This window comes from Hydra vulgaris, chromosome 10, assembly GCF_038396675.1.
Source record: "Hydra vulgaris chromosome 10, alternate assembly HydraT2T_AEP".
Lineage (NCBI taxonomy): Eukaryota > Metazoa > Cnidaria > Hydrozoa > Anthoathecata > Hydridae > Hydra > Hydra vulgaris.
The window spans coordinates 36,553,671-36,625,759 of record NC_088929.1 but is presented as its reverse complement, the minus strand read 5'-3'; the positions used below and the strand labels follow the sequence as shown (position 1 = coordinate 36,625,759).

The 72,089-nt window shown below is 28.7% G+C and overlaps 3 protein-coding genes and 1 long non-coding RNA gene across 4 annotated transcripts; all 4 read right to left on the bottom strand.

The window, feature by feature from the left end:
• Positions 1–6,205: 6,205 nt before the first annotated feature.
• LOC136086318 (uncharacterized) lies at positions 6,206–6,871 on the bottom strand. Its single transcript, XM_065808612.1, has one exon. The coding sequence runs from the start codon at positions 6,869–6,871 to the stop codon at positions 6,206–6,208; it is 666 nt and encodes a 221-aa protein (XP_065664684.1).
• Positions 6,872–10,471: 3,600 nt separating this feature from the next.
• LOC124816921 (uncharacterized) lies at positions 10,472–25,437 on the bottom strand. The gene is made up of 2 exons (XR_010641444.1): positions 25,328–25,437; positions 10,472–10,878 (listed from the first exon to the last, which is right to left on the bottom strand). It is a non-coding gene; the product is annotated as an uncharacterized LOC124816921 (long non-coding RNA).
• Positions 25,438–51,016: 25,579 nt separating this feature from the next.
• On the bottom strand, positions 51,017–51,717 carry LOC100208678 (coiled-coil domain-containing protein 25). Its single transcript, XM_065807914.1, has one exon. The coding sequence runs from the start codon at positions 51,679–51,681 to the stop codon at positions 51,055–51,057; it is 627 nt and encodes a 208-aa protein (XP_065663986.1). The 5' UTR covers positions 51,682–51,717; the 3' UTR covers positions 51,017–51,054.
• A 1,422-nt stretch (positions 51,718–53,139) lies between these two features.
• LOC105846685 (COP9 signalosome complex subunit 8) lies at positions 53,140–57,941 on the bottom strand. Its single transcript, XM_065807913.1, has 2 exons — positions 57,807–57,941; positions 53,140–53,772 (listed from the first exon to the last, which is right to left on the bottom strand). Exon 2 carries the CDS (start codon positions 53,758–53,760, stop codon positions 53,191–53,193), a length of 570 nt encoding a protein of 189 aa, XP_065663985.1. The 5' UTR covers positions 53,761–53,772; positions 57,807–57,941; the 3' UTR covers positions 53,140–53,190.
• Positions 57,942–72,089: the final 14,148 nt, after the last annotated feature.

Below are 72,089 nucleotides of genomic sequence, written 5' to 3'. Positions count from 1 at the left end.
TTGGTGGGCGATAACAACAACTTAAAATTATATTTTTGGCATTTAGTCCGGTAGAATTTAGTCTTAACGTAGAAAAAATTAGTATAAAGACATGTTATATATCGTTGGAAAGCTTATTTTTTCCTCTTTTAAATGAGTAATTGGTAATTTTTTTTATTTTAGGGGAAAAAAGTTGTGACGTCATAAAGATTAGCAGAAAAGCACCAAAATTGACGTTTTTTTACTAAAAGAATTTATAATTTAAGCAAGTAAATGTAATATATTTTTATATTTATTACTCCTAAGTATTAGTAGTTGGTTTAATGAACTGAAAGCGAAATAATAATAACTAAAAGTACGGTATAAAGGCAGAGGGGGACGCTACTTTAGCCAGTTTTTTGAAAATTTGACTTAAAGATGTGTTTACAAAACAAATATATTCAAAATATATAAAATACTGTTAAACATAATTATTCTGTAATGTTACCAAGAGCATGTTAAAAAATATTTACAAAGAAGTTTATCTTTATGCATTAAGTTTATCTTACTTATTCTGATTAAATTAAAATTTATGTAAAAACATCTGAGAAGTGACGGTCATGGGCTGGTTCATTTTCTTCGTCAACTTTTTCAATATTTGTACAGTTAATCCCGTGACAGATAGCACACGATGAAGTGCAGTGAATTCCCATCTTTCTGCAGGAACATCGACTCGAACAGGAGATTTTACACCCACATCGAACAACCTTTAGGATATCCTCTGGACCTGCGTTTTCATCTGTCGCTATTGGTGAGTACATAAAGCCATTTAATTTCCATCCCCAATTAAGTGGGTCAAGATCAATTTCACTTAGACATCTCCAAATACGCACTTGATGATATACTCTCAATCCATGGTAGTAAGCAGCTCTAGGAGATGGTGGAAAAACAGAAGGGTCTATGTGAGCTCGATCTGAGTTTATCATTTCCTTGTACTTTTGCTTTCGTATTTGTTGTAGATTTGATGTTGAGTAATGTAGCAGCTGAAAGAAACGAATTGATGCATTTCCAATCTCATCAGGCGATTTATCATCATGGTAAAAAATATTTGCTGCATTGCACAAGTCTTTGGCTTCAAGCTTTCTAAAAATTGAAGTCTTTCCAAAATTGTGAATTGCTGATGTTGTATCATAAATGCGTAAGCAAAAAGAATATTGTTAATGACATGTTCTGCTGTACTGCCAATAATCTGATCAATGTCATAACATTCACGCTGGCAATCAACTCTTTTTGTCATATTTGTTAAATATATTTTGTGTAAAGATTCAACTGATTTACAGTGGTGTAATAAGAGGCAAAGAATATCGCTGTCATCAGCAAATATTGTGACGGGCTCTGTTTTGGAAAAGTTAAGTGCAATTTTAACGATTGTAGTATCTGCGTCAGAATGACACACATACACAGTAAAACCTCTTTCTCTTAATCTAACTTCTAGAATTCGGATAAATGATTTTTTGTTGGCGTAGTTAGAGAAAAATTTATTTCTATCAGACGGACAAGGATTGCTTTTACGTATTTCAACTGCAAATTGTGATAAAGATCCACGCTTTATACGCGTAGCGTCTTTTGTAGAATTTTCATATCCATCAAATACTACTACACTAACTTTAAGGTAATTAAGAAATTGGATGTACTTTTCAAAAATATTGTCAAATATTTCACCTTTGTTCCAATCGCAGCAGTATAAAAGAGCGCCACCATCGGCAACTTTTAAAGAATAAGGAGCAAATGGCATAGATATAACTGGCTTTGTTAGGTAATTTTTCAGCTTGTGTTTTTGAGCACTGCGCATAAGACCATCTTTAAAAAGTGATTTAGGGAACGAAGTTAGTTCATAGTAAAAGTAGTCTTCAATTTCTTTTTCTGGTTTTTTCTCAACGATAACTGATAAACGCAAAAACAATGTCAAGGGATCAACTGATATATTTTCATTGTTGACTTTAATATTTGAGTACAGTCCTTGAAGATTTTTGAGTTGATTACTCCTTTTGAAGGATACTTCTGTGTATGTCATATCATTCATTTGTGCCAGTATTGACGCACCAATGCTTTCCGAACAATCACAAGTCACCTGATTAAACTCATCTACAAGCCCTGAGTCCAGAGCCTCAAGTTGTTCTCTTACATCAAATGGGCTATGAGAATCAAACCATGATTTAATTTTTTGAAAATCTTCAGAGTCACGTCTAATCCTTCCCGCACAAAGTTCTTTGTGTTCTTTACTTGAGTTTCTTGGCGAGGTTAATGAATTTATTGCTTCTGTCATTTCAGCGCACCTTGATAAAAAATATTATTTCTATATTTGTAAATATTTGCCCCATTTAGTTTTTGCTGGAAATATCTATTTTATTAGCAAATTCCAAGTAAACGAAACAATAAATATTTAATTTTATTTTTACCTATGCATTGTACTTGTCCAAACATGTAAAACATTTTCAGTAATTCCTCTGCCAACAACTCCTCCTTTGCCCTTTAACGATTTCATTAATATCTGTTCTATTGATAAATCAGTCCATATTCCTGACCAACTCTTTGAAGTGCGCCTTACTGTATGTTCTCCATTGAGGAACTGTTTATATACTTCTGGGTGAGTGCATGCTAATTCATCCACTGATTGTAAATATAAACGTAATGATTTTGTATAATTATTGTGCCCTGTTGAGGCAAGTAGTTTTAGCATACATTTTGTTGTAGCAATATGTAGGTTCCAGTTACTAGTTCTTTCCGCTCGAATAAACTCTTGTACAATAAATATATAGTGAACATAGTTTAGCCATAATTTTGCAGTTCGTGATTTTGCCATGTATTCTTCTTGCTTTTTTTCAAATAATAGAATTAACTTCTTTTCAAGGTCAGTGTCGCCATTTTTGTTATGCATATTTGAGCTGTACATTAATTTAATTTCAGTTTTTTCTTCATCGCTTAGTTCAACCCAAACTTCCTCCAGCAATATAGATAAGATAGAAGATGCAGCAAACATATGGCCTCGAAGACTTCGAGAAATTGCTTTTCCAGAAAACTTGTGGTTAACTGAAGCGGAAGCGTAAACAGTTTCAAGAGCAGTTTTTAATCCACTTCCTTCCATCAATGTTCCAATAGCTCCAAGAAAACTCATTAGCTGATGAAATCCACCAATTCTAATAAAAACTTTCATTTTCTTTGAAGCCGCAATTTCATAGGCTTTCACATAAAGCTGTTGATCAAATGTGACACATGGCATTCCAAGTTTTAGCTTTTCTGATTGTATTACAACGAAACTTAACAAAGAATATAAAGCATTAAAATCAGTTGCCGGTAAGTTGATTACTGGAAGCATGGATACTTTAGAAATAGGAAGAACATTATTAACTTGACGACTCATGTAGGCAGCCCAACTTGGGCATTGTAATTCAAAGATATGCGACATGTTCCAAAGTATATCGACAAGGTTTGGCTTTAAAGTAACCTCAAATAAAAGAAAGTTAAAAGTTAATGATTGTCTCATATCATCAAAAATCTCAAAATAAATTGTATCTATAAAAGTTTTTATTATATTTTAAAGCTGTACATGAAATTTAAACACTAATTTTTTGAAACGCTATCCCTCTTAACCCCAGTCAAGTAAATACCTTTGTAAATTCTTGAAATTTTATTTGAGATAAAACCGGAACGTCAGAGCTGTAAAACTGAGAAATTGTAATCTGGTTGTCAAAGTTTATGTTGGACCAATAATCTTTTTTATCCCTAGGCAATCTTTTCTTATTTGAGTTCTCAATAAAATTTCCATTTGCAATTGATATGGAACCTAATCCGTGATGTATATTTTTACCATCAATTGTTGCTAAATCATGATCTGTGTTATCCCCAACAAACTGAATAGATGTTGTACCTTTAGGGCAAAGTATATCGTTAATTTTATCGTGTTTCACTATGTTCTGCTTGTAACGAATGACCTGTTAAATAAATTTAGTTTTTCTTGTATTCTATATTGTTATGTGTAAAAATTTTTTTTAAAAACAAATACAAATAAAATTATCACTTAATAAACAAACCTCGTCGTAACTTGATGCAAAACCCAGTTTAGCAAGTAGAACATTTAGCCACTTGGAAGAAAGTACATTATCAACGGTAACGGCTACTCCTAACTGCATTGGCATTATTGATTGTGGCCTCACTGCAGAAAACAATGCTTGTGAAATTGACGTTTGTTTTAATGGCACAGGAATTAGTTCTCTGATAAACACCTTCAGCAATAAGGGTATGCAGGTGTTTTCATTGTTAGTTACATCTTCTATTAAAGGATACGTTTATACATCATGGTCAAAATTCTTTATACAATCACTCAATAATTTTGCTGCTGCAGTTATAACTCTGATTTTTTCGTCCTCGTAGCTTGATGTAGTAATAGGTTTTTCAAATTTTGCACGACAATAGATGTGATATCGTGCTTCAACAGCTACAAGATCATTTATATTCAAAAGTCTAGCTTCAACTGTTTTAGATAAAAAATCGTTACGTTCGTTGCATAATTCTAGAGTTGTATGATAAATTTTTGATGATTTTGTTCTTACTTCTATGAAATTATTTCTCTCAGGATGGCGACTGTCAAGTGTGCACATATTTCCACAATAAAAACATTGCTCTTTAAAATTAAAAAAAATCCGTTCTGATCGAGTTGAACGTTTTCTTTCAATAGGAGTTTCCATCGATGCTTGTGATCGTTTAATTGATTTTGATTGGTTTCTTAATTTAGTTCGACACGATGAGTGAATAAAAACCTTTTTTCCTGTCTCTTGTTTTTTATTCAGTTTATTTACCAATACATTTAAATCCAATTTTAAAGCACATTCAATTAATTTTCCAAGAGCTCCTTGGTTATCAACATTCCTTCCGAATCTTGCCCCCACTTGGCTCAACGAATCTCCTTCTAATTTCATTTTACCACACAATGCACATACAGAGGATTCATTTTTTAAGTCCATAATTTTTCAGTTTCAGAACTAGTTTTATTATCACTTACAAGATCAGATAATTTATATTAAAATCTGAAAATAGCAAATCATTACATAATTATAAACACTAAGATAAATAATTTATTAAAAAGTTTTTGATAAATATTGCCAAAAAAATTCGATTACATTTCGAATACAAAAAGATTATTACATTCTAATAACTTTAAAATTCGAAATGTAGAACAAGGAATTTTTATTCCCTCTACCCATTTTTACTTACAGAAACAAAGTTTAACAAAAATATTTGACAAAAACAAACAAAAAATCAAAAAAATTCCTCTTGCAAAATTCAAAAAAGGTCCTTTGGGGGGCTGTGGCCCCCGCGGCTCCGAAAGCCATGTTTCTAGTAACAAAAAATATATATATATACTCAACACTTTTATATTATTTAAATATAAGTGTTATTATAGTTACAACGCAACTTATTGTACAGCATACTTAAAATTTATCAGCAACGTTTAAAATTTCGTATTTTACTCCTAATCTTTGTGACGTCATAACTTTTTTTCCCCAAAATAAAAAAAAATACCAATTACCCATTTTAAAGAGGAAATAATAAGCTTTCCAACGATATATAACATGTCTTTATAATAATTTTTTCTAGGTTGACCCCTTTTTTGGTGAAATTCTACCGGACTAATTTTTAGTTAAAATTTCAATACTTAAAACCTCTTTATCGCCATCAGAAATGCTTAAGTCTGGCCTGTTAATAAACCGCAAGTATTCATTCACGTAAAAAGAATACCACCACCTTGCTTTTTATTCTTACGCGCTAAAGAAATTAAATTAAAACCTGGAAGGTGGAGATTTGAGTTTTTAACATCATCAGAACTGCACCATGTCTCTGTAATGCATATTATGTTAAAAATATTAGAAGTTTCTTCTATATTACTATGAAAAGTATCAAAGTTTTTTTTTAAACTTCTTTTATTAAAATGAATAACATTAAGAAAATCCCTATTAAGATAATCTTTCAATTCATTGTTATAAAAATAAGAGCAGGTTTGCAGAGCACTTGCTTCACTAAAATAATTTATGTCAGGATCGGATTCATTATCAAGTAAAAAATCATTAATTTGAAAAAAGTTAAATGAAGTTGACTCAAAATTTAGTTGGTTTGAATCCATTTCAGAATTTAAATAATTTTATAACTATGAATTGAAAAAAAAAAAAAATTACTTAAAATCGCGTGTGAATTATTTGTTATAAGTAACCTTAGCATACTTTCCTTTACTTCGTAGCTCCTTTGCTTCCGCGAATAACTTTCTTCTTATTTCCATAGTACGTTTGCTAAAATCTTCATTTATAAACAAATTTTCATTCCAGAGTATTGCCTTTACGAACTTATCCAAAATCGCGTTCTTGTCTTTATAGTTTAAAAATTTTACAACAATAGTTCTATTTATTCTTTTAACACCCATCACCTTTTTTCCAACTCTATGGGCTCTCTCATTTTCGATATTACCATTTAAACCCAATTTAGTTTTTAAAATTTCTCTTATTTTACTTTCAGTTTCTTGCCAGGTTTCAATTTCTTTTTCTTCTATACCATTAAATCTCAAATTATTTCTGCGACTCCTATCTTCAAGTTCAGCCAACTTATCTTTAATAACGTTATCATTTTCTATATTTATTTTTGTGTCGTTCAGTTGATATACTGATGACATTGCTGTTTTTTTAGAAACATATATTTCCAATAGTAAATTTTCATATTTGTCACTGAAAAATTCAACACTTTTATTCAGGTCACTTACTTTATTTTTTAAATTTTTATTTTCTTCTTGCATAACTGATATTTTACTCTCTAGTTTATCAATCCTGTCGCTAAATAGCTTCATTATTGTGTTTTCATGAATATCCATAATTTCTTTTAAATGAGTAATTAAAATACTTTTATTAGCTATTTTTAAGTTTAATAATAAACACGTCCGTTCACTAAAATGTTCACGGCCGTATCAATCCGTATTCTTGAATTTCACTTAAGAAAGTTTTGTACGTGAGAACGCACGCACTTTGCGTTTTACACTCGACATCAGCTTTTGCACAGTCTTCGGCTGGACTTTCTTGATAGCTCTAATCCATTTATTTTTGAAGTATTTTATTTTTCTAGCTTTTTTTACATTGAGCCTTAATTTTCTTTTGACAAGAGCCCAGTATCTTTCAATAGGACGTCGTTCGGGACAATTTGGTGGATTGCAGTAATTTTCAACGAAATCTACTTAATGTTCTCTAACCCAGTTTAAACTTGTCCCAGAGTAGTGACATGAAGCTAAATTGGATCAAAATAACGCGTTACCCGTGTGTGTTCCTAAATAGGGCAAAAGTTTGCATTCTTTTATGTATATTTTGGTGTTAATTGTTCCCGTAGTCACAAAACAAGAACTTCTTTCCCCACATTTACAAGTTGCTTGTCAAACTAAGAATTTTTTTAGCGAATTTTTGCAGTTTAATGCATTTATAATTGAAATTCAGTTTACGCAGCACAATAAGTTTCATCGTCAATAATCAAACAAGATTTTTTTGGCATATAATTTTTTAAAGAGCAGCTTATAACATTGCGACATTTTCTTGCTTTTCTTCACGACGAGTAACTTTTTTCTTTTTAATAGATTTATAGGCACAATTTCTCTTTACTCTTTGTAAGTGGGAGCATTTGTCTTAAATTTATTCGCTAAAGTTCGAACAGAAATCTCCGGTTTTCTGTCAAAGGCATCTTTTACTTTTTTACCAAGATCTCGTCTAACAAAACATTTTTCCCTCCCACTTCCTGATTTCTTTTTGATTGTACCTGTATCCTTAAATAGTTTCACAATGCTGTGCACTGTTCTCAAAACAATCTGCAACTCTTTAAAAATTATTTTGCTTGATACACCAGAATTTTCAACTAGAAAATGCAAAATTTTTTCTCGCTTCTTATCTTGATTTGATGACATTTCAATTAAAACTAATTGTTTTGATAACAGAGTTGTTTAAATTTTTGAAAAAGATTAATACAATGGCATTTTAAATCAATTAACTATTTACAATCAGAACACGCGCAGATTTTTAATGGTACATGTCTTAATAGTTTCTTTTTTTTTAAGCCATCGCAAAATCTGACTTTATGTTACACTAAACGACTCTGCTATAGTTTCTTGATTTGCCTCATAACCATAGGTGTTAATTACTTCTGCTTTAAAGGCAGCAGTATATTGGTGGCGTTTGTTACCAGCTAATTTGCTAGACTCATTACTTTTTTTATTGCACTAACAACTTTGTTGACTATGTTATTAAGAACATCTTTCACTGCTAGAATGATAAGTTTTTTGTTACTTTAAAGAACTTGTGATTGTGAATGTTTACAATCTTGTTTGCTAATTCTGTGAATACTTTAATATGAAAAGCTTGTCCTTGTTGGCTTTTAAATAATTTTTTGCAATGTTCGCATTCAACACTAGTTTTAACAGTTTCTAATGGCAATCGGATTGCACTTATTTACATTTCATTTCATTCCTAACATTTTTGTGAAACCAAACGGTGCCAATGCAGGCTGCTTTCTTTTTATTCTCTTTGACATTATCATTACTATTTTTAACAGTATCTGAAAATAAGACTTAGAAATAAAATAAACATTTTGAATATGGTATTAAATAAACTTCACATTAAAAGCGAGAGAGAAAAAAAAAAAAGATGGAAATAAAACATTTTAGAGCGACTCTTAAACTTTATGTTTTTCTGTTCAAGTATTGAGGTTTAGGTTTTGCAACAAAATGACTTCATTACTTCATAAAGTATTGCATTGCAAAGTATAAACTTTGATTTTTGTTGTTTTTGTTAGTTTAAATTTAGAAATATATATATTTAAAATTTTTAATTAAATAAAATTTAAATCTTTTAAATGAATTATCGAGGCTCATAAATACGCCTACATAAGCTTTTTTTTTTCCAAATCTGAGCCTCCATATGCTTATAAGCGTCATGCTTATAAAAAAAACATGTAACTGGTTTAATATTGCTGTTGAATTAGCTATGGCTTTAAATCTAAAAGAACTAAGCCTAGAAAATGTGGAAAGCAAATCAATTACAATAATCACTTGTAATTTTTAATATCTGATTATTTAAAGCTTTCCATCACATTACCTCTACTGGACCATTTGATTAATGATTCTATTAACTATATAAGGTTTCAAACAGAATGCATCTTGGTTTATATGAGACGTTTGCAGATCCAAACGCCATGTTAAGTTGGCTGAAAGCTAACTAAGATTGCCAAGTCTACTTTCTAGTATTTCTGGATATCTACCATTCCTATCATTGCATCCAATCTCTATTCATGCAGAGTTGGATTATCTTTAAAAAAATCAATTAAAACCACCATTTAGTATTTCTTAAACAAAACTTATGTCTATGACTGGTTTCTCCAATATTCTTGAACTTTTTTAATGATTTAATTCTAGGTACAATACCTAGACATTAAAAACTTATTCAAGAAGTAGAGTGTTAAAAAAGTGATTAAATGGCCTTGCCTTAATGTCTATTTATACAAAAATTGTTTAAGATGTAGGCAGAATTATCAGAATATTCTCAGTTTTTAGAAAAAGACGTTTAGAGTTGCTATTTAAGCCTTAAATAATTGGTTTTAAATAATTGGTTTTAAATAATTGGCTTTAAATAATTGGCTTTAAATAATTGGAGGTGGTTGAATGATTGTAGTTATTAACTCTTATATTTATAATTATTTTTTTGTTAAAACATTTTTATATTTTTCTCTTAGAAAATCTAATTGTCTATTTGTTTTAAATCTTTCATTAATAAATTTTTATTATTTTGTGCACATTTTATCATCTTTGACTTAAAATATTAAATGTTATACAAAGTGTTCTAAACTAAATACAATGTAAACTACTCAATAAAAAATTTAAATATGCGTGCAAATTTTATCAGTGTATGCTACAAAAAGAGTGCTCGATATTCATAAAAAACAAAGATTTAATAATCTAGCTTTCTGAAGATCTATAGATGACGAGAATGTTCAAATCATTTTTTGCTTTTTTTTAATATATATTTTTATACAGTAGTTTAAAATAAGTCAATATTTTTAAAACTAACACAATATAGTAATATTATGATAATTTTGAATATATCACGATAATATTATATTGTTATTACAATAATAATTGCAGTTACGCAATTAGTAACAAAAATATAAAGGAAAGAATCAAGAAATAGAGGGCATTTTTTTCCAACATCAAAAATACTTTTACATAGCAAAATGGAATGGCAAAGAATTTTAGAAATAGAGAGCTAACCTTAGGCAGCATTACAACTTACATATGGGGTGCAAAGTCCTATGACTTACCTTCTAGTTGGTGATCTTTGTTAAGTAAGTTAAACATTGTATGTCTAACTTACGAATAGAATAGCGAAGACGAATTGCCAAGGCAAATTTTATATTTTAACATTAGTTATTTTACTAGAACCCATTAAAATAAATGAAAAATATATTTCTACAAAAATATATGTCTACAAAAACTGAAAACTAAACTAAGTAAATGCCGCTGAAGTCGTTCAACTCTTCAATTTTAGACGTTCAGATAAAAAAAACTGCCTGGCAGTGTCTAAATTACGTAATTATCGGACGTCTTTTTAACGTAGATTAACCAATTTATTAAATAGTTGAGATTATAACGTATTTATAAATTTTAGCTACACCTAGCATCTTCATTTCTGCGAACATAAAAGCAATATTTTACAACATCTCTTTTTGTAGGTATCATTGCTGTTCGAAAATTAGTACCTTGCCCAAATGTTAAGTTGTCAGTATTACTACGAGTGTGAAATGCTGCCATATTTAATTTGCTTTTTTTTAATAATATACTTCTTTTAATTACTAAGAAATAAAATATGAACATTTATTACTATAAAATATAATAAATAAAGAAGCTAAAAAGAATTTAATAAAATATTATTAAAACTTACTGCAAATTGTACTTATTGTTCAAAATTAACATAAATTTTATTATAGCAAAGAAATATTGTTCAAATTAATATAGGACGTAAAATCCTTTATTAAAATTATAAAAATAAAATAATATATAACTAAAAACTTAAAAATTAGAGTTACATGAATTAAATAAAATTGTTAAGAGATTTAAATAAAAAATTTTAATATATGTATATATATATATATATATATATATATATATATATATATATATATATATATATATATATATATATATATATATATATATATATATATATATATATATATATAGAGAGAGAGAGAGAGAGAGAGAGAGAGAGAGAGAGAGAGAGAGACGCCTCGTGGGCATTTCTAAGTGTGTGCAAAAAAAAACTGGCGCCATTAATAATGATCAAATTTTATCAGAACGATCTATTTTTTTGGCAATTTTTCATTTACTGTTGATCTTTACTTTTCACATGCCACCAGCCGCCACTGTATATATATATATATATATATATATATATATATATATATATATATATATATATATATATATATATATATATATATATATATATATATATATATATATATATATATATATACATATATATATATATATATATATATATATATATATATATATATATATATATATATATATATATATATATACATATATATATACAGTAGCGCCGGTGACATTACACTTTGGTGGAGCCAGGAAATATTAACCGAACAATATCGCAACGACTTGATGTCAGTGTAATTGATGCTTTGGTGTTTGTTAGGAAGCTAGCACTTTTTGATTAGTTGAGAGAGTTAAGCGCCAGCATACTTTCAAAATAAAGTATTTGATGGCATTGAATCTTTTAATCCTACGCAAAAACCAGCAAAAACTGACTGAAAACTGCCCTAATGGCTCAAAAGTGTCTTAACTCTTTTTAAAGTAATAAAACACCGTTCAGCATCAGCTATAGACACAGGCGTGACCAAAACAATCTCTATCAACTTTGATACTTCAGAAAATTTTTTAACTCGGTTATTTTCATGCATAATTTGGGATATGGCATTAATTGTGCAGATATCACTAAAAACAGCATTTTCATCAAAACGGGTAATTCCGACATCAACTTCACTTCACTTAGTATTGGTTAGTTGTTTTAATATTTTATATATGATTCCAAGGAGAATGTTGTCTATTAAAATTGAAATGTTTTGGATCCAAAATTGGTTTTCGGATCCCAATGATGAGAAACATTTAGCCAATAAACTGTCAATTTTGTTCATGTTTATTTATCTTATTAATGAACCTAAACTATTGCAATAAAATAACTTTAAACTATATTGTAGCTATGACTTAATAATGATTTGAAAGCAAACTTCATCAACAGTAGTCTAGTCAAGAAGGGCTCTTAGTCTTTATTACCAATCGATAAAATGATAAAGAATGTAACATTACATATACATTGAATTCTCTGATAGGTTCACATAAATCTGAGAATAGGGAAAGGGTCAACCAATCAAAAAAGATACTTTTACAACATTACCCCTCCACAAGTGGTACGGTTTTTGTGATTGAAAAAAACTTTTCTTTTATATTTTCTGTTGTTTTAGTTGTTTGTACCTTTGTTGTATCAAACTAATAATAATATTTTTTCCATTATTATTCCTGTTTTAATTATTTATTCCTGTTATAATTATTATTCCTGTTACAATTATAGAATAAAATGACTTGTCCATGAAAATCTAGTTTCTGAAAATTAATAAAAATTAATTTTTTTTTACCTAACTGTATCTCTTCAAATGTTTATGTCAAACGAACATTTATACCAGTAATTTCTGTTACATTATTTTAAATATCATGTTTTTGCCATGTTCCTATTCCTATTAATTTATACTTCTAATAACTACATGGTAAATTTTATATCTTCATATCCAGGTGAAGAAACCAGTAATAACACTGTTAATATTCACAGTAAAATTGCAAGATGTAAGATGTTTATAACATTATTTTTACAAATAAATGTTTACATTTAATGTTATAAAGTTTCCTATTATTACTAGACCTTATTGAGTCAAAAAACTTCTGACTTTTTGCAGCAGTAAATTCTTCACTCTTTAAATCGAGAATTAAAAATGGTGGATGAAATTTTACAACTTAGTGATGTTTTTAAACTTCTTTTCTTCTCGGGCCAGTTCAATGAGGCCCTGCGGTGCGCTTTTTTGTTCGACCTGAAAGAACAACAAATTCTGCGTACGCATTAAAAATGATATTACTACAAACAAATCAAATAGGGCCAGTAAAAATCGACCCAGCCATTATTAGCCATACACTAAAGCAACGCTACAATACTTTAAATAAATTGCAAACAAACATATTACTTAAAAAATAATTTAAAAATAGAAATAAAATAGAACTATTTATTTTTATAAAACCTGTCTGCAAATAGTTTAAGCTAGTAGTTGCATATTTACATTAACAAATACTTATTTACATTAACAAATACTTTATTTTATATAAATCTAGGTGGGGCCGGGATATTATATTATCTAATACCACACGATATTAGATAAAGGTGTAGCCTATATAATGTGGTTTTAGTGATGTATTCTGTAGCCTAAAACCTCCTGTCATATACATATATATATATATATATATATATATATATATATATATATATATATATATATATATATATATATATATATATATATATATATATATATATATATATATATATATTTAGAGTTTGGATGTAATTCCGAAAAAAAAAACTCAAACTTCATAAACAATTTAAATAATAAGGTTGGTTATGATCTCTAAATGATAAGGTTAGATTTTTTTAATTTTAAAAATCTGACTATAAAATTAATTGATTTGTTAGTTTTGCGGCTAAGATCAAATTATTATATATCGCATGATAATAAGTTGTCTTTTTTTGTTAAAATATATTTACTTATTACATTATAATAATAATAGTTTAGTTAGCTTTCACATTTGTATAAGCTAACTTGATTGAATCTTTATTCTATTTTTTATCTTATATTCTATAAATCTTATTTATAAACTTTTTTGTATTTTGCTGAGACCATGCCTAGGTATGCCGAGAAATAGAAAATTGCGTTTGAGTTATCCTGAAAAGAGCGCCGGATTGAAAAAGGCGTTGGTGACCGTGAAAAACTAAACTACGATAACAGTTTTTATAATATTTTTTACAACTGTAATTTGAAATATGTTTTAATCTTGTGTATACTTTTAGTTTTATGTTTTGTTTCTTCTAATAAATAAGGCACGCTGGTTGCCTCTTTTGTTATGTTTTCTGAATGTTAAATTTTGGTCCCAAAAACCCTTCAAGTTCTGTGATTGCTAAAATACGCTCATAGCATAACAAATGTTTTTTAAACGTTCAAAAGACGTTTAGAACGTCTTTTTAACGTTTAAAAGACGTCTTTTCTAGACCAATTTTGTATAACTGCTCTTGGACGGAAAGTCTTTTTACGACTTCTATAGAACGTCGTGAAAGGACGTCTTTGAGCGTCTAATCTAGGATCAGTTTAGAACGAGTTCGAGACGTTCCTTCTGAACGTTCATCGTACGTTTTTTGTACGTTCCCGTGTTTACTAGGCTCTAATCTCCTGACATAACCAGAAAACCAGAGGGAAAGCTGCATCGCCATGTTTGCTGCCCAAAAATAAATATTATGCACCAAATGTATAAAAAATGTTTTAACAATATCAATATTTATTTTATAATTTAAAATGAAAAAAATTAGTATAAAAACATATTTCAATATACACCAAGTGTTTCATCCATCGCCTTCATATATAATGAAAGAAGTCTGCCCCCTCTCCCGCCTCCTTCCTATCTTTAACCAAAAAATAAACTTATTCATTTATAAATCTGCCAATATGTTCCACTTCACTTAAAAAGTTTTGACTGTTAAGATATGAGACTAGATAGATTTAAAGAAGTATATTTTTGAAAAGTTTCTAATCTATTAAAAAAAGGAATAATTTGAAAGTTTTAAGCAAACTTTCTAAACAGAGTTTACTATAAACGTAAAATTCATATACTTGCTTCTAGGTCAAAGTAGTGCCCGGCCACCATTAAGCGTTCTAAAATTGACCTCTCTAGCCCTTTTAAATTTACAAAAAAATACGGGTCAAACAACGGATTAAAAAATCTTGTCAGAACTGTAAACATAACATCAAATAGCATAATAATAGAGCCAAATTTTCAGCGGGCGTTTACAGGAAATTTTTCGGGTAAGTCCATAAAAAAATAATAACCCCTCCCCCTCCCTATTTTTTGTTGGTTTTGACCGGATTGAGTGTATTTTATAAGAGTATTTTGATAATTCTTTAAATGACTAATAACATCGCTAAAATGGTCACTAAAGCTAAAAATATGATTTATGCAAATTAAACAAATCAATTTTTTGAAAATACTCAGTTAACGTTATGCAAAATATAAACAGGTTATAATTTTTTAAATGCAAGATTTTGTTGTGTAAATTTTTTAATATAGTTTTATAAACAACTTTTAATTATAAATAAACTTTATAAATACTTACCAAGAGTCAAAAAACGTATTGTAATGACTGTACAATGCTTAATAATGTTTTTACTAAGTTGTCTGGCTACGAAAATAATGTTTTTACTAAGTTGTCTGGCTACGAAAATAATGTTTTTACTAAGTTGTCTGGCTACGAAAATAGCTGTGTAACAAAAGGTAGCAAAACCATTTTTTGAAACACAATTCATAAATATTTATAACAAACTTGTTAAAAACTTGATTACTATCTATAGACAACTCTGCTCGAAAAGCTAAGCTAAACAACTTAGACTTTATCTACCCCATTTTGCTTTGCAACTTCTTCTTACCATTCTCTTATAACCATTTAGGCGCCTCAGTAAAGAAAAGGTTTATTGCTTGTAATGTTTTAGTAATAATAGAGTTCATTTTTGAAATTGTGGCAGTTAATTTTTGTTTTGTTTAACTTAGTTAAGTGAAATTCAACTAAATTTCCCACAGATCAAACTCACGTAATAAAGCCTTTGGTTAAATAAAAGGCACTCAAAGTTATGTCTTTCCTACTAGTATAACAAAACACTGACTTTCTGGAATTGTTTTTTGAAAAAACTATAGATTAGAACGAAGAAACTAAAAGACATATACTTTATAACACTTAAAAGTTGTATCATAAAACATTGTGTTAAACTCAGTACTCAGATTGTCTAGCAAAGAAGCAGTGATTACCAATTTAAAAAAATTTGAAATACAATGTTTAGGCTTGCTCAAAACATATTTGAAGGTTTTGATAAACGATATTTCTAAGTATGCTGGCAAAATCATTTAATGCTTGAATAAGATTCAAACTATGAAAAATATCATTATTACTTGGTTGCGCAATCGTGTAAATAAAAAGTTAAATTAAAAACATGTCTTGTTATACACAGTCCAACAATAAAATCAAAATTTGTTATTAACTCCAGTAGAAGAAGCAGTAGACGAGGTTGCACGATTAAGTATTCTATTGATATTTAAAGAAATTCTTTGAGACAGAAAACCACAGGAATAAAAAGCTTTTGTAAAGTATCCATGCCGTGATTTCACAATTCAAACATCCATATTAAAAATCAGTTCTGTCTTTTGATTTTTTTTAAACTAATAAAATAAAATATTTAAATAATAAAGTTTTATATGACGAAATAAAAGGTATCTCAATTCAAGTTTCTAATTAAGTTATACAACTCAAAAGTTAGTTTAGCCTCCATCAAAAAATTGAAACTATTTTTTTTAAATAATCGAAAAATTATGAAACCGAAATACTACCAGGTTTTCCGGTCTCTAATTTTTTTCCAGCCGTCTCAGACAATTAACCGTTCATAATTTGTTTAACTATTGCTGTAGCTTGGTTTTTATAGTTATATATAATAAGAAATTTTTTTTTTCAATAATATAATCAAGTTAAAAAACTTTTATTTAAGTTTTTGGGTACGTGCAACGACGTAGCAGACACGCCCCTGAATATTTACATGAATGTTCTAAAAGCAGGTCAACACTTGAGCAATTTCTTCACCTGTGATAAGCCATGAGTAATTCAAAGTTTTTTCAAGTTTTTTCTGGAAATTGTTAATACTGCGTTAAGAGATGAAACTAGCTACCCTACAAAAATAACCTCTCAGAATGATTTGCCTGAAACTCACTCCAATATTGAAAAAATCTGGTACCAAATAATGCAAACGGAGGTAAACTAATTTTGGCTTGTGATATAAAAGTTTCAAATATAATATATAGTCTTCAAATCCATTCAAGTATGCAGCCTTGCACATGGTGTGACGTCAAATCTAAGTGTCTTGCCAAATCTAGAAACTTGTGAACACTAGGCTCAATCAAATCAAGGCTTTAGTTGTCAGACTTAGTTGTCAATCATCTTTACAAGATACTTAAAAATGCTTAGCAAGAAACTGTTAAGTGACCAGCTGTCAGGTCAGGTTTGTGTCAGATCAGGTTATCCTACTACTGGTAACGTGTAACCCAGTACAACCTGTTTCATATCCTGCTGTCCTGTAGGATACGTCTTTTTAGGCAAAGGCTAGGAGATGCCAACTCCGACTTAAACACCCCCTGCCTTGGGGCCCTTGGTTGAGTAAAGGCTACAGATGGTACCTCTATAAAAATACTCTTGGGCAGATGTTAAATACATCCGGCTACTGTCTTGTAGAAGGCCTCCTAGGCAAAAACTTAAGGGTAAACAGAAACTATCTGTTGACCTGCCTCGCACCCCTTCTTCCTCTATTAGGCTGGCGCAGAAGTATTTTTAATAAATTGTTTCCAGTTTAGGATGTTGAATGCTGGATCTTCTTGACTCAATGCATGGGTTTTGCTTGTGTCTCTGTTTTTATGACTAGGCAACTCATTCTATTATCTCCTAATGAGGGTACAGCTCTATAACTCAGTTTTATGGTTCTTATGCTGGCTGATAGTCAGGTTTCCCGAACTCTGTGGTAGCTCTCAGAGAGGCTGATTCCATCAACAGCTGAAAAATATAAAAGTATTAACAGCGCTATGTTGCGCATGGATGGTGTCTCTGTTCATACTTTTGGTGTGCTTTGTCAAGGCCACATTTGGAGCTCTTTATTACGGCTTTGGTTTTATTAATAGTAATGAGGCAATCGCTTGGGCTATTAAATAGTGCACTGAGCACTGTCTATGCTTTAAGTTAAGTTTTTTAACAAATACAAAAATGAACAAAGTAACAAAAACTATAAAACACAAAAAACCATCATCATAACCAAGTTCTCTAAACCTATCATTCACTAATATTCGTGGTCTTCGAAGTAACTTTTCTTCTGTTGAGTCTTAACTCTTGCAAAGTTTACCAGACCTACTTGCTCTTTGTGAGACTAATTTGAGTTCAGCTGTCTCATCTTGTGATCTTAGCGTTAATGGTTATCTTCCTTTAATTCGTAAAGACTCAAACAGTCACATACTTGGCCTGGGCATTTACATTCGTAAGAATTCACCCATTTGTCGGGAAAGTAGGTTTGAATCCATAGACTATTCTTTATTGTTCTTTCGCTTAGCACCTCTTCACTCTATTGCCTTTCTCTTTGTTCTATATTGCTCTCCTTCATTTCAAGACTGCACTCTTTTTGATGTTATTTCTGATCATATTGACCAAGCCCTCTCTCTTTATCCATCAGCTAAAATAGTTGTTGTCGGTGACTTTAATACTCATCACACTGAATGGCTTGGCTCTAGTGTCAGTGACTCTGCAGGCATTAAAGCCCACAACTTTTGCCTTGTTCAATCCCTAATAGTCAACTTTTCAACTCGCTTTCCAGACAACCCGAATCATTTACCTTCTCTACTCGACTTATGTATTATTTTTTATCCTAGTCAGAGCTCAGCTTCTCCACATTCCCCCTAAGGTGCTTCTGATCACGGTTTGATCTCTCTAACACTATTATCTTATTCTTCTTCATCATCTTAATACCCCTATCATTGTACCTCTTACAACTATCTTAAAGCTGACTGGGACTCTTTTCGTGATTTTCTTCGTGATGGCTCTTGGGTAGAAATATTTCGTCTTCCTGTCGACAAATGTGCTTCATACATAACTTCGTGGTTGGTATGGAATCTTTTATTCCCTCTCAACGAGTCCAAATCAAGCCTCACTCTTCTCCATGGTTTTCCTTGCACTGTGAAAAAGCATTACTTTTATATCTATCAGCAAAACAATTCTCCAGAAAACAGGCGTCTGTTTATTACTGCTAGAAACCATTATAAAAAGTTTTTGTCTAACGCCAAAGCCCGCTATTTTCAGGTCATGAAATCTCGTATTTAATCACAAAAATTCAGCTCTCATGACTTCTTGAGATTCTTTAATAGTATCAATGATAAGGGTAAATCTGTGATTCCATTTCTCTTGTATAGTTCAGACTATATCACCTCTCTTAAAGACAAAGCTGAATTGTTTGCTAAGAACTTTTCATCAATATCATCTCTTGATTCCACTATTTGCGTTCTACTTGATATAGCCGTCAAACAGGTTGATCCATTGCTTGACATTCGTATTACTCCAGCTTCTGTATCGAAAATGATTTCATGCTTAGACTCTTCTGCAGCTTGTGGCCCAGACAACATACCTGCTATAGTCTTGCAGAAGTGTTCTCTGGAGCTGTCGTCTATACTTTCAAAACTATTCAAAAAGTGCTTATCAGAGTCTTGTTTTCCAGCCTGCTGAGAAGCGGCATCTATTATCCCCATTTTCAAAAATTATGGAGAGCGATATGATTCATCTAACTACTTGCCCCTATGCTCTTTTTAATTTACATTAACGATCTTCCAGGTATTCTTATATCTAAGGTGGCATTGTTTGCTGATGATACTACCATTTATTCTTGTCATGATAAGAAGCCCACTCTCTCTGATTGTTTGAAGGGGGCATTTGAGCTTTGAAAGGATCTCACTTCTGCTACAGCTTAGGCCTCACAGTGACCGGTGAAATTTAATTCAGATAATTTTTTTCAGCCAATCATTATTGCAATAATTTAGAACTTTCTACATTTATGAACGGTAACGTACTCGATAAGTCATCTATCCTTCATCTTCTAGGATTAACTCTTACTTCTGATCTTTCTTAGAAACCATATATCAAATCCGATGCAAAATTAGCATCAGCTAAAGTTGCATCTCTTTATCAAACTCGACACTTTCTTACTTCGGATTCTGTTCTCTATCTCTATAAATCTCAAATTCGGCCTTATATGGAATACTGTTTCCATATCTGGGGCGGATCTTCTAATGATGCTCTTTCTCTTTTAAAAAAGGTGCAAAAGTACATAGGAAACATAGTTGGACATGCTCTTGCAGCCAACCTCTAACCATTTTTACATCGTCGTAATGTTGCTTCTCTTTCTACTTTCTACAAATACTATAATGGGCACCACTCTTAAGAGCTAGTGCCTCTTGTGCCATCTACTAAAATTCATTCTTGTGTTACTCGTCATTCAATTAAGTCTCATCCTTTTTCTGTGACTATTCCTAAGTGCTCCAAAAACTCTTATTCCTCAAGTTTTTTTCTTCGAACATCAGTTCTTTGGAACTCACTTCCTTCATCTTGCTTTTATGATTCATATAACTTGCAATCCTTTAAGTCGTCTGTCAATCGTTTTCTTGCTCTTCAATCTCCATCTTTTCTCTTCCAGAAACTTCCAAATTTAATTTTAGTTAGTTGCTTTTAATCATAACATTCATAATTGCTTTTAATAAATAATTAGTTGCTTGCAGCCTTGTTGGAAGCAAAGATGTTAAAAAAAAAATGGTCCTCCATATTTAACTGGACCCGTATCATGGAAGCCGGTTCAAGCAAATGAAATTTGGATGTGCTCTAGCAATTTGCTGACACACATGATCGTTCGTATAATTGTAGTATTCAAAAGTATCAACTAAGTTAACAAGGTTTGCTTTGCATTTTTTGTGTAAAAAAATGGAACATTTCAGAAGAGTGTTACTTAATAACACCCTTTTGAAATTTTAATTTTTTTTATTAATTAATGATAACTGGTGCAAGCGTAACGCCCAAAATTCACACCATCTTCTTCCTTTTCAAAGATTTCACCAGTCACAAATGATCCCCGTGGGACCCCAAAATTAACAATCATTCAAAACTGCTTATCAAGGTTTTTATCAACATTTATCAAAGTATAAGCAATACAATAATCATCCAGAGCACAATGAAAGATTGTTGCGCTGCATACTTGATCTGAACAGCTAGCATCTTTACAGATCAGCATAATTTGAACCAGAACAGCATAATTTGAACCAGAACAGCATAATTTGAACCAGAACAGCATAATTTGAACCAGAACAGCATAATTTGAACCAGAACAGCATAGTTTGAACCAGAACAGTATAATTTGAACCAGAACAGCATAATTTGAACCATTAGAGATTAGCCAGGTTTATAATGAACATTTTCACCGTCATTTTGTAAAGAAAATTAAAGAACATGTCTTCAAATGTAATCAGACGCTATTTGATGCTAATACATTGTAAAAAACAAAAGGTTCAAATTGTTAATTTGACTTAGTTAATTTGACAAGTTATTTTGTAAGTAAATGTATTTAAGAAGGTTTAAGGAGTCAATAAAAAATTTTTAACAGAGACGTTTTTTGTTAGTTTTACCGTCTTTGACATAGTTTTTCATTTTTTTTTAGCATTTATTTGTATTTTATCCCTCAGAAAATGTTGATATACTCACACTATGCATAAGCCGATTTGAACCAGGCTGTATATAATATATCAATATTTTGGTCTATAAAATGATACTGGTACCAATAAAACAATTATAATAAAAATTGTTGAAATAACGCTCATTATGTTGAATTTATTATGTTGAAAATATTATTTTTGAAAATATTATTATGTTGAAAATATTATTATTGAAAAAATATTGCCCATTATGTGGAGAATAGTGACCAAATATCACAGTAATTGGTTTAATGGTTTGAGTTATAAGTAGCAAAAAGCAAAATTTAATTTAAAACTACTATAAATCCTAAGCTATTTAAACAATCAGACTAAAATTTTATTCAGAGTTTGGTGTGGCCAAAGGCTACAATTGCAGCAATTTTTATCATATTAATAATAGTAGTTCTTTTTCTACTGGTGATTTTACATGCACACTATAAAGTCAAAACTTCACTCAATTTAAGCATTCAGATTAAATTTTTTTGCGCAAACAAAATTAAAAAACTTCAAAATTTGCACCATAGGATACCTGGATATGTGCGCTTTATCTGTCCATGTAAGTCGCGTTTTTGGGGTCAACTAGGTTGGCATCATTAGGATCCATTATAACTGTGCTTCACTTAAATTGGCATTGTGGCAATTAACTAAATCTAACTTCATTAAATTAAACTCTACTTTTAACAAAATTTAACCTAAATTTATATTGGATAACAATCGGAAGCACTTTTACGAGTATGTTCCCCCCCCCCCGCCGCCTCCTCCTTCCAAAGAAGGTGATTTTCAAGTTGAAGTCGGTTTTTTTACGAATTTAATCGGCTAGCCGGTTATTAGACACAATTCAGTCGGTTGAGATTTAGTTTTGATGACCTATTTTTTGAAGTCAGTTGGTATGTTTTAAGGATTCAGACCCCTCCCCCCCCCCCCCCTCCGATTTAACTTGTAGAATATCGTCTCTGATAACAATTCACTAAACATACTTACAAATATTATTAATTAAAAACAGTTCAGTTCAAGGAAATATCCACTTAAATTTCAAGGAAATAATTTTTGAATATTTTTATCCTTACAAGGAAATAGTTATTTAAATTAATGATACTTGTCACATTTAATGACAATTTATATGAGATCTTATTTGATAACACAATTTAAAGCACGATTTTTACATCTCTTTAATGAACTATTCTCCCCTTCATAACATCTTTCTCTTTTGATAGAGATTTTTTTCTTTTAACTAAGATTTTATTTTTTTGCGCCTCAGCAATTACTTGCATTAAATTTTTACAAGTTTTGTTTCAAAACAACGCTGTTCTGTTGAGATTGAATTTTTTCGGACTGGGAAGGAACTGTCGGACTGGCGCTCCAAACCTTTTAGCGGTCAGTTATCTTAATTATCTTCTCTAGGTTTTTGAAGCAAAAAATCTTAGTCAATATAAAAAATATTTGGTTTTCTTACATTTTTTTCGTTTTAGGAGAAATAAATATTTTTTAATTTCTATGTAGGTATCCCTAGAAAATCTTTTCTACCATTTTTAAGCATTTTTATGCATTTTGACAGTAATTTACACTTTAGAAAATGCTGAGATATTTACATTATGCATAAGTCAAATCACGCATTAAATAGAAAACCAATATTTTGGTCTATGAAATGAAAGTGGTACATTTACCAACAAAACAAATATAATAAAAATTGGTGATATTACATAGTAGAACACTAATCTGACCATTATTTTGAAAATAGTGGCCGAATATCAGAGGAATCAGTAACGCTTTGAGGTTTACGTAGCAAAAAAAATATTAAAATGTAAGCCATAAATCTCTAACTATTTAACGAATCAGACTGAAATTTTATTCAGAGTTTGGTGTGACCGTAGGCTTCATAGAAGTCATATATGTATATATATATATCTATATATGTATATATATATATATATATATATATATATATATATATATATATATAAACACACACACACACACACACACACACACACACACACACACACACACACACACACACACACACACACACACACACACACACACACACACACACACACATACATGACGTCTAATTAAACGTTATCAGGAGGTCTATTAGGCTGGGTTTGATGCTCTCACTAAAACATAAAGTAATATAAACTTGAAAATAAGTTTATTAACAAAAATCAGGTTGTAATATCCTCTGATAAGTATGTCTACTTTGACTCGCCTTTATTTCTCAATCATCCCGTAGATATAAACATTCCTTCCTCTTAGTTTTTTAAAGTGCGAGATAAAATGAAAGTGTGCATGAGTACTATATGAAGAAACTGAAAAGTTCATGCTTTCGCTAATAGTGAATGGTATTCTATTAAAATTAAAAATTTTAAGAAATTTAACTTTAAAGTTATTGTTTTCCACTCTATAACTTCGAAGGCTTAAATCGAGCATTTAAAAATTGAATTTGCTTTATCAGCTTAAACTTAATTATTCATATTGTAATCTCGTAAAATTTGGGCTCAAATATAAAATAATTGTTTTGAATACAAATAAAACTTAGTATTTACATTCCTAAAAAGACATTCTTTGATTGATTTTAAAATAAACAAAAGTTTTATGAAATGAAACTCAAAATATTTTCTAGCTAAAAAATTATTTAAATAACAGGAAATTTAGTTTAGTGCATAAATTTACATATTTCCGTTTAAAATTTAATTATTTCAAAATAAATGTAGTCACTTATACTTAATATTTTACAAGAAAGAATTATATTTTTGATTATTATTGTAACTATTTTAATAAAAATAATTATTTACTTTATTGTTTTTGCAAGTAAAATATTGTTTTTTTTTAAATAATTAAAAAAAAACAATATTTTACTTGCTTTTCGCTTTCCTTTTTTTTATTATTATTATTTTTATTAATTTATTGTTTGTTTATTTTCTAGACCAGGGAAAAAATGGCTACATATGAGATATGTGAAACTACTTTACACCTTTCTGATGCAGAATACTTATATAAATCACTTATGCAAATATACAAGGAGATCTTCTGTGAAACAGATAATCTAAAACAAACGAACCTCAAGTACAAGAAAAACCATAAGCATAATTTTATCAAACTATTGAAGAGACGAGTTTCAAGAAAAAAAAGTGCCGGGAGCTATCGTCGAAAAATCTTCAATTCAGACGATGAAACTTACCAATGAATTAAATATCTTTAAGATAAATGTTTTATTTTTTTTTTTCGTTTTAGAAAAAATTTTTTAAAATAGTTCAGATTTTAAAAATACTACTACTTTTTATATATAATATATATAAAATATATAATATATATATACAATTTCTATATGCATGGTGACTACATTCTAATAACAATTTATTATTAATTATATTGTTACTTATGATAATGACAGCAATGTAACTTATACTTTTAAGTATAAGACGACATTCCCTTTTATAATATTTTTCTTTTTTAATAAATTTTTTTTAATAAAATAATTTAAATTACTATAAATACTGTTATTTCATTTATTCACATTATTATGTGTTTCTATAAAAACAAGTAAAAAAAAAGAAAAAAAAGTCCAAAATATCCATATAAAAGTAAACCGGGATATAAACTTACTTTTTAATAAGATCGTTATAGTAAAAGCTTCAAATTATTTAGAGTGAGCAAAAAACAAAACCTGTTTTTAAAAAGAACATTATTAACAACACCAAAAATGAAAAATAAAAATTGGGATTAAAGTGAAAGGAATTATTTGCAAATTGTTTTGTCTTGGCTTTTAGAAGCCAAAACAAAAACATAGAAGGCTGATTAGAAACTGTGAGTTCCAATAATAATAAAACTTTTTTTAAATTCTTTTAACAATAGACGATACAATAAACAACAACACGGTTGGTTTTTATAGTTAAAAACTGTTAAACCAAGCTGCCTATTAAAAAAATTTTGATTTCTGTTTTTCTGCCTACCCAGGAAAAAAAGTTCTATAGAATTTCTATAAACTTTTAAAACGTATGACCTATAGAAATTCTATAGAACTTCTATAGAATTTTTATAGAATGTCTACTAATTTCTATAGAAATTGCTATAAAATATTTTTTTTCTGAAGAAAAAAGTAGAAAAAAAAGTTCTATAAGAATTTTTATAAAAATTAACAGAGATTCTATAGAAATTCTATAGAACTCAATATAATTTCTTTAGACTATATGTTTTAAAAGTTTATAGAGCTTTTTTTCTGGGTATATATGATTGTTTAACTTTGTTAGTAACAGAAATAAAATTCTCAGTTACAAAACAGTAACTAATTTGATTCCCAGTAGAAAAACCCGGCTTTTTTCTGAATAACTCAAACAAAATTTTCTAAAAATGTTTAAATCAACAAAGTTAAGTTTAAAATAACATTAAAAAAAAAATACTGTTTTTTTAAACATATTCGCTTTTAACAAAGCTGCAAGCACCCATTACTTAAGTTGGGACTTACAAGAAAGTAAATAGCCTTAAGAGAGTTGACAGAAGAGTTAAAAAGCTGTAAACTTTTTGAGTCAGGAAAACATGAAGATGCGAGAGAATTCAAAAACGTGAAAACTTTCATAAAGAAAATTAGTGAAATTTTGAACAAAAGTGTGAAGGACAAAAAAAAAAGTGCATTACAAGTCACACAAGATTGATTGGTGAGAGATTGTTGCTCGCTGAACAACAAACATGTTAGATTTGTAGAAATAAAAAAGATATGCAATCATACAACAACTGGACAGTGGATTAAGATTAGCAGCTGGAGCAGGTCTAACTTTATTTTAAATGTTTCAATCGCGTCTTAAAGAGAAAAGATATAGGAGTAACTGGCCAAAATACGACAACGATATTTTAAAGAGGTAAAGAATGTAATCAGAAGTAAGAAAATGGTTAGCACGATTAAGATCATATTAGATTTTAACTTAATAACGGATCGGATAGTTTCCATGAGAAATAAGTAGTGAACGATTCAAAAATATTTATAATAAAAATTAAAAAATACGTAAAAAAAATAAACTACTTTATAAAAGTGTTCCTAATCATAAAGATAAAAATATTGATAAATTGAAATTATTAATTAACAGTAAACAACTGAATTTTGTTTTGGTTAAATCTCAGCAACTACTACAACCCCTAGGCGCATAAGCAGAGACGTATCCAGACCATTAGGCAGGGGGTGGGAAATTTCATATCAAGGTTTCTATTTATACAAAAAAAAATAATTACATAGATCATAATCTATGTAAATATAAAGTGAAATAAAGTAAAAAAAAAAAAAAATTTTGATGAATTATTATTCTGATTTAAAACTCGTATAATTTCATTTAATTTGTCACTATTCCTATTATACGTAATATTGCTATTATATATAAAATTGTATATATATACGTAATATTGTATTTTTACTATTTATATTTTTTTATATTTAATGTTATATAATTTTTATTATATATATATATATATATATATATATATATATATATATATATATATATATATATATATATATATATATATATATATATATATATATATATATATATATATATATATATATATATATATATATATATATATATATATATATATATATATAACTTACAGTGTTTCATCAATAAAGATTCATTTCTGATGAGTCTTTATTGATGGAAAACAGTGTAAAATGCTCTGTTTTTTTAAGAACATTGAGCACTCTATTTTGTAGAATACATTTTAAAGTTGTTTATATATATATATATATATATATATATATATATATATATAATTATTATATTATTATTATTATTATTATTATTATTATTATTAATAATACGTAGATATACGTAATATTACTATTAAACGTTATTTTGCTATTAAACCTATTTCAATTAAAATATATTTTATCTTGTTATAAGTTGTTATACGTTGCTTTTAATAGGTTACAATACAGTTCTTTTTAATAAAAGTTTTATTATTTACTTATAAAATATTTTTTTATTACCAATTTAAGTGAGTACTTAATTATTATTTTATTGTTAAAGAGTTTGGGTTCGAGAGTCAACTGTATTTATTTTAGATTTTAAAACTTTTTCTAAGTTAATCTCCATAAATCTTTCAAATGATTTTCTTTACAAATATCCTCATTGATTTTCATATTTTTAAAAAATTATTTTAATTTTTAAAGCTCTATTGATTTAATCGAATAGTTTGTTTTAGCTTTCATTAGTTTTAAAATAATTATAAAATTAATCTTTAAAGATTATTTTTATATATATCAAATTAATTTAATCAAAAACATCATTACAAATAAGGTTCGTAAATTTACCAAATTTTTTATTTACCAGTAACTCGGTAAATAAAAACTGAAATACCGGTATAGCTGCAAAATACCGGTAAATATTTTAATATCTATAGATTAATACAAATATAACAATGAAATACCATTTTATTAAATAACATTTTTCAAAAATTAACAACGTAAAAAACTTAAATTATCCAATGTCTTGTCTCCTAACCGAGATCTAATTTTAGTACAAGTTAGTATAGCAACGGAATTTAATATTTCAAGTTCAACACTAACTGGACGAATTGTCATTAAAATAATTAAAAATTATTTAAATATACTTACTACTTGTTGAATGAACTCTAACTCACATTCAGATCTTTATTGTATCTTTATTTTACTTTCTTCACAGTTATTTCTTGATTCTTGTCTCTATTTTTTTAATATGAAAATGAAGTTTTTCCTTCATAGTAAAATCAGTTTTTGGTTTAAAAGTAATGAGGTTGTTATTCAAATCTGAATCTGATTTATCAATTAAGTGATTTATCAATTAAGTCATTTATCATTTCAAAATGCTTTTTGCAATATCAACAATACTTTTAACAATTGCGGCTTATATTAATTACTGCTGATATTAAAAATAACATAACTGTCTTGAACAAATAGAACCACATTAGGGTTTGTTATATAGTGTAAAACTTCTGTAATCTTCTCAGTTTAATGCAACTTATTAATTCTTTTTTGGATGTTTTGGTTACTTAGCTCATCTAGCATAAATTTTAATGTTAGATTGGCTACATATAAATTAGCCTTTTCAGTACAGAGTGTTTAAATGGCCAAGTTAATAGGTTGCAAGTTTGATATTATGTTTGAAAGTAATTTTACTTCGCTGTCATTAAAATCTATGTCCATTTTTAAACCTATCAGACTTTTTAAAACAACATCGTTAAGTTTTAAAAATCTTTCCAGCGATCTAAAATTAGAGAAAGTTCTTTTCCGACAGTTTCTTGAACATACTTTTGCAGTAGTTTATCATTCTTGGTAGGTGAGTTTTGGACAATTTTGGTATCTCTATGTAATCCTTTAGCTTTCAATAGCATCTTTAAATCTTTAGATCTACAAAACTTTTGCAATCATTCTTGAAAGTACAGCTTCAAGAAGTTCCACTTTTTTAAAAAAAGAAGAAGTAATTTTTGATGCTACAGCTATTGCCGGTTCTCTTGAGCGTTCTTTTATGTTTCTTTTTAACAAATGTATATTATGTTGACTCTTTTGATGGCCATGTTAACCACTAGTACTTCCACCTGCTGTTTTATTTCTTTTTTACTAAAAGGGATGTCTGAAATACACGCCGCCAAACTTTTTCCATTAAAAGGTATATCTTTAAAGTAAAATTTTAAATAAATAATTTTCTTCAAATATAAAATACTTCAGCAATCGAACAAATTTTATAAATTGGTTTTCCAAAAGAAGGCAACATTTATATCATTTCAAACGTTTTTACTTAGAGTCAATTAATTTACTCGCGCGCTAATATCAAACAAAAGAATGCTTTACATTCTTGAGATTTATAATGTTATTGACAAGAAAATGTATACAAATAATTTATTTAACTTTAATAGCGCGTTCTTTATTATATATTTTGACATAAATAATTTTTTGAAACTGATTGATTGCCTGCCCAAACCATAACCCTCAGTCAATGTAGCGGCACTACTTGCATCTTCTATTGGGTTTGGCATCTTCTATAGGGTCTTAAAATTTTCAAAAAACCGGTTTTTAGTTCAAACGGTTTTACACCGTTTTTTTATTATAAAAGGGAGTTTTTATGATTTCTGTATAAATTCACTGTTACCTACTGAATTTATGATGGCCAATAACTAAACCTAACTTTGAAATTTCGTAAATCTTAGTTTATGACGTTTTTGATTTTCCACCGACAATTTTTGATTTTTATATTTACACCTAATTAAAACATATACTAATTTTCCAACCTACTAAATCATTGACCTACTGTATTCATGGCCGACTACACGGGTTTCGAAGTTGAGGGGGGGGGGGATTTGGGCACAACAGTCCATTCCTAAAAAAAGTTCTTTATATCTTGAATTTTCTTGAAAAAAAAAAAAGTTCTTTAGAAATAAAGCGTGTGCATGGGGGGGGGGGGGAGGAGCAGGTCGCCCCCGGCGTCGTCGGCCCTGGTATTTTTGACCAACTGAATTTTCAACCTACTGAATATTCAACCTACTGAATATTCAACCTACTGTATTTTTCAGCTTTATAACTACGATTTTCCGGTATGTATTTTGTATATTTTGTTGTTGATTTTTGATATTGATTTTGATACGAGCCAAGTTTGATCAGCCTTGGCGCAGTGGTTGGAGCGCTGTCTTTAATATCGGAAGGTATAAGGTACGATGAATGCTTAGAAAACTTATTGATTGTTAATTTAAAAAAAAATCTGTTGATTAAAAAAAACCGTTAAAAACACAGAGCAGATAATCGGTTGAAATATAATTTATCTCAAATTGGTTGAAAATGAAAATCTATAAAATAGGTCGAAAAATAAATCGGTCGAAAACGAAAACGTCATAAATCGGTGGAAAATAAAAAAAAGACTATAATCGGTTGAAGTTAATTTAGGCCTCAGTAGATTATCTAAAAATTAGTCCCAATTTTTAGTAGATATTCTTTTTGTAGAACAACTTAGTAGGTCGAGATCTTTGTACGTCTAACTATCTGACACGGAATTTATATACTAGAATTAAATCTGTAAACAAAAGAAAACAAAGAAAAAGTGTAAGAAAACAAAATTTAGCAAAAAAAATTTTTTCAACAATGAATAAATAGCTTTTTTAAAATTAAAAATTGTTTTTTTTAATAAAATAAAATTTAAGAGAGACTAATGTATCCAGCAGATCAAATTTCAAAGAAGAACGTAATTTTGTACTGAAATTACCGGCGATTGAAAAAACTCTCTCACTTTCCGTTGATGAAGGTTGGATTGATGCCAGAGTATTTAATAAGTTTTGGACAGTTGCCAACTTTGTTTTAGAGACACTTATCATTTTTTATTTGTTTTGAAAGGATGATAAAAAAAAATGTTTTTGTTTCCTTTTTTACATACTTTTGCAACCTGCAAAACTTCAGATATTGATTGCAGCAATTGCTGCGCTAAAGATGGCGTTTCCGATGCTGTTGCAATCAACTCGACTTGATTTTTGTTAGAACCCTCATTTATAGTTGGTTGTAAATCTGAATCACTAAATAATCTTTCAGCTAACCTAGTAGCCAAGGACAATGTAGCAGCCTTAGACAAGGATGAAAGTTCTGTCAACTCTATTTTCTGAAAAGTTCTACTTTGCAAGAATTTATACATTGTAACTGATTCTTTGTTTCGCCATTCTGAAATTCTCGTTTTTAATGAGTTATTAAACTTATTTCCCAAACTTGTACAGTTTTGTTGCGTTTGAGTAAATAAAAATGTCAGTTCTCCTTCAGCAGTGAGTAAAGTTGATGTGGTTTTACTCAGTTCTTTTACTGACAATTCTGCTGCGATTAATATTTGAATTAAATTTAGCAAGATAGAAAAGCCTTCTTCATTGTATAAATCTTCACGCCCTAATTCATCCAATGCATTTTTTATGCAAACTTTAAGTTTTTCAAATCTCTCCGTCATAGGTATAAGAGAATTCCATCTGGTTTTACAGTCTTATATAAGTGAAAGTTTTTTACCTTGTTCCTTCTCAACATATCGTTACAATAGGTCATTTTTTACTGGAAATTTTCTGAAAAATCTTTCTTGAGTTTTATAATACTTCATTAATGTCAACATCTAAAATTGTAAGATAAAATTATGATCTTCAGAAATAGAGTTAAACTGATTTTCAGTTTCCTCATCAGAATCTGATACTTTCAGAATCTGATACTTTATTGACTGGCTTATCAACTACAGACACTTTTTTGTAAAAAGTGTCTATCAGAGCCAAATAAATAGCATGATTAATGCAAAACTGGTTTTTGATTCATATAAATTTAGTCATATACTTGCATCTTGTGTCGATGCAAGTATATGACTAAATTTAATACCATACTTCATCAGTGTTTGTTCAACTAATGACTAAACTTTGTACTTTCTATGAAATTTACTAGTACTTTCTATGAAATTTAACATACTTGATTTTGCTTTTTTCTATGTTGGCTGATTAAGCTGAGTGGAAGAAGGCTCTTTATTTTTATTCAAATCAATCTTATGTTTTGTTCGAAGATTGTTCGCTTAATTTAATTTACATCCACCACTTAGCACAGACTGGAAGGGCTCGGTGGGAAGCAAGAGATGTAGCTCTGGCTCTCGGCCACACTTTCTAAAACGGTTTACGGGAGCAATTTACAGCTCTTACAAATGTTTTTTTTTTATCTCAAAAGTATAATTATCGTTGTAACTAAAATAAAAAACGCAAAACCAAAAAAATTTAATTAACTGTATAATAAACAGCCTCGGTTTTTGCAAAAAAAAAATTACGTCTAAAGAATTTTTTTCTGTCTCAATAAATGACGCTTGTTATGTGTATATTATTGTTACATTAACGTTACAAACATATGCTTATAACACGTATTAAACAAATTTTTGTATTTAATAAGCAATTTTTCTATAAATAAACAGATTATTTGCCAAAAACCAAAAGTTCTCGTAAAAAGCAGTTTAGAGGAGCAGCTCGCACGGCTCGCAATGTTCGTTTTAGTAGTATCTCTTTTTATTCATTATAAATTTAGTTCGAATCTAATGAACTTGTATCATCTTTTATTTTAAGCCTCTTTTTCCTTTCCTTCTTTGTTTGTGGCAACTCAATAACCTATCTTTTATTACTATACTATTTTTAACTGAATATACTATTATTAACTGAAAACTTTGAACATAACTGTTTACCAAACTATAATTTAAAAATATACTACGATTTATAATATTTAAAGTCAAAGTCAAAGTTACAAAAATAAATTTGTTGACAAAAAATGTGCTTTTGTTGTTTAATTATTCTTATTGAGATGTTTAACAATCTCCAATTAAAATAATGAAACAACAATACCAAAAAATTAAAACAATTATTAAATTAAACAACAAACAAAATTGTTGACAAAAACAAAAAGATGACAAAATACTTGCATATCAAAATATATTGCAATATCCAAGCGATTTTTAAAATTAAATATGTTTGTGCTTTCCACGTTACTCTTTAGCTTGTCAAAACAAGAAACCATGGAATTATTTACTGTAAAATTAACGACCGGTTTTTCAGAAAAAAAAAACGGTTTTGAGAAAACTGTACAAAAACCGGTTTTCCGATTGCGGCTTCCGCTGGTTGCTAAGCCCGATGTTCTACCTGTTTGTCATTCAATAAATGTACATTTCTTGCATGTTCTACCTATTTCTCAATCAATTTATGAAAAATGGAATTAAATTATTGCTTGTAACATAAAATATTTATATTATAAACAACTATTATATTGTTGTACGGTTTATTTTATGCGATTAAAAAAAAATACTGGGGGATTTTGTCGTCGGGAATTTTTTCCCCTGAGAATATTTCGGGGAAATTTTTTCCGGGAAGATTTTTTCCTGCTACCAAAATTAACCAGCAATTACAAAGTTAAACAATCTTTACATATCAAAAAAATTGAATTACTAGTAAATTACAAAAATGTACCGGTCAAAAACTTAAACCAAATTTAGCTATTTACCGGTAAACCAATGACTGGTATTACAATTTCTAATGACAAACATGAAAAGTTTTAAAGAAAGAAAACAATATGACAAACGTTACATGGTTGGAAAGAAGGAAAACAACATGACAAACATGAAAAGGTAAACATGATTGAGTGCTGAAAGTACTCAGTGGTATGAACAAGTGGTATGAACAGGTATACACAAAGTACTCAGTGGTTAAAACCTAACTTCACACCAAATAAGGAGATTTAAACTTGTTTTATCAACTATTACACATAACATATCAAAAATAAAGCTATTTTTATATAAAACCACTAGAGCTTTTGCGCGAAAAAGTCAAATACTTAATCTTAAAGAAAAATAACTATCAAAATTTAAAGAGAAGAAACAGTCGAGTTCTCAAAACAGTCGAGTTCTCGAAACAGTCGAGTTATTTTCTCATAAAAGAAGCACTTTAATTATTATTTTAAAGATTTTGCGAATTTTTATTAAGAGGTAAAATTCAAAGGATAAAAAATGAATTCAAGGACTACAACTAATTTTAAAAGATATTTTGAAACAATTCGGTGGTAAAAATGATTTTTATGCTTAATACTTTTTGTTGCTATCGCTGTGATTAAATTTTGAGAGAGAGTTTGACATATATATGTGTATGAGTCAAAAGTGGTACTTACTATTTAATCACAGTGAGTATAGATATTGAGTAAACACCATTAAATAGTGAGTCACTATCATTAAATACCTCAGTATTTAATGATAGTGACTCACTATTTAATGATGTTGCACTCTAATCAAAAAGTTTGCATTACTGCTGCATCATTCTTGCTCATCAAACCAAATTTTTAGCAAACGGTTATTATATGGTCTTAAATGCACACCAAAAATAATAACAAGGATACCATCTATGCAAAATATGGCCTTAATTCACTAATACTTTACAGCTGTTTATGAAATCGATTTTTTTAATAACTAGCATAGAGTATCAGAAACTTTACCATATTCCGGACTTACAATGATAAAATTGTTTAAAGTGTTTTAGAGCTGTACTTTTATAAGGAGATAACAGAAAGAATTGCATAGCCACTATATAGAAGGTACAAGCAAAAATTTGTTAGTAAAGTCATTAAGGTCAAGAGCTCATTATCCTAAGCATAAAACAAAGTAAAATTGATTAAAATCTACACCACACTCTAAAAAAACTAACGCCAAAATAACGGATGACTTTGAAATAAGTAAAAGCTATCCGTTATATTGGCGTTCAATTATTTGTGATATTTGTTATTCAAAGTTTAAAACCATCTACGGATTTCAAAAGCATACTGAGCAATGCTCAGCACTTGGAGAGGATAGTTTTGATGTTGATTTAATTGAAGAAGCAGAAAAATATCAAATAACTGATGATTATTTAGGAGCTTTAGCTTTGCATCTTCAAGGTAAACACAGGTGTGCTCAAAATATTTTAGATTCAATTTTTCTGCATTTAAAAGAAATGCTGTCTGTGCCAGATATTGATGTGCCCAAGTTAAAATCTTGTTGTGAAATTTTAACATCTCAAAATTATCGTGAGAAATATTTTGTGCATGTATTCAAAATGCCTTTAGTTAAATCCATTGGTCTCAAAAAACAAGGTTGTATTGTACCCTTTTAAGACACATTATCTTTTTTACTTCAATCTCCTGAGATTGCTAAGTTTGTTGATAGTAAAATTAGTATAGCTATTTGTGATGATCTTGGTATTACAAATCCTATAGGCAAAGCACGGTCAAAACACAAACTTTGGGCAATGTATTTTCAAATTATTAATATTCCTGCAAAATACCGTGGAAGAACATCAACCATATTTCCTTTAGCATTTACAGGTAGTAAGATGATTAAAGATAATATCTTCTTCCATGTACTGTTGACTGACTTATTTATGTTATGTCAAAACTTATGACAGGGATAGAGATAACAGTGTTAGTAGTTCCTAAAGTATTGACAGGTGAGTTGTGTTATTTTTCTTGCGATTCCTTAGCAGCAAATGCTATTGGTGGATTTAAAGAAGGTTTTAGCAGGAAGACTGTTCGATGCTGCAGAGTTTGTAATTCAACAAGAGGGAAAATGTATGCAAATACTAGGAATGAACAATGCTCTGCACGTAATTTAAAAGAACATTTAATTGGAGTAAATGAATTAGATTCTGGTCTTAGACCTAAAGATAGAATTAAATGGTCAAAATATTATGGGGTATCTTCATCAAGTGTTCTTTTATCAATTCCACTATTTGATGTAACAAAGCAAATCTTATTTGACCCAATGCATGATCTTTTAGAAGGTGTTTTTCCTCTTCAGTTAGAACTGTTTCTTTCATATGCTATTGAAAGTAATTTTGTAACAATATTATCATTAAATACATGGCTCCAATCATTTGTCTATCCAGCGGGCATTGAAAAGCCTGGTAAAATTTTAAAAACATGTAAAATTAAAGGTAATTTTGGAAGTGGTCAAATACTTACTCTTACAAGAGTTTTTTCCATTTTTTTTATTGAAAAATATGCTGGCTCAAAATGATTATCTTAAATGTTTGCTAAAATTGATTCAAATAGTTCAGCTATGCATGTCTCCAATCATAACAGAAAAATACATTACTGATTTGAAAGAAATCATTGCTATGCATCATGAACTGTTTTTGGGTTTATACCCTCATAAATTTATACCGAAGCTCCATTTTCTTATCCACTATCCAGCTCAGGCTGCTACTTCAGGCCCTTTAAGGGAGCACATGTGCTTGGCTTTTGAACGCAAACATCAAGTGATTAAGAATTTTCGACATTTTAACTTCAAGATTATTCCTTATACAGCCTGTAAATCAATGATAGCAAATACCACTGCACAATTTTTTAATTCAATTGGTGCAATTAAAGCTGATGTCTATTATAATGAGGATGAACTAAAATACTTTTCCGGAGCAATAGAAAGTGCAAATATTGATAGAATTTTATATAAAAATGGGTCGATAATCACTAGATTTGAGAATGATCACTTTATTTTCCACCAAATCAATAAAATAGTATCATTATCTGGAAAAAGACACTTTGAAACAATAAAATTAGACACTTTACACTCAAATGTTTATTCCACCTGCAGATTACCTTCATTTTCTTCAATTAATATTGTATTTCCTGAGACTTTACAGTTTCCATGGTGTACAATTGGACTACCAGTTAGTGATCTTATCCTTGTATTTCCACTCGCTATTTTATATCTTAATTTTATATCTTAAAAACTCTACGTAACCATATATCAGGCTTATCTTAATTAAAGTACTTATATGTTATTAATATTTATATATTGCAATTATTAAAAAAAAATCTTTATCTTCATTATAATTGAAGTTTGAAAGAAATTGAGATGAAATGGAAAGTCAAATTAAAAATGATATAATAAAATTTGAGTCGTTTTAAAGCGTAGTAGACTTTACAATAATGGAAAGTCTTGAGTAACTTAACTGTCTTAAAACTACTTAGTAACCTATTTATCTCCTTAATGTTTCAAGTCTTTTTTTTGTGTGCTTGCTTTTTAATATTGATTAAGGGTTAGCCATAGTTTCTTCAATATTCATAATATTGAGTGTCATTTTTTAGTTTCAAGCAAAACAATATATATTGTTATGAAGTATAAACAACTGTTTTTGATACTTTCTGTGTCTTGTTAACCATAATTTTAAGCATATGTATTTTAAGTGTAAAAATATATATTTTAAGTATAAAAATTGTTCAAGTTATTATTTACTAATCTTGTTATTTTACTTTTTCATTTAAAATTATTTTTCTTATTGCTTTTTAGAACTAATATATTTTTAGGTGTCCAAAGTTAAACTTCCTCAATCAGATGTCGAACTTCTGCTGACTTATTTTTCTGTGCCAGTTATAGAATTGCTCAATGGAGTTATATAATTTTAAGTTATAGAATTGCTCAATGGAGTTAGTAATGTTTTTGTATTGAAAGAATTGAAGAATGCACTAACTCAATTTGCATCATTAAAGGTGAGAGCTAATGACAATTATGGTAACAGCGAGTTCTTTTCGCGGCTCAAGATTACTTTGAAAAACCTCTATCCTCAGTTCAAAGATGATTGGGTATGTTTTTGTGATTTCCTACTTATTTCTTTTTAACTGAATTATAATAATACAATGCAATCTTTAAAAACATGTTTTTTGCTAAAAAGTTATTAAGAAAGTACTAATTAATATAAATACATTGCTAAAACAATAATGTTGTAGGTGGTAAGGATAGACACGTTTTGTTAGTAAAAATTTTTTATTAGAAAATTATTAGAAAAAACGAGCACAATAAATTTAATTGCTTCTACTTAGACCATCTTAAATAAGTTGACAAAAAACAAAAACACTGGTGGTGTAGGGTTTCTTTTTTTCTATTACATTTTTATTTTTTCATTTAATTTTTATTTTATAAACTAAACAAAAAATAGTTTAAACCAAAAGGTTGATTTGCTGAACACCAAGTGTTTAATATTAAATAAAACTACTTTCATTACACCTACTATTACGCCCACTAATAATAGTTGTAACTGTATATACATCATTAAAACAGTATTATTTAGTTATGTCGTGACTAAGATTATTTAGTTTAATCAACAGTTTTGAAAATTTATTGTTTTTAGGAGCCAATGTTTGTACAGATAAATAACAATCTTCGTCAACAAAGATGGTCAAAGATGCATGAAAGTTCCCCAAAATTTTTCAACTGGCTAGAGGGCATAATACTTTAGCAATCAAGGAGATTGTAGCACGTGATGAACCAGTTTTATCAACCTATGAAATTGAGGCAGAGATAAAGGTATATTTCCTTTTTTTTAGTTTAACATGCTTTATATAAACTTGTTTATTGTTATGAAATCCTTGAATATAAGTGTTTTTTGTGTTGATATGAAAGATTTTATTGATAGTCAAAGTATATATTTTTTAATTAAAGATACCATTTATTTTTTTTGAAATTTTACTGTAAACTACTAATTATTTGTGTTAACTGTATAACAGAACGAACTTGGAAAAGCTATACCATCTATTGCTGTATTGAGCATCCTTAACAGAAACTTATTTTACCACCAAATATTTGAACAAATTCCAGATAGACTCAGAATAGCAAATATTATTTCAAGTGTAATGGAATTGCAAAGTATGTTTATTTCTCGAAAAAGTAAAGATTTTCTTTTTTTGCAATCACATGTAAGTTTTTTTAATATCTTATTAATGATTTTTTTGATTGGTTTACCTTTAAAAGTATAATTTTAAACAAACTACATAAATTATGATTTTTATTATTAGGCTGATAACATTGATGCAGAACTTGCACTTTCCTCATTGTATGGTCCACAAGTAGTGCTCAATGGTTTATTTTGGTATATATATTTTGGTATTCGGTCACGAACTGGAATTGAATTATGTGCTACACAAATATTATGCATGGAGGAAGTTATAGCTTCAATAATAGCAGTATATTATCTTAAAGATTTATGCTATCCATCTTGTTTTGCCCAGTTACTTGGGATTTTCCAAGAAACTATTCTAAAAATCAACTACCCTCATAAATCAAAGGCTGCAGCAAGATATGTGTTAAAATTCAGTAGTTCATAAATTTTTAAAAGTTTTTTTATACATTTAAAAATGGAGAATGGTAATTTCTTTGAATTTAATCATAAATTATTTTCTTGTCTTTTCGTTTTTGTTACAAAATTAAAGTAATAATACCTAAATAAAATATATAACCCATTGTTTAAGCTAATTGAAGTTTAATTAAATATGATGATGTGCAAACTTCTAGTCTTGTATAATCTTTATTTTAATATTATTTTAAAATTCTTTGTAGTATTTAAACTGACTTAAATATTAAAATGTATATTTAACAAGTGCATGTATATTTAATGTATATTTATTAATACACACTATACAGTATACAGTATTTTTTATCATTATTTTTGAAGTTGACATTTACTTATCAAACTTTCTATTTTATAAACTTTAGGTACATCGACATCTAGTACATAGCCTTGTTTTAAAGCGTTAAGCGTTGAGCGCTTTTTGTAAGCGTTAAGCTATTTTAAGCAGTAAGGGATTTTGATTATGCTAATTATTATTATTATTATTATTTTTTAATAAAATTAAAAATTGCTTAATCAAAATATCTTACTGATTAAAATAGCTAAACGCAATAAAAAACAAACATAAAAAACATAAAAACAAACATAACAAACATAAAAAACAAAATAAAAAAGCGCTCTTCGCTTAACGCTTTAAAACAAGGCCTGCTAGTACCAGTGGTAAAGTTACATGTATCTTTTCACGACGAGTATCTTTTCACAACGATTCCTTAAATTTGGAAGGGATTATTTGTTTTCTATTTTATTTTGTATTTATTAGTGGCACCAACATTCAGCAATGGTAAGGTCATATCTTTTCAAAATGGTTATAATTAACCAATTAAATGATTATATATTATACCCTTTTTATATTGTATTCTTAAGGGGCAAGAGTATCTGTGCCAATTGATGATATTATTGATTATATCTTTTCAAAATCATTATAAGTAGCATACAATTTAAAGATGTTTATAAACATTTTCAATATAAATAAACAATTTATAAATTTTAAAGTTGTTGTTTGCTTATCAACCTTTTCATTATATAGACTTCAGTAGCTTAGACATCTGGTGTAACAACAGTGGTAAAGTCACAAGTATCTTTTTAATAAAGTATATATTCCATATATTTTGAAGGAGTTGCCTGTTTGTTTTCTTTTGAATTTTTTATTTATTAGTTACATCAACATCTAGTTGCAATGGTAAAGTTGTATCTTTTCGAAATAGTTCGAAATAAGCAATCAAATGATTTTATGTTATACCTTTTTATAAGGTGTTTTTTCAATGATAATCTTACAGAATATTAATTTTAAAGATATTTTTTTGCTATTTATCTATTGCATATTGTAGTCTTTAATGACATTTACATCTAGTAGCAATGGTAAGGTATCTTCTCAAAATGATTATAAAGGACTTAGTAAAAGATGTCTTGTTAAATTATTGTTCACTTTATTTTGTAATCTTTAGTGGCAACAAAATCTAGTACCAGTGGTAAAGTTACATGTATCTTTTCAATACGAATTATCTTATCTTATGTATTTTGTAGTCTTTAATGATGGAGCTTTGTTAAATATTTTTTTTTAAATGATAATAAACTTAGTATGAAGAAATGTCGTTTTAAATTATTATTTTTTTTATCTTTAATGGCGACATCATTTGATACCAGTGGTAAAGTTACATGTATCTTTTCATATTCCATAACTGTTAAAGGAGTCATATGCTTATTATCCTTTTTATTTTGTATTCTTTAGTGGCATCGACACTTGGAAGCAATGTTAAGGTTATATCTTTTCAAAATGTTTGTAAAAGACCATATTTGAATCTTAAAGATTATTATATAATCATACCAATCATATATGAATCTTAAAGATTATTTAATAATTAAATTTTTAAAGTTTCATTTGATAATTATGTTTTTTATTTTGCACTTTTTAGCGGCATCGACATTAAAAATGGTAATGATATATCTTTTCAAAATGATTATAAATGGTCATTATTATATATACATAATTATTATTTCCTAAATTTTTAATTTTTTTTAATATTATGTTTGTAAACATAAGATAAGTAAAATAAATATAACGCCAAATATAACGCTTCAACCGTTAGCTTATTTTTTCTAAATATAACGCCAGAGTTGAGCAAATATAACGCCAAATATAACAGATGAAGCGTTAGTTTATTTTTTCTAAATATAACGCCAATATAACGGCAGAGTTGAGCAAATATAACGACTAATATAACGCCTAATTTAACGGTTAACTAGCGTTATATTTGCTCAACTCTGGCGTTTTATTTTTTTTTGTTACTTTGGCGTTAGTTTTTTTACAGTGCAGCTTATTATATGAAGAAATTTTGAAGAAAAAAAAGAAAATTTGCTTGTTTTTAAAGTTATTATCTAAAACCCATCAAACTTTTTTACGGTGGGTTTGAAGTGGACCTAAATAAAAATTTTGAGCGGTTCATTATATTTTCTAATCGGTTTCTTAAATTTTGCTCATCGGTTTCGGTTCATTATTTTTCATTTGATCTATTTTTATTGCTCATCATTTTGAGCGGTTTATTAAATTTGCTCATCGGTTACTTAGTGGACCATTAGTGGCAGCCGCAAAAAATTGCGAGCCGATGACTAACCACTATAGAGTTATTCCACGACTGTCACAGCGTGACACCCGTCTTTTTTTTTGGCTTAAGCCTTTAATACTTTATTAAAATAGATATCAGAGGAATTTTTTTTGCTTTTTAGTTAGCTCATAATAGGTGCTACAAAAAACAAGAAGAAAAATTGGGTTGATATATTGGCCTCTCATTCATGCCAGAAAATATAAAACGTCACAGCGTGACCAATATTTTCTCATTGTTTTTTAGTTTTTAGATCAACACCGTGATTCAGCTAATATAGATGAACTGAATTATTAACTTGGTATTAAACAAAAAGTTTAGACATTACTCTTACAAGTTTTATAGCTAAATTACATTTTTTTAATTAAATTTTAAACAGGCGCACCTTTAATTAACTAGTGGTAAACGTCACAGCGTGACCAGACACATTTGGGTAGTTATAAACCAGGTAAATGGGCTGTTTTTAATAAATTTAAAACTTAGTAGAGAGGTATTAGACAAATATATAATTACATCTTCATAAAAATAGTTCTTACATAGTAATCTTCAGAACACGCCCATACTATATCAGTGTCTAATCGCGTCCATATTATATTGCTGTCATATAAACAACATTTTTTAAAGTTTTTTAGTGATTTTATCTGTTGACATAAGTTGTTTGACTAAATACTTGGCACTTGAATAGGATGGCATTTGTATTTTCCCATTATTGTTGTTAATTAGGTTCGCTGCAAATATTCCTGGTTTTGCTGGTGCTTATGTAAATAACTCATCAATTTTAAATTTTTTAATTGTGTTTATAATATCTTCCATAGAAACAAAATAGACATTGAAATTAGTCTCATTTTTAACAGCTTCATAAAAAGTTATGGCATCAGTTATAAATTTTCTTTGGATTATTTTTTGCGTTGCTATTCTTTTAACGGTCCCACCAATAGCATGTACCGATCTTTTCCCATGTGAAGCAGCCAAAAAGTTCCAGAATAATTTTAAATCATGCTGCTCTTCCAACCAGGGTATTGCTGATGCAATAAAACAATATTTAAATTGATTACTTGGCTTGTCTGTCTAAATCTGTAGTATTTTAACACTTGATTCATTATGGTTAGATAATAAATTATGAACAAATAAAAGAATAAATTTTTTTGAATGGCTTAAATCATCTGAAGCTATGACAGATGACGAGAATGAATTTTGGTACTAAATTACAGCAGTAAACACAGTAACTTGCTTCTTGTACCGATGTGCAGACTGCACTTCATCTTGCCACAAAGTTGAAAAATTCTCAGCAAAATTCACTTGAAGGACGGCTGTGTCTGGTTTACTTTGAGGTTGGATCTTATGATCACGATGTCTTTGATTGTTTCTGTTTAATAAAATAATGCCAAAGAAATGAAGGTAAAAATTTTGAAAAGATCATCAACTCTTCCCTTTTTTTTAATCTTTTTAGTACATTCTTTTCCATTACCATCTGCAACTTTTTCCCATTGGTACCATGTAATGCATTTATTCTTGTCAATTTCATTCAAAACATATAGATTATGAAACTTTGCATGTTGTACACATATTATTATAACAAATGTCTTTTTCACTATCACATGCAATGCTCAGAGGAAATTCATGTGAATACAATAGAAAATTTGAATGAAACTTCAAGGATAAGAATTATATTGTGATGTCGTTGACAACAACAAACGTTTCTTGACATTGAACTAGACAAAAGCACATGTGGTGGGCGTAAACTAGCAAACTTTGATTTTCCAACTGATTCTTCAGAATAATCACCTTTAAAAATAGAATAAGCTTCAATAACATTCACATACAAATAATGTTTTTGCAGTTTTTTCTTGTTCTTTAATCTCACCACAATGGTTTTACCGGGTGCTTGACGGGATATATCATCACGCTGGAAAAAATCAAGAACCAATTTTACAGTTAAAGCATCTAATGCATTTTCACTAAGTATTTTTTCTGGACTAGGGGTTTCATTCATTATTGTTAAAAGTTTTTGTACAACAGCCGTCTTTCTGGGTGATTTTGGTAGTGCTGATTCGGCTCTCTTAACAGCTTTTCCAAGAGTGCTTGCAGATTTGTAAGAGGGTGATGTAACAGCTACAGATTTTGATTCTGCTATTTTTGTCTGCTCTTTCTCTTTCAATGCCTTTCTTTTTCTCGTTGAGCCTCCAATTTAGCAAGTTGTCTTTCTTTTCTCTTTTTTGAATCTTTTTCTTTAAATACTTTTCGCCAAATTTTTCTAACTGCCTTTCACGATATTTCCTTTGACGTTCAGCATGAGTAAGAGACATATTAAACCCATGAAAGATTTAAAAAAAACAACACAATAGTTATGGAGATGGACGTATTACATCCAAGGCTCAATGGAGTTACAACTATCTTTTAGAGAGGCTCTATGTATCCCAAAACAGAGCCTCAAGGATAGCTGAGCAAATGTTGCCTATCCAAAACATACCTATATTTCGTAGTTTTTGTAGAAAACGCAAAGAAAGTTAACTGCACAATAATCTGGACGATTAAAGTTGATAAAAACTAAATTGTGGTTACAGTTAAGCAGTTTTGAATATTGTTTTAAATTTTGTTAAAAAATTGTCTTACCGTGACGTCACGGCGTGACATAAAAAGATTCTAAAAATAACTTGAGCTAATTATTTTTTTAAACATGTTAGTATTTATTTAGATGTCCTAGATAGAGTTCTCATTGCGCTGAAATTTTGAAATCCTAAATTTTATTGGTTGTCTTAGAAATAAAACTATTGGTACCCTAATTGTCACAACGTGACAATAGTGGTAATAATATTTGATTAAAATAAATGGTTTTCTAAATTCCTCTGGCAATAAGTATGTTTTTATCATAATTAGCAATGATTAGTGCAGCTAAAAACCTGATTGCAATGAGCAAGACAGTTTTTGAATTTTTTATAGGTTCAATTGAACATCGGCGAATAAAAACGATTTAAATTATCGCAAAAACGCCTATTTTTACCTTCTGTTTCAGCCCATATATTTTTTTATGATAGCGGCATATTATAACAAATTATATATTTTCTGAAAGAGGAAAAGTAGAGCTTTCTACTGATATATAGTATTATGTATATTGGCTTTGTTTAATTTTTTCATTTTTTGTGAGACGGTCGTGGAATTGCTCTATATTACATGTTGGAAAGTTATCGGCTGGCCACTTATAGCCAATGCCACTAATGATCCACTAAATAACCGATGAGCAAAACTACAATAAACCGCTCAAAATTGCTATATGGGTTTACTGCAAATTCACTACAAAAATGTTGCCTAGGAAAGTACCCAAGAATGCATAAAAAATTAGGAACTATAAAAAATGAAACAAGACCTGACCTTATTACTAAATAATAATAAAAGTAGGTAGGTAAACATAACAAACAACTGCAACAGTTTGTTATTAAAAATCAAATAAACAGCAAAACAACTTTATTATAATTTTATCACCTAGTTGTTATCAGCAATAAAGCGTGTACACAAAATAAATGTGAATGAACAAATACGTCACTTGATTTTCAGTGATTGTATTTATATATTTTTAATTGAGTTTGTCGTTTGTTTACAACATGTTGTGATTTCAAAAAATGTCTTAGTTTTCCCATTTTCACATTTCTCTATAAATAATTTTAAAAATGACAAAAGAAGAAGTTAAAGAAAAAAAACTTGAAAGATTCAAATATCGGGTGGACACCAAAAAATCCGCTCAACTTTAAATTGAGATTTCTCTAAAATCACAAATGTTTTTTATTTCGTTTATTTTTTTAATTAAACGTTACTTCCTTATCTTTAATTCTGTTGATAAATTTTTGTTTACAAGTCAATGGTTTGCCAAATATTTTGGAAACAAATTGAGGGGTGTATGTATAAATATACTTATTTATAATACCAATGACTGTAGATTTTGGGACATTTGTACGTTTAGCAATCATGCAGTATGAAGTCGCTGGACTTTTGCACAAAAAGTTGTGAACATTTTGTGCAAAAGTCCAGCGACTTCATACTGCATGATTGCTAAACGTACAAATGTCCCAAAATCTACAGCCATTGGTATTATAAATAAGTTCAAGACTACTTAAAGCTTTGAAAGAAAACCTGGAAGTGGAAGTAAGAAAACTTTCCATAAATCCAAAAAGGTAAAGTCGATTCTCAGTTCAATAGCAAGAAATTCAAACCAGTCACATATCTAGTAAAAAAATAAAAAGACTTCGCGTTCTTATTTTAAAAAAGTACTTAAAAACACTTGATTTAAAGCATTTCATTAAAAAAAATACACCTAAGAGAAGCTTGTTTTGTAAAATTAAAGGAATTCGACGCGCAAAGAATTTGGTTAAAATAATGGCGGAAAAGTATATGCACAACTGAAGACGACGAAACATATTGGAAGGCGGATTTTTCTCAACTTCCTGGTCAGCAATTTTATTATGGAAACAAAGATAAGCCTGTCGATGATTAACTTAAATATATTCGACGAGAAAAATTTGCATCCAATTTCTTTGTGTGGCACGTAATTTGTAGCTGTGGTATGCTGTCCTCTTGTTTTGTCACTAAGAAAATCTTGACTGGATCATCTCTACATCAAAGAATACTTCCAAAAAAAAACCTTTGCCATTTATGAAAAAAAAAACACGAAATACCAATGTCTCTATTGGCTAGATCTTGCTGCTTCTTACTATTCTAAAAAATGTTCTACAGTGGTGGAAAGATAATAATGCGAAAATTGTTCCTAAAGATGCAAATCCTCTAATCCATCTTGAAGAACGCAAGATTGAAGATTTTTTAGCAATAATTAAAGGAGTTTTTTGTAAGACAGGTGGAGTAACAACAATAAAAAGACTTCCAAAAATAGTAGGTTGTTGCAATCAATAAGGTGAAAAAAGAAAATATCTCCGAAATGATGGTATCAACCCGCTATAAAATTTGATCCGTTGACAAACAGCCCATCAAGCCCCTTAAAAAATTAAGTTGAAACCCTAATTGATATAAACACATTTAATTAAAAAAATTGGAATAAAAAGCATTCATGGCTTTATAGAAGCCTCAATTTAAAGTTGACTGGATGTTTTCGTGTCCACCCAATAGAAGCTTCAATGGTAAATAAGTTCCAAATACAACCCTACATTGTTAATTGTGTTATTCAACCTTTTTTTCCCAACAAAATTGATCAAACGCAAATCTGGTAGTGGAAGGACGGTTTTTTAGCCATCTTATATCTTTTCAAGATATAAGATGGCTAAAAAACCGGTCAACAGCTTTAACACCCAATCCCCTCACTAAGGAAACGCGCAAAAAAATTATTCATTGTTGTTTGTAAAAGTTTGAAATAAACATGGGCTTTATTCTTTAAAGTCACAAAATGTGCCCAACCATTCTGAAATTAAAAAAAAAGTGTAAGGACCTGCGGCAGAAAGTTGTATGATAAATTTATTTCTAAAAATTTCTTTATTATTATTATTATTATTATTATTATTATTATTATTATTGTTATTATTGTTATTATTGTTATTATTATTATTATTATTATTATTATTATTATTATTATTGTTACTATTATTATTATTATTATTATTATTATTATTATTATTATTATTATTATTATTATTAAAGATAATAAAACATTTTTTTGTTCTTAATTGCATTTTAAACAACATGTCGTTATACAATATAAAGTTTACAAGATAAGAATAACAAAAAAAGCAAATGACAATAAAAATTTTAAAGAATTAGATCGATAAAAAAAAATAAGAACGCGGGAACTCGTTAAGCCTTGTCGTCGAGAACCGCTAATATAAACGTGATAACTTCTCGCAATATTGGTAAAAGATGAACAAGATAATTACAAATTTTTCTTTACTAAAAAGTCCATTGATAAAATTTAAATGTTTTATATACTGTATATTCAAAAAATATAAAAATCGCTTGAAAGTCTTAGTATTTATATAGATTTTTAAAAGTTTTTTGATTAATAAAAGGTAAAAGGGGGATATACAAAAATATATATATATTAAAAGTATATTACCAAGTCATCAATTGTAAAAATTGATTCTTTAAGTTTTCGTTTAAATGAGTTGTAGTTACATGACTCAATAAAAATTTAAGGAAAATTTTTTAAAACTATATTGTTCCAAAACTTTTGAGAAAAGCGATGCAAAAACTTGCTATAATTTGTTTGAAAATATGGCTGTTTAATAAAATTGTCATTGTGTAAAATGTATTTATTTTTATCTTTAGACAAATACAAATTATAAAAGGAAACCGGGGAAGAATTGATTTTACATGAAAACATAAAACATAGAACATTATAAACATTAATTTGATATATATTTAGTGCATTCATTTTTTATAATAGAGGTTTTGCATGTGTAAAACATTCATTAAAGTTTACTAAACGTGCTATATGTTTCTGATGACGATAAAGAGGTTCAAGTTTGCTTTTGTTGGTATTAGCCCATACAATAATTGCATTGTTAATATGGCTGTGAATAAAATAGAAATATAATTGAGTTTTCTTAATTAAAAAGCTTCTTACCTTATATAAAGTTTCTATACTTTTTGAAGTTTTTTTATATAAATTTTCAATGAGAACTTTCCAAGTAAGGGGACCATCAGTATAAACACCTAAAAATTTTGTAACATTTACTCTGCTTATTTCGACATTATCAATGAAAAGGGATGGCATTTTGTTAGGAATTAATTTTGTTTTTGAAGGTAGATGAAAGAAAATCTAATTAGTTTTTTTAATGTTAATTAATAACTTGTTTGATTTAAACCAGTAAGAAATCTTCAACGGATACAAATTGTTTGCGATTATTTAAATAACTTTTTAACCATTTAAGAACATTTCCAGTTATTCCGTAATGTTTGAGTTTTTTAAAAAGAATTTCATAGTCTATATATCAAAGGCTTTGGATAAGTCAACAAAGATGCTTATATACTCGGTTTTTTCAAACGATTCTGTGAGATTACATGTTAACTGAAGAATTGCGTGTTCTGTTTTTTTTTTTAAATCCATACTGATGGTTAAATAACAAATTAATCTCAGTAAGATGTGGGTAAATTCTGTTAAACATAATTCTTTCTAGAGTTTTCGAAAAAACTCGAAGAACAGATATAGGCCGATAGTTAAACTTATATGAAGTAGAATACTTAGCAAAATCCTGGTGCTGTATATTATACTGCCAAGTATAGAGGATAAAACATTTAAATACACAAAACTAAAAAAGCCTAGATTTATCTATTTATTTGCATGTGTGGCAAAAACTCAGCACCTCTTTCTTACCTTTTATTAAAACACACGATAGTAGACGTGTTCTAACCTTATTTAGTTTTTATCCATAGTAAACTAGCTTTTTAATGGTATAACCAAATCGACGTAAAAGTTGTGCCCAAAACAGCAAATCCTTCAAACTGCCCAGAATTGAGGTTTATTAAAATGTGCTACACAATTATCAAACGAAAAAAGATGGAGAAACGTTGAAGACTTGAAAATGGGCAGGATTGAAAAGTCTTTTTTTTCAAACGGAATGACCTCTATAAACTAAATTGGAAATTCAAAAAAAAAAAAATGTTTAGAAGAGGGCAAAAATACTTAACGAACTACTCATAAATATCTATTTAATTTTAATATACCACATGCAATACCTTTACCTGAAACTAAATAGATCTTTATAGGTAGCATGTTAGTTATTATTGCCGCCTTCCAAACGTTTTTATTTTTTTTGTATTTTCTAATTTAGTTTATAAAGGTCATTCCTTTTGAAAAACAAGACTTTTCAGTCCTGTCCGATGTCATTTAAGAAAGCATCAAATGGCTTTGATTGTTGTTCTGTGCACAAGCTTATGGGTTCTACTAAAGTAAAAGTGTGACGCTTTATTTATTAAATGCTCACAGGAATAAACCAATTTCTTTGAAACATTTTATCTTCTTAAAATAATGTTTTAATATTTTATACTTAAATCTAAATAAAAATTGATGAGTAGCATTTTCTAGTAGTTTTTTTATTTTTACATTTATTTCGTGTACACGCTTTATTTTCTCGCCATATGCATTTGTTTAAAAAGCTCTTCGTCGAAAAAAGTACAAAAAAGCACTAATTTTAGTGCCTTTTCGTACTTTTATCCTACTAATTTTGCTATTTTCATTTAGATACATTAATGATATATTGGAATATTGGCAGTATACAGTTTTGTTATTAATCAAAATTACTGCTAAACTCATTAAAATAAATACCTTGATTTAAAAGTTTTATGTTGCTTGAACAAAACTTCAAAGTTAACCTCTCCAAAGCAGTAGGTAGATAGAACGCCGTTTAAGTGCTTCGAATCCGATTTTGACCTCAAAAGTAAATTTCCAAGTCCATAATTTAATGTCTATTTAATTTTTTTGTGTCTATTTAAAGGTTCTTTATAATTTTAGCTAACATTTGGTATGTTCAGGTCTATTACGCACTGGTTAATAAAAAATATAATTTTAACAAAATTTAAGTCGATTTAATTATTAAAATTTTAATTATTAAATTTTTAATTATCAAAATTTTATTTATTAAAATTTAGTAAACAAAATGTGAAATTTAAATCAAAATGAGCCCTCCAAATAGTATATTTCCAGTTTAATTTAAAACCTTCAAATTTTTTTAAAAACTTTTTTTAACAACGCTAAGAACAATTCAGAACTTATAAACAGGACATAAAATAAATTGCATACAAGCTACATACTAGCTGGTGAGAGCTACATACTAGCTGCTGAGAAAATGAGTTAATTTAAAACTGATTTTAAAACTTGCGAATGGGAAAAATTGTTAAAACCATGCTATCCTGTTATATAAACGCATAAGAAGAAGCAAAGAAATAGTGTAAAATGAGCTATTGCTCTTAATATAAGCAAATAATAAGTTTCATTTTTTTTTTCTTTTCAAAAATTTCTTTTCATTTTCTTTTTAATTCAAAATATTTTCCTACTAAAATCATCAAGAAAATATAAAGTTATAGAATATAGAAGATATAGAAGTAATAAGATAATAAGATATAGAAATAATGTAATTTATATTCTTAGCAACAAAAACGTTACATAAAATCATCTTCGTCTACTGGATCATCAATGTTTGATCTCATATTGCTCTCGTTCATAAGCGATGCATAGCTAGTAAGGTTTTCTTGTTCCCTCTTTTGCTCCTCTCTTAACTTATTGAGTGCTTTTTCTTCTAGTTGTTTTGCACGTTCTTTTGCACGCTCTTCTCTGTCCCTATCTTCTCTAAGTAATCTATAATTTATTTCTCTTTCTACTTTTGTTTTATTTAATCGATTTATAATTTCATTGCATTTTTTTTCTACCATAGCATAGCGGACATCTTTGTCATTGTGAAATCCTACTTGACCTACATCCATACTTCCTGTTTTTTTTAAATTAGACCAAGGTGTATATACAATGTTTACATGATTTTGCTTACTACCTTGAATACTGTTTGCTTTTGTCAATTGAATGCAATCATTAAGGACATCTTCCGGTATAGTGTCTATAGTCATTCCTGGAGTTAATCGTAAATATATGTGGGCTGATGAAAGTTTGTCTACATGAAACCATACATCTTCTGGCCATCCCCATCTAATAAGCTCCTCATTTTCATGTTTATCTCTTCCCATATATATATGCATTGGAGGTGTAACAGCATTAGAAGAGAATTCTATTACCATTTTAGAAATTCCTTTTAAGTGAAAAAAAAAATTGTCATAAATATATAAGTTTGTATGTATAAATAAATAAATAAATATATATATATATATATATATATATATATATATATTTATATATATATTCACATAAGATAAATCCAATAAAAAGGAAGCATATAAACTACTTTTGAACATATAAAGATTTTATTATATATTTATAATATACGGTTGACCAACTGAAATCAATGTCATTAGATATATTGATCACAACAGGTCAGCAAATATATATACATATATATATATATATATATATATATATATATATATATATATATATATATATATATATATATATATATATATATATATATATATATATATATATATATATACATATATATATATATATATATATATATATATATATATATATATATATATATATATATATATATATATATATATATATATATATATATATATATATATATATATATATATATATACTTAAATGATTTCCATCACTTGAAATAAAATTTTACACTAAAATTTTCTTTAACAACAGGTATTGATTGGAGCCTAACTTAGCTGATTAATTAAATTTCAGAATAAATCAAAATTAAAAAGAATATTTAATTTTGATATATATATACATATATATATATAAAGCACTAGCATTACCACAATTTGATTAATGCGATAAATTTCGATATTTACATAAGAAATAAGGGGTGCTTAGTCAAGAATGCGATATTTAGTTAGGTAATCACAATGCTGTGATTTTTATAAAGCGAATGGCTTGGCAATATATTGTGACTTTATTTTCATTGAAAAAATGAGTGCAATTTGATGCAATTTTTTATTGCTTTTTATCGCATAATCGAAATAATCACTTTTTTGCAAATGGCCAATGGGGTAATGCCAGTGCAGAATATACATACATACATATATATGTTTATATATATATATATATATATATATATATATATATATATATATATATATATATATATATATATATGTTTATATATATATATATATATATATATATATATATATATATATATACACACACACATACATATATATGTTTATATATATATATATATATATATATATATATATATATATATATATATATATATATATATATATATATATATATATATATATATATATATATATATATATATATATATATATATATGAGAGCATCTCAAACATTCTATAGCAACTTTTTTTATGGTTAAAAAGAAATTTAAAAATGATTTTTATAAAACTGCAAAGTAAAAAAGTTTATAAAATTATATAATATATTAATAAAAAAAAAAAAGGGAAAATTAAAATACTAAAAAAACTTCAGTTCTTTAAATAAATTTGCCTTTGTCTGTAAGTTATGCAAAAAAGTTGTATTATTTTATTTAGCTGGCTAACTTCCTTTTTTCCAGCCTTTAAATTTAAATATAAATATTGAATGAATTTTACAAGAAAAAGTAGAGAGTATTTTTGAGAACAGGAAATAATTACTAACTAATTTTCATAAAAAATAATATAATCAGTGAGTCGCTTCAAAAGTTTATCACTGTCTTCTGAAGAACACTCAATATTCTTTTTAGTTTCTGTACTTTGTGGAATTTTTATAAAGTTCTGCTCAACTTCCCATGGAAATGAAGAAATTAAAGTCAAAACTTCTTCTTCTTGAGCCCCTAGCATAGCACATAAAGATTCCACTTTAACAACAGTATACACTTTTGATATTAACTTTAAGGAAGATTCACGAAGTTTTTCACAAAGTTTTTTCATTAAAGGTGATATTAAAGTAGACCATTCATAACTGGATATTGCACTGTATATATTTACTAAATCTTTTTTCCACATATATTTTCCTATGACCCAAATATTTTTTAATTCTTCATTATCTTTTAAGGGTGCAGGGATTCTTTTCCAAAGAAACTTGGCATTTATGATATCATTCTCCAAAAGATAAAACGTCAGCAGTTGAGAATAAACTTCTATTGACGCTATTCCATTGGAAGATGTTAACTCTTGATGTTCTAAACTAGCAAGAGTCTCTTCATATGATAGTTCATTGTAGAGCATTATTGCTTTTATCTAAAAAGTAACTTTAAAATAAATTCTAAGCAAATCAAACTAAATGCATCCCTTAAACCAATCAAGTTATTATAAAATTGTGCTTTATAAACCAATATAAATATGCTTTATCAGACACATATCTAGCATTTTTTGTTGTTTGAGATAACTTCCAGATATCTGACTCAAAAGCAAACTCCAAAAATTTATGTTTGTATTTAAGTCAAATAAGAATAGCGTCTCGTAACAAAAAAGCCCTAAACTTTTGGCCCAAACAAGAGAGCAACAAGTTGATAAAATATTTTTTACTATTCTTAAATAAATTAATATTCATTGATAAAACTTAAACTTTATACAGTATACTCTTGGCATTCAAAAATTATGACTATACAAAGTTACACATTTTATAAAGTCGTAATTTTTGATCTGAAACATCAAAAAATGCTGGATCCCCCCCTCTGTTTATACTTATATGCTCAAAAAATGTAAGAAAAACATTTAAAAGTAATAATTAGTTACACATAATTTATTTTTCAGTAACATAGTACAATGAAGAAGTTAAAAATATCTAAAATGGTTCAATAACCATTTAATCTTAAAAAATGAGTAAAGCCTTAAGTCTAAAAATGCATATAAAATAAAATAAAAATTTGTACAAAAAACATTTTAAATAATTTCTTTATTAAAATTTTTTATGCAAAAATATGGAAACGGTTGTATAAAAACTAATAAGATAACAATGAAGAAGCAGCCTAGTGGCAGAGCAACTGCTTTATAAGTAAGAAGTTCTGGGTTCAACCCTCATCATATCTCTGATAGTAAAACACTCAAATTATTTCTCAGCGCAGCAGAAACCAAGGTTTAAGTTTAAGAGTAAAAGTATTGAACAAATATATAAAGAACAAAAATTATAGAAACAATGACTTATATAAGTTATTAGCAACCTTAACTTGTTTGACCCCTCAGTTTTATGAATGTGAGATTAACAAAGAATTATCTGAAATCTGAAAAAAAAATCTGAAATTTAGTAGATGTAACATTTATTACATAATTTGCAAGAAAATTGTAATAACATTTTGATGCTCCTCATGATTTACAAATAACAACAAAAATTGAAGGTCTTTTTACTAAACATTTGACCACAGCACTGAGGTAAAACATGTATCTGGTTATAAACAAAAATTTTAATTGAATCAAAAAATCAGGTTTGGATCTCTGACCACTCATTTATGTGCTTCTGATTAGCGAATCTTCACTTAATTACATTTTCTCATATTTCTTATCATTCTCTTTCTTCTTAAGACTGCATTTTTTTAAGAAGTAATTTCAGATCAAATTGACCAAGCCCTTTTGCTTTACCCTGCTGTCAATTGGTGACTTTAATGCTCACCACACTGAATGGTTTGACTCTAACATCACTGACCCGGATGACATTACATTTCAGAACTTCTGTATTTTTTATTCTCTTACTCAGATGTTAACTTTGTGACTCATTATCCAGACAACCCTAATCAATTACATCAATTCCTTGATTTGTTTCTTGTCTCTGACCCTAGCTTGTGTTTAGTTTCTCCTGGCTCTCCTTTAAGTGGTTCTGACCATGCAATGATTTCTATAAATCCTTTATTCAAAACAACAGAAAAGAATAATGACTTATATTTATTCACTTTATTTGTTTATTCACTTAGTTATACTCAAACAAGAAAAATGATCTTTATCTACTAATATTGGCATAGCATTGAATATTTGCCACTTTCATAATTTAACAGAATCATTTTCTTTACTCATTTTCTTTACTTAACTAAAACTAACCTGTTTGTATATTTTAGTTTACATATTATTATATGAAGAATAAAGCTTTCTATGTTGGCTTAGAATTAATTATATACTATTAAATTTACTACACTATAATTTATTCTTCATATTTTAATGGATAAATATCTAAGACAGGAGCGATTTGACAGCAATCCTAATTCTACATCAGCTTCTAAAGAATGGTTACACTGGTTTAGAACTTTGACAAACTTCATGAAAACTATATAGACAGAAGATAAATTAGATGTCCTCATTAACTATTTATCTCCATATTGTTGAAATTGAATCATTTGATGGCACTATAGAAATCCTGTAAAATCTAAAAATGAATTATTTTCCAGTCATCAGTTAGCTTCACCTAAACAATCATCTAGAGAATCTACTCATGAGTTTTTACTACTGATGAGTTTTTGCAGGCCTTAAATACACTCAGTAAAGATTGCAACATTAAACAGGTTTTTGCTTTAAAACATGGTGAAGAATACGTTCGCGATTCATTTATAAGTGTTCTAAGCTCTTATCATACTCGCCAATGACTACTAGAAAACCCTTAAACTTACTGAGGCCTATAATCAAGCTTGTTCCTTGGAAAAACGTTCAAAGAAATAACGAAATGTATTCACACACAGAGTATCATAATGTTGCTAAAATTAATAAACATTTTGAATGTACTACTGAGCTTGCTTCGGTTTCTACTTAGCCTAGTAGACTTCGGTTTCTACTTAGCCTAGTAGAGGTTATTTCTGTGGAAGTTAACGTCACCCTCGACAATCATATCCTGCCAAAGACGCAGAATATAATTGAATATAAAAGAATATAAATTGTGGTAAGAAAGGACATTTCAAGAAAGTGTGCAAATCATCAAAGAACTTTGTCACTTCTGCTGCTGCTAACTTCCATGCACCAAGTTTAGCCTCGATTATTTGCTCTACTATCAACTCACTCAATTATATTGTTTATATCTTTATTGCTAGGGCCAAGGTAAGAGCTCTTCTTGACACTGTAAGCTCTGACACATTTATAAGTGAATCATGTGACTCTTTAAAACTTACTCCCTTTTAAAACATACTCCCTTCTAATAAAAGAGTCTATGGCTGATCCTTCCTTATCTGCTCAAGTTATAGGTAAAGTTTTAACTAACTTCACTTTATTTAGTATGGAGTACTCAAATACATACTTTTTGGTTATAACCAATTCTTGCGAACAAATCATACTTGGTAGAGATTTCCAACAGTTGCACGAAAGTCTTTATATTAATTATAGTGGCGAAAAAGATTCTTTAAAAATCTGTTCTCAAACAAGTGTTATAATGAAAGCTAGCACTCATTTGAATAACAAAAGCATGTTCGAAACAGCAAAAATGAACCTATGGCTGAAGAGATTGAGCTTATAGAGGCTAATAGTAATTAGTAATTTAATCATTTGCTTAGAAATAACTTGATATTTTCTAATATAAATTTTTTCAAATTTAAGCAAATGATTAAAAATTTATGATAAACTTTGCTCGTCAAGCAATATTACTAAAAATACATTTTGCAAATATGTATGTATGTATGTATGTATGTATGTATGTATGCATGCATGCATGCATGAATGTATTTATGTATGTATGTGTGTATGTGTGTATGTATGTATGTATGTATGTATGTATGTATGTATGTATGTATGTATGTATGTATGTATGTATGTATGTATGTATGTATGTATGTATGTATGTATGTATGTATGTATGTATGTATGTATGTATGTATTTATATATGTATGTATGTATTTATGTATGTATGTATGTATGTATGTATGTATGTATGTATGTATGTATGTATGTATGTATGTATGTATGTATGTATGTATGTATGTATGTATGTATGTATGTATATTGATATAATGTAAACCAATATAAAAAGTAAAGGGTATGATAAGCAAAATAATAATAAAATTAATCTAAAAAGTTTCTTTTTCTTCAAAATGATTTATTCAATTGTACAACTTTTATTAAAACTTTAGTGCTGCATTTTTAAATAAAAGCTGTACAATTGAATGAATCATTTTTAAGAAGTAGAAACTTTTTAGATTATTTTTATTGTTGTTTTGCTTAACTTTAATAATTAATAATGTCATTATAACTATTAAAACTATACATTAAGCATATGATTTTTATACGCACTGAGTCTATTTAGTATCTTAACAATTTTACAATAATGAAAATGTGGTTAAACAAAATTACACATGGCATTACTTACATGAGATGAAATACAACAATTATTTTTTGATTACGTATATACGTTAACTCGAGATATATACTGAGAAAAATATTGCATCTTTACAAGGTTTTTTTTTTTTTTGCCGACTTGATATTTGCCGTGGTCAAAAAATTAATTTTCGGTAATGAATTTCTAGCAATAAAATTGCTAAAATTGTTACTTATCAAGACGCATTGCCAAAGATTATGATATGGTTTTAAAATTGTATAGCTATAAAAAACACACTTTTATATTTGTTTTATAAGTTCAACAAGAAGTTTGAAAGGTTTCAAACCAAGAAATTACAAAAATTAAAAAGTTTTGTGTATGCAACAATTACCTATTTCTGATAGAGCACATTGAATTTCTGCGTTACTAGTAATTCTCTGGATAAGAAACGGTTCATTAATCAAAACTGACATATGAATCAAAATATTAGTTTTAAAACCAATAAACGAAAAGTCTATTAACAAAATCTTGGAAAAAGGTATATAAGCTGGGGTGGATCCAGGATTTTTATTGACTGTAGCAAAAATGCCTTAAATATTTTTTGACCTAAAAAAAAAAAAAAAAAGGACCTCGCTTTTCACATTTGCCGATAGTACGAAAAGTCTAAGTTTGCCGACTGTACTATATGATCTACATATGCCGATATGCTGGTTTAAAAGAGCTAATTTTGCAGACATAATGAAATAAAATTCATTGATAGGGGGTGGGGGTGGAGGTGGGAGGGAATCATACACCATTTGAGCAAGCCTTGGATGTACAGTGGCTTGTAGTGATACATGAGGTCCCCCTACCACTGCTTTTTTCTTTCCTCCGTTTAGAGCGGAAGAACGTTACCTGATTTACGCGACGTTAAAACTATCTAGTCAAACTGAATACTTTATAACGAAATGGTAGTTTACTTGTTTTTTATGACTTTTAATCATGACTAAAACCCTAAACAAACCCTTATCCTCAGTCGATGTATTTAAGTCGATGTATTTAAATTTAGTTCTGGGTATTCCTATTGCCAGTCAATGTATTTATGCCAAATAATACACAAAACATTATCATATAAATTTATCTATATATTTAAATTAACAAAATATTTGTGGTTGTTAAAATGTTTTGGTCTGCAAAAAAGTTGGAGGTTGATATTTGAAAATGAAAGCGACAAATTTAATCTAAATTTGTTTAAAATTCAATTTTTTTATTTAATCAAAATTTGTTTTAAAGCACATACTTTATTTAATGGCTTACCTTATGAAATATCTGAAAATTAAAATAAAAACTTTAACGATTTATATACATTTATAAAAATAATTTATAAATATTTTCATATTTTAAATAATATACTTTATTACTTCATTACAAAAAACTTTTTGCCAAATAATGAAAAAAAGAAACAGGTTTCAAATCAAATAAAAAATAGTAAATAAACGTTTCAATAAAAATATATTGCTTTAAATAAATAAGGAATGCTTTTAAAATCCCAAAATAGCAAACTCCAGGCATATTACAATTAACGATACAATCAACAAATGTCAGCAAATAATAAAAACAAAAATGTCAATGGATAAATGTCAACCTAACAAGACAAACTTAATATGGTTGTTCTTCGTTTAAAATAACATAGTTCTTTGTTTGATTTGGGTGTAGAAAGTTTTCAGTTTTTTATAAATGAATATAGGAAAGTATATTGTGACGATAACACTCAATTTCAATTAAGTTATGCATTAAAGCATATAAGTATTGAATATGGAAGTCAAATAAACTTTATCTTTAATCGAATTGAAGAAAAGCCACTTAACAGTATTGTCAAAAGGACATTTTAATCCACCTTTTTCAAATGATTTGAGATATTGACCAAAGTTTAAAAAAATAAAACATATTATACTGGCAAAATTTCATATTCGTTAAGCAAATCATAATTTCAAAATACATGTTAATGTGAACAAGAGATTTCTTTGGTTTTGAAGAACACTTAAAAAATATGCCTAACGATACTTTTCTTAAACATATTTATAACAAAAGCGTTTCTCTTAATAGCGTTTTAATCAGCTAGATAATTTTTAAAATCCAAAACAAACTTTCTTTGTTTATCATTTATCTCTGAAGAAGCTTTTTGATCATTATTGAACCTAAAATATATGCCCACACTTTTTAGATTAAAAGTTTTCCATTATGTGCAAGCAAGTTTAATAAAATCACCAGTCTTGTTAACGCTTGAGATAGTAGAAAATTTAGGTTGATTAAGAAAAACATTGTAAGTATTATCAGGAAAAAAAAGGGTTTGCTTTTTGAGCCCATTATTTTGTATGTTTTTGATAAAGTGGACAAAAGTCAAACAACAAAAGAGTTCTATCTGTAGTTAACCAAGTTTTTTCATTAAATGTTAAAGTTGATTGATTTTTATCACATTTAATTGCTTTTGCTTTGCTATTTGACTTTCTTACTGATTTTAAAGTTAAACGAATTTGATCACATAAAAATTAGCAATTTAAATGTTTATAGGTTTTCACAACATTTTCAAAAGAAATTTAGGACCATCAAACATAGAACTTGTATTACAAGCTATCATAACATCTAAAATACTTTTCGAAAGAGAATTTATATCAATGGTTTTCCCAAAACAGCAACTTCCTGATCAATAATATTTTTGTAACATACACCTTGTCAAAGGGAACAATAGTTCCTAGCAGAAGTTAAAAAAAAAAGTAGTAGAAAGTTTCTTTGATACAGTTTTATTAGACAATTCCTATGGGAATTTCCAAACAGTATACTTTGGATATCACCACCATATTCTCATTGAACCCATTTTGAGACAACAGAGAGAGGTAAAGGGAACTCATTCTGCAGCACTTTTGTTAATGGCGTTTTAAATCTTCCAAGTGGGATGCAATGGCGGAGTTGTAGCAACCAATAAGCTCCATACTGCCAAAAAAGTTTCCATTTTTTTTGTGTTGTTTCACCTGCATACATTGTTGTACGTAATTGTTATAATTAAATTATTACAATAATTCTATAAATATTTAAAATTGATATTGAGAGAACTTCATAATACCTAGAAAAACTTAATTCCAAGAAGCCAAGAAAAGAGTCACATCCAAAATTCCACGCAGAATTATCCTCCATTTAACAGTCACTTCACTGGTATAGATTCACTTCTGGAGCTCTGAATCTATACCAGAGGAGCTAATAAGAAGAATCTATACCTCTTTTTAGAACTTTTGATGCAATGTGCTAGATTGATGCTGCTTATTGCCGTTCCAATAAAGAAGAGACAATTGCCCTATTTTGAATACTGCTTTCGTGCTCAAAAGAGCAAAGGAAACAGGTGAGAGCTGCAAACCAAAAAATCTCCTTCTATTTTTTACTTACTAGGCAAAGGTTGATACAAAACTTTCAAAGGAAAAATTTTCCTCTTAGAACCACAAGGGTAATCTTGTTGCTTCAAAGAATGTGAAGGGAGTCTCTTTAAAATAGTTAAATCTCAATCTTTTTGAATCAAAACAACTGGCCACAAAAAAAGGTCAGTATTAATTATTACAAAGTCAGATTAAGCATCACATCCCCTGTTGGATAAAGTTTCTCCTTTGGAGTCAATTTGAATGATACACTTTGAAATTCATTGAGCTCAACTTCAGGTGAATTATTTGACGCCCTCACTAATCCACAGTCCATCGACTGTGGACACTCCGTTGTAAACAAAATTTTATCATCTGTGACAACCGTAAAAATAACAGTTTAAAAAAAAAATTATAACATTTTTTAACTTTTTTTTGGTGTCTAAAGTAATCCTTACAGCCTTATCACGGAGCACCTCATTCCAGACTGGAAACAACTGCTTCAAATTTGATCAGTTACCATTATAATTGCCATAGCGCAGCATCTTACCGTTTACAATTAATTATAATAATAGAATTTAAAATTAAAATTTTTTTTTCATGTGCATTTTTATTCTGAATACAAAAGTTTCAACCTCAAATACAAAAACTAAGCAGACTTCTCATTGTCAGTCATTAAAATGTTTTTTCATTATTTATAAAAAAAAAAACAAAAAAACAAAAAACAATGTCCGGCGCCCCTTTAAGCTTGGCGCCCGGGTCAATTTTTTCCCTTCGCCCCTCCCATTTGAAGGCCCTGTTTCCGATAAACTTTTGGTCTGGAATTTCACGATACAACATCCAATAATGATCAGCCATCATGCTTTCATTCCAAAAACTTTGGTAACAAACTTCAATAGCTCTAATGTCTTGGTGAAAGCGTTCCCCTTATTTCTCACTCACTGCACCAAGGTTTTCGGAAAAGAAGTTTAGAAGGGAAGACAGGTAGTGCATTTTCAAAGACATTCGACAACCTACTTCTTTACAAGCATCAATGAGTTTTGCAACTCCATCCTTTTATGCAAAGAACTTATTTTCCCAAAGAAAGTTTGCTTAAGTCTTTTTGAAACCCAGCCAAGCTTACCATTCCAGTGGAATGAAGCGCTTTTTAAATTTAGTATCCAATAAAAGCTCCCGAATTAGTTGCCCAACAAAAATTCCCACCTTTAATTTTGCTGCACTAATTTTTGAAAATTTCAAAAAAAAAAAAAAAAGTAAAAAGGTATTGGAACCCTTGTGGTTTAACTTTACCCATTGCTTAACAAAATTCTTTACTAAACCAAGTTTAATGTAAAGATGGAAGGAAGATCTTTTGCGGATCAAATAAAGGGGCATATTGGACACTGCTTTACCCTGTTTTATATGTAGATCTTAGTGTCCATTTACGCTTGCTATAGTGCTTTGTTGTAACATGAATGTCCCACAGTCAAATGAAATAACAAACTTTTGTAAATTCTGTTTGCATACCCATTAACATACCTATAACTTTAGGATCTCCGTAAATTTGTTATTGACGACTGTTGTATTTGACAGTATATCTATATTTTTATATGCACAGAATGAGTAATAAGGATGAATAGCTTGACATTTCTATTATGAAACAGTAATGCTTTCAAATTCATGAAGCGACGCCAGTCAGACGCCGCACACGTCTGAGATTATCATGGCAATAACAGAAAAAGCTATCTCCTGTAAAGTATATTGTTAAGTAAATAATCCGCTTTGGTTGTAACAAATACGATCATTTTTGCCATGTAAAATGTTTTCCTGTAGTCTAAATGCTTAGACAGTGATAGCTCTCTATAAAGGTCATTCAGTTGTCTTTGTGTTAAAAGTTTTGGCTTTGAATCCCTACCTTCCTATGTGTAATCTGGATCTGCAGACGGTCTGGGAATGGCACTAGTAGCACATTTATTACTATCCACTTCATCTTCAATGAAATCTATACTAATGTTTGGAGGAATTGAAATGGGCAATTCCTCACAATGCACAATGGATCAGAATTGTCTAAAAATGACAAAACTATTTGTGGGTTAAATATAGACTTATGATTCATGTTTTATATGAAGATTAATCATAAAGATTTTTGGGGCTAAGAACTTTATTTTTGGGCTCCATTTTAATTTTGGAGTGGTCATGACAACACAAATAGTTATTTTAAGGATTGTCAAGGGACGTCATGGGGTTTCTTGATGATTTTTTAAATTAGATTGGACATGTTCTATATCTAAATATAGGTAACTGCTGTTAGGGAATTCAAATCTGGGCATATTCGGTCTTCAGGAGGGATCATGCCCGCTCAGGTGATCATTTTAGGGGTGTTCCTGGAATATCCTACTGATTTTTTAACTAGATAGCACATGTTGTATGTCTAAATATAGGTAATTAAAATCAGGAAAATCAAATCTGGCTACATTTGGTCTCCAGGACTGGTTATAATTGCACAGGTAGGTGTGGTCATGGGTTGTCAAGACATTTTCGTGATTTTTATTTATTTTATGTACTTAATTTCTTTAATATTGTGAATATATACAAATAACGTTCAGTAAAGCTGAACTTTATTAGCATATATTTATATATATATATATATATATATATATATATATATATATATATATATATATATATATATATATATAAGAATCTAGATGATGACATACATCATGCATTAGTACATCAAGAGCCTTTTGGCCTCCTCAGGTTGATTGGAGTCGTTGACTCCTCTTTATTCTGGATACCTCAGTAACGTAGCTGCATTTTCATCATAAGATCATAATTTGTTTGAGGCCTGGAGAATTTCATTGAGTAGTGCTTTAGTCTAAAACATTAATATTAGGGTGGATGAAATGACTATTTTTTTACTGTTTTTCCATTTTACGGGCGTTATTACTGAAAAAAACACATTTGACACATTTAAAGTACAATTTTCTAAATGAAAACGGCATTTTAGAAAAGTTATTTAGACGACGATTAAACCAAAAGTACTTAATGATGTAGTTTTCTCACTTTCAACACAACAAGAAATTAAAAAACATTTTTCTCGTAAACAAACTGATTTCAACTCTTTACTAAACTAAACTCTTCTTTTGACATAAATAAAAACTTTTTGCATACGTAAATACAAATAATAAATATTTTCTTCAGTTACAGATCCAGCATTTTTCGTGTTTGAGATAGCTAACTTCCAGACATGGAGCAAACTCCGAACATTTGTATGTTTATACTTATGTCAAATAATGATGCTTTTCAAAAGATTGCAATGATCGGAGGGTAGGAACAAATAAGCCTCAAAATTTCTCAAATATAAACCTTTAAGGAATTAAAATGTTGTAAAATTGTCTTGCTGGACTGGTATTTAATTTCTTATGATTTTTTACTTTTTCATTAATATTTAAAAAATACGATATTGTCATTTTTGTGGTAAAATTGATATACTGAGCTCAAAAATCAGGTAGGGAAAAAATTACATCAGATTTAGAGTGCTGGAGGTCTCTAGATCACATTTACAAAAAAAGTTACTCTAATATAAAAGTTTATTTTGAAGGGTTTTGCTCACCTCTGGACCCCCTGTACGCTGGTCAAGAATCTTTTTTCAAAGTTAACTTAACTAATTCTGGTAAAAAGTTATGAGTTAAAAACTGAAACGGTGAGCTACGAAGATAAATGAAATACGCCAATTATTAGCTTGGTAAATGCAGCTTTTATTAATTAATAATTAATTACTCGAATCGGGCAAATAAATTATTATATATTCTTAATTACTGAATTAAATTTAAATCAAAAAAATAATTGATTTTAATCAATTATGTTTAATTCTATTTTAATATAAAATATGCCTCGAAAAAACTTACACGCAATTAGTTATTGGATTACAAAATACTGTTTTTTATTCCACTCAAAATCAAGAAAGTTAATCAATCTAAATTATAAATTGCTTAATGTATTATTAATAATAAATAAGTCTACAAAAAGATGTTCGATAAACCACTATGTTACCTCTTCTATACACACAGTTTTACATTTGAAATTGATACTTGCATTAATATCTTTCTTTTTAGCAAGAGATTTTAAAAGTTAATAAATATATCTTGAGATATCTAATTTTTTCTTGAAAAATTAACGTTTTTGATTTTCAAAAAGTCTTATAATAATGAAATGGATCTAACACACGAAGGACCATTTGTGTAATTTTTTTATAAGTGAAGTAAAAGATAAGTATGAGTTTATCTCTGATGTTTCTATGTGACTTTTTAAATAATTTTTAGAAAACTGGCAGCCATTTTTAAAAAATACTTTTTTATCAGGGGAGAGTGGGGCACCATGACACACTTTTGGTCTTTTCTTCGTAACAATTTTTTTAATACGCCTTTTTTTCAGGCGATTGGTTTAATTTGTAGAATAAATTTATACCCACAAAATAAATTCTATAAATTATCATAGTATAATACTTAAACTTGTGAGACTAGTTAACGTAAAATTAGAAAATTGTTTCAAGGTACCCCACCCATGGAGTACCTTGATACACACTACGAGCATCATTAAAAAAGTAAATAAAAAGTATAAAACATAGAGAAAAGTTGGTTTTTTATTTGAAATATAAACAAATGAATATTTATAACCCAAATAATGCATCCAATGGTCAAAATCACTTTTCAGAAGACCAAATAATATATCGTTTTAAGAGTCATTCTTAAGCGTCAATAGATAAAGGCTTTGTATCGAAATGGGATCTCCTTGTATTTTATTTACATAAATCTTTTTAAAATTGACGTTAAATATTAAAAGATATGATTTTTAGAATTGTTTACGAAACAATGGAGTACTACTCTACAGTTTTAGGGCTCCCACAAATTCTGTATCAAGTTACCCCATACTTGCTAAAAGAAAACAATCGCTTTATTTTTAGTATCAATTTGTTTTTTCAATGATTTTGTTTAATGAAGTAAAAAGCCTATGGATTGTAGTTTACAAAATAATATTACTTACTAATAGACACATTTAATGAAATACCCTAAAACTTATGAGCTTTAAAAACTAATAAATTACTTGGTCATCAAAAAAGCACAAATTTCAACCCCTCGCAGGACTAATAATATCAAATGATATAATTTTTTTTTCAAAACATAGCTCTAGTAGTAAGTGTTTCACTAAATGAAAGTGGTTGTCACAACTCTAAAGATGCCTCCACAATTACAATGTTTCATGGTGCCCCATTTATCATGGTGCCCAACTCTCCCCAATTTGATTAAAAAACAAACAAACTATTTTAAAGACTTTATCTTGAATGTTAAAATGTAAATGTTATATAAGTTTTTATTTATTAGTCGCTTGAAATTTAAAAAACTTTTTTAATAATTTTATAGTTGATAAAATATATTTCATAAAAATAATATTCATTAGTAGGTATAAATATATATATATAAAACAGTATGAAAAAATGTTTACAAATATCTTAACTTGCCACGTGCTCTGACTACACATCAGTGTTGTCCGTTTGCGAATTTCCTACCTAATTTAAATACTTTCCATTTATATTAGATCCTCGTAATTAAAGTTAAAATGTATTTATATATATGGGTAATATTGGTGTATATATAAAATTTTACAAAATTTTAAGTTTTACAAAATTTTAAGTTGTTTTACAAAATTTTAAGTTTAAAAAATTATTTTACAGATGATGCATTTTATAGTTACTGATGTAACGTTTGCAAGTTTCCTACCTAATTTAAATACTTTCCATTTATATTAGATCCTCGTAATTAAAGTTAAAATGTATTTATATATATGGGTAATATAGGTGTATATATAAAATTTCCAGACTATTCGTATTTATTTTCAAGTAGAAAAATATGTTCGTTACTGACGTAACGCTGCGGTATGCTATTTTTCTAATATTAACATTTGAAAAAAACAACTGAAAAATTACTTTGAATTAAAGACTCATTTATGTAGATGATTTGTTGTACATAAAAGCTATACAGATATTTTAATTCTCTTTGCAGAAGATATTAATCTGAAGTTCATTAATTACTGACGTTACGTTACTGACGCAACGCTCTTACTCAGAGAATCATAGTTGTTTTAAAAACATGCTAATTTAGTCAAGTTTTAATTTTTAATAAAATTTATTATTGATAAAATTTAAGCTCGGACGAATTTTGAATTCGATTCGAAAAAATTCAACTAAATTCGGAATTTGGGGTCAACCTCGAATTCAAATTTTTTCAAATTTTAGATCTGAAATTGAATTCGATTTTTAATTTCGAATTCTCATTAATTGAATAAAAATTCGAAAACATTTGAAATTCAAATTTAAGTTTCGAATTTGAACAAACTTGGAATTAAGTTTATAAGTCAAAAGACACAGTTTTTTAAGCAGTTATAAAGTAGTTCCAAGCACTGTAACAAAATTAAGCTTTATAATAAACTTTTAAAGCATTACGATTCTATTTTTGCGCGCTAAACTATGCTTTTATTTATTGGTATTGAAAAATTGAACATTTTCAAACAAAACAAACAATAGAATGTAACAATTAAAAACTCGGAATTTAATGAAAAAATTGCGTGAATACAAAGCGCATTCAAAACAATTTCCTTTTCGCGTAAATAATGTCAAAGGAAATTGTAATGTTGCAATCATAATTAAATCTTCAAAGAGCAAATCGTATATAAATGTCCATAGGGAATTGTATATGTAGCAATCATCACAATATAAATAAAGATACTTAAAATTTTACTACTTCTTGAAAAAACTAGTTCATTTTTAAACCAAAGTTTAAAAAGCTAAAATCAAGTCAACATGGTTAAAAAAACTTACCTATTGTGGTCTTATTTTGAAAAAATCCAACTTCTTAACGAAAAAGACAAAAGTAATTTCATGGTAACTTGTCAAAATAAAGTGCCCGCAGGAACAGGACTAATTTGTGGAAAGGTTCTGTCTACACCTAACTCAAATACTAGCTCCCTGAGAACTCATATTAGATCTTAACATCCGGAACAGGCCAGAGCAGTTATGACATTTGAGGTAGCATGGAATCAAAAAAGACTGGATGATACTAAGAAGCTTGATAAAAATACAACCAAGTTGAGAAGAAAATTTTTAACAAGACAGACTAATCTGGCCTTTCAGATTCAACTCTCTCTGATTCCGGAACTGATGTTGATGCTTCACAAAGTAAAGATAAAATTTTATTTTGACTAAAGTAAAATAGCAATTTTTATCAAATTTTATAATTTAAAATGAAATGATTTTGATTTTTCATTGTTAATATAAATCGTTATCAAATTTAGCTATTTAGTATACCAGTTTTGCACCATTAAATCATTTAATTTAGGTCTCGTTTACCCCAACAATAGGCAAACCAGAAAAAAAACTTTTTCTAAAGTCTCCATTTCGTAGTAGGGCATCATTTGTCACAACCACTTCACCATACTTTCAGAGAGTTGTCAAACGCAATGTGAGATCACCTGTCCAGCTGAAATTTGATTTGGCTGTGATGAAATATTTAACAGGCAGTAATCTTGCCTTCAACCATGTCAATGAGGCAGCATTTCAAAACTTTGTCAAATACTTGGATCCAAAGTACCATGTGAAGTCCACTAGAAATATTGTTAGACCAAAACTTCCTCTTCTTAACCGATTGGTCAAGGAAGCAGTGACAAACAAGATTGTAACAGATCTAAAAGACAATGCCGTTGGAGTGGCTTTCACAACTGATTTGTGGTCATCAAAGTAAGTCAATTGAAAAAAATTATAAATCCATTAAAAACAGGATTTTGTTAATTTTTTTTACCGGAGAGGGAATAACACCGGATGGCCAAGGTTGAGTTTACACTTAAGACGTCTTAGGTTAAATCAATTTTTGGCGCTCTAAAAAAGATTTTGCGAAAAGTTTTCGTCAAAATCAAAAAGTAAATTAAATTTATAATTTCCAGGAATTTTTTGGGCTCCATAGAATCTAAATTTTTGCAATATTCTTCTTCATTATATTGTTTTTGTTCGTCCGACATAAATTTTAACATTTTTTTTAAGTTAAATTAATTATTTACTCTTTAATTTATTTAGAAATGTTTCAATTTACTAAATATATAATTGCAATGAAAATAATTTTATATAAATATATAATAGCAATAGTTTTGTATATAAAACGACAAATGACAACTTTTTGAAAGTCGCAGGGCCCTAGGCTGCGGCCTAATCATACTATAGGTATATATCGGCCTTTTGATTAACATAGAACGACCTGTTAGTAATAAAAATTGGTATAAAAAAAATTAATTTTCTTGTTTAGAAATTTTGATCTATTCATTGGTTTGACGCTTCACTATATCTCAAAGAACTGGACCCTAAAGAAGCTTCTGGTGAATTGTGGAAGTGCAGAGGGTAGAAATGCATCTCAAAACATTGCTGAACTTCTTGACAAGACAATCAGTGAGATTATTGGCTTTCCATCAAATGTCCACAAGACCTGCACAAGTGATAATGCAACTAATATGCTAGCAGCCATCCCAAAACCAACAAAGGAATTTCAGGAAGGCCTTTGGTGTGCTGATCATATACTTAACCATATGGTGACCAAGTGTCTCAGCATCCCGAAAGTAAAGAATGCTGTTGATGCATTCAGGAAACTGTCCTCTAGAACTCGCAAAAGCACCATTGATCAACAGAGGATCAAGAAAGAGTGTTTCAGGATAAACAATCAATGTAAGGATGATTCAAACATTAAAACTGGTGATTAATTTTTTTAAACTTTTTAATTTTCAATTGAAAAAGTTTTCAATTTTAAGTTTTGATTATACATTCATTATATGTATATACTTTATATTATGTATGTATTATATGTTTATGTTTATATTTAGTTATTATATACAAATTTGGTTATTGCATACCAAAATAAGACTTTTGTTGTTGGCCCGGAGCTATTTCTAAAAAAGTCTATTAAAAAAGCTCCGCTAAAAAGGTTTCAGTCCTTAAATGTGAGGGGCTCGGAGCTTTATACCCTAGCCCCCCACCCCTTAATCCATCGCTGATATTATTGTATATTGTATAGTATAAGACAATTAATTTCTCGGTTTGAATGAAGTTGCGTTTGGTATAACCTAGTTTTAAACCAAATTTTTAACAATATTTCTTTTAGTTAAGTTTTTCAAGATCATTGCACCTGTTGAAACCCGCTGGAATTCCAGCTTGATGATGATGCTATCCATTCTAAAGTTAAGGCCAGCTCTTGAGACATTCAGATAGGATTTTAGCAAGGCAACTGATCCCAAGTTGAGAAAAAAATTCCTACATCAGAGGAATTTGAACAGGTGAAAAAGATTTTTTTCCGAATTATTAAAATTAGTTTTTTCTGATAATTCCGAATATTTCTTAAATTAATTTGCTTTTTTCAGTTGTTTTTTTTGAATTATTTAGTTATTGAATATCAGGTCCTATTTCACGGGGTAAGGAAGACTTTCTGACCCAGGTCTGCATTAAAAGAGGCCAAAATGTTTCTCCTTTTAATTTAGTCCTGAAATTTAGAACCAACTTGTCACCAATGGCCTCCAAATTTCAAAATTGCAAAAGCCATTGAGTAGGGACCTGGTTTGTATAAATTAGTTGAATAATAACTATCAATAACTGAAATAATTTTTTATTCAGATTATTGCCATCATTGGTCTACTCACCAAGATTAAAGAGATGTCTTTATTATTTTCTTCTGACAAAAAACCAACCTGCTATGTGGTATCAAAACTTTTTAATACCGATGGTTATCTAAATTCTCAACTCAATAAACTAACAATCAACGAGGAGACCAAAGTGTTCTGCAAAACCTTACAGTCAAAAGTTGGAAAAGAGATTTCCGGTTTGTGGGACCAAAAACGAGCTCTATCCTTATGGAACAATTCTCCACCCATTTTACAAAGGACTTACACTTGCTGAAAATCAAAGTCCAAATTACAGGGAAATGATTGAACTGATGATCAAGGAGAATGAAGTTGAGCTATTACATGACTTGAATCACGGATTTTTTGAGGAAGTTGATGAAGCAGACTACAGCATTGAAGCTAAGATTAGGTAATTAAAATTCAAATTATAAATTTAAATGTTTTTAGGTTTAAAAAAAAAAATTATGTATATATATATTTTTTTACAATAGTTATAATTGTTTTTAGGGCTAAAATGAGATCTTCTCAGTCTAGCCAGCCGACTTGGTCACTTTTTGAGGCAGCCCCATGCAGTTGGAAATGAACAGGTACCTCGACTTAACAGACCTCCTCCAGCCGATGTCGATGTACTACAATGGTGGAGAAGGCATTATTCGGAGTATCCCCTTATTGCCAAGTGTGCCAGAAAATACCTTTGTATTCAGGTAAAAAAAAATGTTTTGAAGATATTTTTTTTTTATGAATAAAACTTTGTTTCGAAATAACTTTTTAGAAGGAGTAGGGACTCGCCAATTTGCAATATTCGTAAAACAAAATTTTTGAACTTTCGTCACTCAAATTTAAATTTGAATTTTAGCCGTTTGAAAGTTTTTCCCAGTCTATTGTAATTTAATTTGTTTGAAAAATTGACACAATATTAAATTCATTTTACTTTTCAGATATCGTCTGCTAGCTCTGAGCGAGTGTTTTCATCAGCAGGTGCAGTTGTGACCTATAGAAGGACAAAGCTTAATGTCGAAAATGCCCACATGCTAGTTTACTGTAAGGACAACTTTCCAAAGGTTAGGATCTCCGCAAAGTTTTACGAGGATGAAGCAGAGGAGGATGTTGACGAGGAACTTTTTCAGGAAGAAAAAATGAAGTCTTGGTTGAAGATTTAACCAAAATTCATTTTATTAAGGAAGGGGGTAAAAGAAATAAAAGAAAGTTGGATGTCAGTCTTCAATCCAAGAATGTGTCTTCTTCAACCAGCCAAACTACA

Excerpts from the sequence above, each read along its gene's own strand:
- LOC136086318 (XM_065808612.1), bottom strand. The coding sequence starts at position 6,871 with ATGGATATTCATGAAAACACAATAATGAAGCTATTTAGCGACAGGATT.
- LOC100208678 (XM_065807914.1), bottom strand. The coding sequence starts at position 51,681 with ATGGTAATAGAATTCTCTTCTAATGCTGTTACACCTCCAATGCATATA.
- LOC105846685 (XM_065807913.1), bottom strand. The coding sequence starts at position 53,760 with ATGCTCTACAATGAACTATCATATGAAGAGACTCTTGCTAGTTTAGAA.